This window comes from Glycine max, chromosome 9 (assembly GCF_000004515.6).
Source record: "Glycine max cultivar Williams 82 chromosome 9, Glycine_max_v4.0, whole genome shotgun sequence".
Lineage (NCBI taxonomy): Eukaryota > Viridiplantae > Streptophyta > Magnoliopsida > Fabales > Fabaceae > Glycine > Glycine max.
This window is the reverse complement of record NC_038245.2, coordinates 21,030,546-21,102,634: the sequence shown is the minus strand read 5'-3', so window position 1 is coordinate 21,102,634 and position 72,089 is coordinate 21,030,546. Positions and strand designations below refer to the sequence as shown.

At 36.9% G+C, this 72,089-nt stretch overlaps 2 protein-coding genes, 1 long non-coding RNA gene and 1 other non-coding gene across 4 annotated transcripts; 1 reads left to right on the top strand and 3 right to left on the bottom strand.

Annotated features, from left to right (window-relative positions):
• Positions 1–21,156: 21,156 nt before the first annotated feature.
• Positions 21,157–22,170, bottom strand: LOC100776645 (uncharacterized). Its single transcript, XR_415939.4, has 2 exons — positions 21,871–22,170; positions 21,157–21,666 (listed from the first exon to the last, which is right to left on the bottom strand). It is a non-coding gene; the product is annotated as an uncharacterized lncRNA (long non-coding RNA).
• Positions 22,171–28,788: 6,618 nt separating this feature from the next.
• Positions 28,789–30,146, bottom strand: LOC100790877 (uncharacterized). Its single transcript, XR_005886335.1, has 4 exons — positions 29,843–30,146; positions 29,650–29,751; positions 29,203–29,537; positions 28,789–28,918 (listed from the first exon to the last, which is right to left on the bottom strand). It is a non-coding gene; the product is annotated as an uncharacterized protein (transcript).
• An 867-nt stretch (positions 30,147–31,013) lies between these two features.
• LOC100790353 (probable L-type lectin-domain containing receptor kinase S.5) lies at positions 31,014–33,476 on the bottom strand. The gene has a single exon (XM_006587144.4). The coding sequence runs from the start codon at positions 33,273–33,275 to the stop codon at positions 31,260–31,262; it is 2,016 nt and encodes a 671-aa protein (XP_006587207.1). The 5' UTR covers positions 33,276–33,476; the 3' UTR covers positions 31,014–31,259.
• Positions 33,477–49,205: 15,729 nt separating this feature from the next.
• LOC102661347 (cytochrome P450 93A3-like) lies at positions 49,206–52,194 on the top strand. The gene is made up of 6 exons (XM_014761644.1): positions 49,206–49,283; positions 49,969–50,052; positions 50,470–50,529; positions 50,743–50,847; positions 51,685–51,900; positions 51,982–52,194. The coding sequence occupies exons 1-6, from the start codon at positions 49,206–49,208 to the stop codon at positions 52,192–52,194; spliced, it is 756 nt and encodes a 251-aa protein (XP_014617130.1).
• Positions 52,195–72,089: the final 19,895 nt, after the last annotated feature.

The window sequence follows — 72,089 nt, the reverse complement described above, 5'->3', positions numbered from 1 at the left end:
ACACATAGCTCATGGGACCAACACTGACAGATTTATAGGCAGTCAAGACATGAGAGAACATGGCAAGTTTTTAATCTGGTGTTCACCACAATCACACTTTTGGGATTGTAACATGACCCTAAACCTTCCAGGTGGTTTAGGTGTTTGAAGTGGGGCTTGGGTAATAAATGTGTGGTTGTGTCTATCGAATTTGTTAACAATGTGCTTATTTGATTCTTAGCTAACAACTATTCATTGCCTCGGAGACAACTTCATAATACTGCGAGCCAGAGTTGATCATTGCTTGGGTTTGTCGACCCTTTAGTAGCAAAGAGTTTTGTGGTCTTAATGTACATCTCCTCAACGAACGATGACACCAGCAAATGTCTTGTGCTTTTGAACATGGAATTGACCAACTCAAACAAATTTGTAGTCATATCTCCCCAATGTTTCTCATCATCATTGAAGCATTGTACCCAATATTTTTTGGGTAACTGATCAAGACATTCCACTGCACTTGTCTTCGCACGGGTATCCCCAAGATGTCGCCAGTGCATCTTCTCTGTGTATATTCAATCAATTTAATCCGTTATGAAATTTGTTTCAAAGTAAAGTTTAAGGATGAAATAAAATATTATAAATTCTTACCGGTCTGCATGAGTAGTTTCTTAAATGTTTCCAGTTTGAGTTACCGCGAAGGAAATTTTGTGCAATGTGGCGCAAGCAGAAGAAATGGGATGTTTACTGGACCCATAAGTTACTTGGGTTGTTGTAGGCAATCGGGGGTGCCTATTTGAAATGATAGAAATGTTACTTTGTAGAGTAGCATGCCTTCTCAAATTCTTTAGGAAAAACCCCTACACTGAAGTTGTCTCCTTTTCTACAATGATGTAGGCAATCAGGAAGATATGGTTAGCACTGTCTTGTGTAGCTATCAATAATGTGACAAAATACTTCCCGCACAACCATGTACCATCTACTTGTACTATGGGTTTGCAATATGCAAACCCATTAATGCATGGACCAAATGACCAAAACACTAGTTTAAGCATTTTTTTGCCAGGTACGATTTTTCCTTCCTCAAACACGGATTAGCGACCACAATCCCGGGGACACAAGATTGCAAAGCTTTGAAAATTTTTGACAGGTTGGCATATGATTCTTCCCAGTTTCGATGAATCATCTCCAACACTCTTTGCTTTGCTAACCATGTCATTTTGTGGGATGAAGTATAATTCATGAACGTTTTGATCTCTACAATCAACATTTTAATGGAGACTGTTGGGTTTGTTTTGACAATGGGTTGGATGATCTGTGCTATGCTATGACGTGTTTGTCAAGTTACTGATGATCTTGTCTGAGCATTGGCGCGATACAAGTGTGATAATCTCTGATATTCTTGATAATCCATTTCTTATGCCTCTTTGAATTGCATGCGCCTAAGCTCGATGTACAACCATTTTCATGTGATTTACACATGAAGCTTAGCCTTCTCTGGTTTGAATATATTATTTTTCAGTCAAAATGATTTCTAATGTTGTATTCTTTGACTGCTCGAATACATTGTTCTTTTTCATCGAAGACCATGCCAACCTCGAGTGCACTGGTTGGTGGTTGTACACAGTCTTGTTGCTAAACGAAATGGTACCGATCAATGTATTGTGGTAGGTGGTCAAGATTCAACTCCACTAGACACCTAGGTTGGTGATATTGCAACGGAGGTGACGTTGGTATGACAACACCCTCGTCATCGCTTTGGTCATTGTTGTGATGAAACAACTCTTGACTTCATGCTCACTAAAATCATCCATGTTTTCATTGTGAAATCGTATAATGGGATCTTTGTTAGTGATAAGATGTTCATTTCGGTTTGATGTTTGTGTTTGTGGTTGTTGTGATGAGGGTGACGTAAAATATTGTGATGGATGGTGGTTTTTTTGGTCAAAAGAGGTTTGTTGGACATCTTAAAAAGAATCATTTTGGAATAATAGTTGTGTGTATGAAGTATAAATGTCAAAGGCGTCTTGTGTTTCAAGGTTGTTGTATGAGGACACTGGATCATTGAGGTCAAGGTTGTTATACGATAATTGTTGTGGAGATGGTAGTTGTAGTTGTGGACATGATGGTTGTGGAGACGGTATTGTGGTTGTGGGGGTAGTGGTTGTAGTTGAGGAATAAGCTCAATGACAACATACAATTTGGTAGAATTCAATTCTAGATTTTGGACAATTGTGGGGGTAGTGGGTGCTTAGAATGCAGTGTAAAGAATGCGAAATAGACATAAATTATTTACATTTTACACCGTTCAACAAATGCACACACGAAGTTCCACAATTCCACAATTCTTTAAAATAGGCCTAACTCACAAAAAGTTCCCCAGTGGAGTCGCCAACTGTCGCAACATGCCCTTTTGCGGGCGAGCGAAGGCAAGGCTCACGGGTGTGCTTTCCAAAGGAGGAAAGATGCGCGGAGTCGCCACCAACGTTTATTTGGGAAAACGTCAGAAAAACCGAAGGAAACCGGTCAAAATGAAAATTCTAAGTTCGGGAGTTGTATTTACGTTTGAGGAAGGTATTAACACCTCTCACATTTGTCCCAAAGGACAACAACCTATTTTTTAGAATTGTGAAAATTGTGTTACCTTAACTTTATTTCTTTTTATTTTTTGAGGTCGACAAAAGCGGGGCTTTTGCTCCTACGTACCCTCCATCGGAGAGGAAATCAGACCTACGTAGTTCTTTCTTATGCGTGAATTAAATGATTCTTTTTTTACTTGAAAGGTGATCATTTTAAGGCGTTGGACCTTAAAAATGATCCATTTTACTTGGTAAGAAACTGAAATGATAAACTTTCAAAATCCTATTTTTTGTGGACGAGCTTGACTAGGCGAGTTGATTTTAGCCTTAGTTTCACTTTAGTTATTAGTCAATTCAATTAAGAATGAGAAATCCCAAAGAGAAAACGTCCGATTGATTTTTCGCTTTATTTTACTAAAAGGTATTTTTTTATTATTATATTATTATTTTACCTCTTTTTTGATTTCCAACGTGGTTACGGCACGACCGAACGGTCGGAATTCATTTTAACCGAAATTAACGGATGATACAATTCAAACGATCGGTGGAAATTTATTTTATTTTTAGATTAGGCGAGAAATGACTTAAATAAATGACTTAAGCACGTCAAAAGGGGGTATAAAAAGCGAATGAAAACGAGAATAAAAATACATGAAACAAAATGTGGACCACCAAGGGTACATAGAATGAATTGAAAAGCTCGGTTTGAGGTACTTACCCGTTGAAGACTGAAGAAAACGAAGAACGAACGATGAATCTTGAAGAACGGTCGAGAATCTTCGCGTAATTACTCACGGAAACGTTACGGAAGCGCCTCGGCTTGGATTTTCTTCACGGAAATAATTTTCCTCGGCAATTTCGAGAGAATGAGAAGTGCCAAGAAGGCTGAACCCTTTTCTTCTTCAATCCTCCCCCTATTTATAGCAAAATAGGGGAGGAGCTTGCCACCCAGCTCGCCCAGGCGAGCTCAGCTCGCCCAGGCGAGCAAGGCTGTTTCCTCCAGAAGCAACAGCCTTCTGGAGGAAGAATCTGGAAGGCCCAAGTGGGCCAGATTTCTATTTGTACCCCCCTTTTTACTAAATGCACCCCCTTCTACTTTTTTGGTAATTCTTTTTCCGTAACGTTACGAAACTTCACGAATTTCATAATGATACTTATTTTCCTTCCGCAAGGTTACGAATCCTTACGGATTATGTATTTACTCTTTTTTAGCTTTCGAAGAAGTTACGGAAACTCACGGATTGTGCAAAAACACCTCTTTTCGATTTCCGCCACATTACGGAATTTAACGGATCGCGTAAGCCTGCTTCCTTTTGATTTCTGACACGTCTCGGGACTTCACTTATTGTGCAACAAAGGACGCCAAGTAATCCCAAAGCGGCTAACCAAAGGTTGCATGTCATCAAGTAATAATCCCCAGACAAAATTAGGGTATGACAGTTGCCCCTCTTTACTTACCTTTTTATCGGGAGATAAAGAGGAAAAGCAAAGATAAGACACTGATTTCGTCTGTCTTGCCCTTTCCATGATTAGTCCATGATGACTCTTGTCTCTACTCCTTCTTTTTTTCTTTTTTGCACAACACAATACAAACAACAACAAATATAACAAATATAATATACATATACACATTTGGGAAAAAGAAACAATCGGGAACATAACAAAGATCACATTTCTAGTCAAGAGGTTCCGCCCTTGACGATGAAAAACTTTGGAGAATGGAGGATTGCACTCAGCAATCACTACACATGGCTCCAAACTCGTGGGTGGAGGACGCATGAACGAAAACGCAATTCATGGGGGTCCGAAAAAGGGTTGAGAATGGAGAATTGCACTAAGCAATCACTACGAATGGCTTCAAACTCGTGGGTGGAGGATCCATGAACGAAAACGCAATTCATGGGGCTCCAAAAAAAAGAACTGAGAATGGAGAATTGCACTAAGTAATCACTACGCACAGCTCCAAACTCGTGGGTGGAGGATGCATGAACGAAAACGCAATTCATGGGGGTCCGAAAAAGGGTTGAGAATGGAGAATTGCAATAAGCAATCACTACGCATGGCTCCAAACTCGTGGGTGGAGGATCCATGAACGAAAACGCAATTCATGGGGCTCCAAAAAAAAGGGCTGAGAGTGGAGAATTGCACTAAGCAATCACTACGCATGGCTCCAAACTCGTGGGTGGAGAACGCATGAACGAAAACGCAATTCATGGGGGTCCGAAAAAAGGGTTGAGAATGGAGAATTTGCACTAAGCAATCACTACGCATGGCCTCCAAACTTCGTGGGGTGGAGGATCCATGAACGAAAACGCAATTCATGGGGCTCCGAAAAAGGGTTGAGAATGGAGAATTGCACTAAGCAATCACTACGCATGGCTCCAAACTCGTGGGTGGAGGACGCATGAACGAAAACGCAATTCATGGGGCTCCGAAAAAAGATTGAGAATGGAGAATTGCACCAAGCAATCACTACGCATGGCTCCAAACTCGTGGGTGGAGTATCCATGAACGAAAACGCAATTCATGGGGCTCCAAAAAAAAGGACTGAGAATGGAGAATTGCACTAAGCAATCACTACGCATGGCTCCAAACTCGTGGGTGGAGGACGCATGAACGAAAACGCAATTCATGGGGGTCCGAAAAAGGGTTGAGAATGAAGAATTGCTCTAAGCAATCACTACGCATGGCTCCAAACTCGTGGGTGGAGGATCCATGAACGAAAACGCAATTCATGGGGCTCCAAAAAAAAAGGGCTGAGAATGGAGAATTGCACTAAGCAATCACTACGCATGGCTCCAAACTCGTGGGTGGAGGACGCATGAACGAAAACGCAATTCATGGGGGTCCGAAAAAGGGTTGAGAATGGAGAATTGCACTAAGCAATCACTACGCATGGCTCCAAACTCGTGGGTGGAGGACGCATGAACGAAAACGCAATTCATGGGGCTCCGAAAAAAGATTGAGAATGGAGAATTGCACTAAGCAATCACTACGCATGACTCCAAACTCGTGGGTGGAGGACGCATGAACGAAAACGCAATTCATGGGGCTCCGAAAAAAGATTGAGAATGGAGAATTGCACTAAGCAATCACTATGCATGGCTCCAAACTCGCGGGTGGAGGACACATGAACGAAAACGCAATTCATGGGGCTCCGAAAAAGGGTTGTTGGCAGGACCGAATGGTCCACCGGGTTTTTCCACCTAAAGGCAAACATGCTTTTTGCAAAGAAAAATAAATCATTCGTGAGAGCACCATATCTTAGAGAAACAATATACTTGTGCTAAGGGTAATCTTCCTTGTAACCGAGAATGAAGGGCAGGATGTCAACATTTAGCTTTTAAATGAACATGCAGGGGAAACATCGGGCTAAGCATAAAATAAATCACTCATAGTGTATAAAACTCACACAGGCAAGTGTTTTATCCTATTCCCAAACCATAACTGCACCATGACTCTATTTTGGACACGACTTCCTATCGAATCAAAGATCAAACGTACGATCACGGACCAATAGGATTTTCTCAAGGGTAGTGTTTTTTGGAGAGGAAGCTGGGTGTTTCGGTCTTTTCCTCTTTGTTCAGGTGGGGTGGGATATCGCCAGTCGACAACGACCTTGAATGGCAATCTGAAGGGAAGAGACACCAAAAATGGGTTTTCCTTTGCCGGCAATCACATACCTTGCTGAAAATTTATCTGGTCTGAAGATCTTCCGTTCTCTTTCTTTCATTGATCGAGAATTGCTTCTTTTCCCTTTTTACTTCTTTTCGATCTTTGATCGGGAATCCTTCCTTTTCTTTCTTTTGTTCTTTTCTTTATTTTCATTTTTTCTCTTTTTCTTTCTTTCCATTTCTTCCTTTTCTTTCTTTTCACTTCTCCTTCCCCATCCCTTTCTTTGGGAAATCGGGTTTTAGCATTCTATTTGCTCTCTCTTGAGGAGATTCCGTTGTCCTTTGCTTCGGGGGAAAGGATGAGGATTCCTTTTTTATAGGCCAAGGTTCAAAAAGGTCTAAGGTTGTGTCTCAATGGGGTCTTTTATCGTGGGAACCCCAATCTTGATATCTGGGGCAAAAAAAAGTTGGGTGTCAAGGTGTCGATTTCGGGCCGAACTTCCATATTATTCCATAAGGCACGCGTGACAATGATGATTTGAAAACAACGTGCAAAATTAGTCATGGCTACAGCCAGGTGAGCCCTCAAGCATCCCGTTTATGGCATTGTGATACTACGGTTGGGGATTTACAAAGACAGACCCAACGTTTCCAAGTTATGTTCTTTCATCAGTTCAATGAATTCATCCATCCTTATCTTGGTTCATTCCGGAAAATAAACTCTTAGCATCAGTTCCTTGTTTCCAGAAGATACGTTTGCTCTTTACGAATGATTTATACTTCTTAACTATAACATGTCGACCTTTGCGGTCTTTCTTTCTTTTTCCTTTTTGTTTTATTTTTATATATATTCACTAAAATTATACACCTGTGGTCCTTTATGAGGAAAACTTTTCTTTGTGCATCTACATTCTTATACATGACAAACTTTTTCTGTACACGCATTAGAACTCTTTCTCTTTACGTCATACGGTCTATATACAAACCCTATTTACATTCAAAGATTTTTCATTTTTCCCAACACACACTTATGGTTCATACAAAAGTTTCTTCATATACACTCGTTGTTCACACACACAAGAATTTCTCTACACGTATTTTTTTTATAAAAACCCTTCTATGCACATTTTCCTTTTTCTCTATATACGCAGACATTTTATTCACTACACTTCTCTTCTTTTTTTTTTCATGATTTTGGTTCATTTTATTTTTAGGACGACGTTCCTAAAATAAAAATTCCATGCGATTCCGGAATTTCTACAAACACTATTGACAACAACGAAACAAGTACTGACGTAACAACTCAAACGATATGTATGTACAAAACAAAAGTCAATCAAAACGAAACAAACGTTAGTCCCTCAGTTAAACAAAAGATAGCATACAAATGATAAATGATGGAACATACGAATTTAGGGATCCCACGGTCATGTGGCTCCGTATGCCACCAAACTCTTGGGTCATGGCAACAAAAGGTGGGGTGGTCGACAAAAGCAGGGCTTTTGCTCCTACGTAGTTCTTGCCAATTGTGAGACTAAAAATAGTCTCGGTGTTTTCTTCACCAAAATGCGAACATGCTTTAGTAAAGAGACAAAACTTCCAACTGATAAGAGCAACATATGCTTTTTGGATGAAAAACAATGTGTCTATCGGGGAAGGAGAGTATGCTGATGAAATTTTCTCATAACCGTAAATGAGATTTTGGATGTTAGCATTTCGTTTCTAAACGACCATTTAGAGGAAACACTGGGTTTAACAAATATAGAAGAAAATCACTCAAAGTGTATCAATCTCACACAGGTAAGTGTTTTATCCTAATTTCGAACCATAGATATGTCATGACTTGATTTTGTAAATCATTTCCTATCAAATCAAAGATTACATGCGTGATCATGGGTCAATAGGACTTATTTTGGGAATGGTTTTTAGGTGGGGAATTTGGCTTTGAGTGTTTTTGCCTTTTCCTTTTCTGTTTTTGTTTAGTGCGTGGCAAGAAAGTCGCTAGCGCACAGGATTTTGTTGGCAATCAAAGGGAGAGGACCACTTTAGGTCGTGATTTCCTTTTTCTTGGTTACTTGGTGACAATTCTGTATTGTTCAGATATTGTCTGGTCCAAAGACCTTTCTGCATATTTCTTTTTCTTTCGATCCTTGATCGAGAATTTTTCTTTCTTTTTTTGCTTTCTCCCACTCTTTTATTGGGAATTTTCTTTCTTTTTTTGTGTCTCCTCCCTTTCTTGGTTTGGGAATTCTCTCTTCTTTTTTTTTCTTTTTGTGTCTTCTCCCTTTCTTGGATTGAGAATTTTCCTTCTCTTTGTGTTTTCTTCCGAGGGCAAGGATTGACATTCTCACCCTGGGTCAAGGTTTATGATAAGTTGGGATTCTGGCTCAAGGCTTGTAGAACGGTTGGTCATGATATATGTCAGGGTTTGGCCAACGGTTTGGGGATTAAGGGGATGTCCCACATTATTCCCATGATACACATGCAACAATGATGATTAGGAAATTTTATGCAAAACTGGTCATGCATGCACCCATGTGGACACTCAAGGATCAAGTTTTTATGGCCATGTGACACTAGGGCTCAGGATTCATTTTCCCTACTTAAGTCAACCTAGTGTTTCCAAAATATGTTCTTCTATCAATTTGTGCATTCATCCGAGTCTATCTTGGGTGTTCGAAAAAATTTTCACGGCATTTACCCTTCAAATGTGTACACACATTTTTTTCAAAAAACTGGTTAAGATCAGTAAAATCTTTCAAAGAAAAGTTGGAAATTATCTCTTTTCACAAGCATGTTGTTTTTTAGCTAGACAACTTTTTATTATTATTTTTTTATTATTATTTTTATTTCTATTTTTTTTCTTCTTATTCTTTTCTTGCTCGCTCTCTCCTTTTTTCCATGAGGTATTTTGCTATCTAAACATACGTATATTTTTGTGAGGTATTTTGCTACATACATGCATGTCCAAGGTATCTTGCTACCTAAACATACATATATATGTTTTGTGAGATATTTTTGCTATATACATGCATATCCAAGGTATCTTGCTAACTAAACATACATATATATTTTGTGAGGTATGACTATCTTCTAAGCTTGTGCTTGTTTTATTCAAATACCTAGGATCATGAGCAACTAGGTGTGTCCTGCTATGACTTAAGAAACAAGGGTGATCAAATAACAAGCAGAGATTTAAAAGGTACTAGGTTGCCTCCTAGTAGCGCTTCTTTAAAGTCTTGAGCTGGACGCTTGATGGCTTGTCGGTCACGGACCTAGTACTTTCCTTACCTTTGACTTTGGACTTGGTCGCCTATTGGTCGGCCATGGGTCGTAAGCAACACTCTAACCTTTTTGTGGATGAGCTGAGGTGAACTCTAGAGGTGATGGCGGTGCGTCTGTTGCCCGCTGCCGGCCATCCCCAGGCTGCTGTGGTGTTTCACCCTGCGCCTGCCTGGAGACGCAGTACTTCTTGATGAAAGCTCGATTAGTAGGGGGCCTGATGCCCTTGCTGGAGGTGACAGGTACTCCGTAGAATTGACAGAGACCCGTAATTAGAGCTTGACAACTCCAAGACCCTGTTGGACTTCTTCGAGTCCACTGGGTGTCTTGCAGGCGCGATCCCTGCAAACAATAGATGAAATCAGAAATCAGTTGAGCAATGTGCATACTTACCTATGATGACGTGACCTTGCCGGGGGGAACGGGCACCCTGTAGGACTACAGAGGCCCGTAACCAGAGCTGGAAACCCCAGGGCCCTGTTGGACTTCTCCGGGTCCACTGGGTGTCTTTGTGGGCACGATCCCTGCAAACAATAGATGACATCAGAAATCAATTGAACCATGTGCATACTTACCTATGTCATGACGGCATAGACCAACCGATACATCTGCAGGGGGAGATTGACATTGTGGTCGCCGGGCAGAATGCTACTAAATAGCAACGTCATCCATATCCATGTAAAAGTGGTCATGTTGGTGCGCATGATCCACTCTCGTCTTTTTGCAGCGGCACGGGTGAAATCTTGCCCCGGTATGCATAGTAGATGCGTGATAGCCTCCCTTTCTGGATGTGCTCGCACAGTTGGTCGCCCTCTAATATCAGGGGATAGCCCAAGAACTGATAAAAGGAAACTACTGGCCCCTTAATCGGGAGCGCAAGTCTCGGTTAAGCATCTAAGGGCAAAGGACCTTATATTCTTCTAAGGTGTGGATATGGAGCACACTGAAAATGAGGACGCGTAGCCCTCTAACGGCGAGGGCATGCAGCCCTCTGCAGGCGAGGATGTGCAGTCCTCTGATGGCGAGGACATATGGTCCTCTAAAGGTGATAGGTACTAGTACCCAAGGGTCCAACTTTATAAGAAAACAAGAGATCGACCCATCGAGAGGGCCGGTCATCCAACAAGATTGGACACGAGATGTAGGAAATCTATGCAGTTAACATGATATTTAGGGATGCAGACGCATGCAACCTTTGTCGTGAGATTTGATAATGCTGACCTCATATGAAACAATGCAATGCAATGGAAAGTTGTACAATGTTCATGACATTCTTTCCCTATTTTGTGATTTTGATTTTGATTTAATTTTTTTTTGGAAAACACAGATTGACTGTCATTTTGAAAAAGGTGATAATTCATGCAACCTTATCCTATCTTTTGCAAATCTCTCCGGGAACTCCCTCAGAGTGTATATCCTGTTGATTCAGTCACTTAACCATTTTGGAGTGACGACAATGGAGCCATTTGACGTTTAATCAATCTAAAAATTCCAGGGCTTGTCTCCCTTTTTTTTGTTTAAAAACATCGACGGGTGAGAACTTTTGATCTGCCCCTATGTTCACTTGAAGCTCATGCACGATGCCCCTCATTGCCCCAGTGTAAGGCTTTGAGGTACCAATTGTTATCTTTCGTCATGACCTTGTAGCTGGGAACCTATTCGTTGAGAACTTCTAATCTGCCCCTAGGTTCGCTTGAGGTTTTTACATGGTGCCTTTCGTTGCCCTAGTGTAGGGCTTAGAGGTACCAATTGTTGTCTTGTTTTCACAACCTCGTAGTGAGGAAGAATGAAAGAAGCAGTTGATTCTTGCAAAAAGAATTTTCCAAGGACGAGAAATAGTTGAAGGATCTTTCAGTTGATGGATTAAGTCAAATGACTCCTATGTAGAAGCAAGATGTTTTGATGTCTTGATGATGCTAAAGGATCAAGTGCTTCTAAGTTTTACTCAAGACAAGAATCCAAGAAAATCAAGATATATGATCAAGTTGATCTCTAGAATCTTTAGGAAGAAGTTTCCAAATTGAAAATACAAAAGGTTTGACCAAAGAATTCTATCATTTCAAATTGAGATTTTCTCTATGGTAATCGATTACCGGCAGTTGAAAATGTTTATCACAGTCACTAGAAATTTGAATTCAAAATTTATAATGTGTAATTGATTACCAGAGGGGATTTTCAGAAAATAATTGCCAAGAGTCACACCTATTCAAATTTTTTATGAATGACCATCAAAGGTGACTTGGAAACACGAACTTAAAGGGAGTTTTCATTGCCCAAAAAGTTTTATCCTCTTAAAAGATTAAGAGTTTTTCTGAACTGAAATATTTTATCCTCTCAAAAAGATTCCTTGGTCAACCACTTGCATATTCAATAAAGAATTTTGATTGATCTTCATTGTACAATCCATCTCTTTTAAGAGAGACCTCTTCTTCTCTTCTTCTTATTTCTGAAAAGGGATTAAGAGACCGTGGGTCTCTTGTTGTAGGGGATTCTTGAACACAAGGGAAGGGTTGTCCTTGTGTGCATTGTTAATCCAAAAAGAGAGAGTGAAAGTTTAATTGGGGAATAGTCTTTGTATCTTAATTTAACCCTCATTTTTCTTAAGTTAACTGAGGCCATTTGTCCAACATCCTATTCTTGATAAAGACAAACTTTCTGGAATGATAAAATAAGGTCACATGGACGTTTGGAAAACACAGTCAATTAAATGCTTCTTTTTTTTCTTTTTGAACTTTTTTTTTATATTTTGAAACTTATTTGTTTTGAACTTTACTCGTTGTTTTACGGCACCCCCACCAACGTGCAAGACGAGTAATCTCTGATTGAACGGTCTTGGAAGTCCAAACTCAGGAGCACAGGTCGATTGAGCAAACAGACCAATGGCTTGCACCCACATTCCGGTGAAAGTTGAATAAGCAAAGATGCGTTTGTGAGAGGATGAGGGACAAAGATATCAACTTTATCCATTTTAACATTGTAACTGTGGTTTACAATAATGGTACAAACTTGAAAATCCTGATGAGTCATTTAGAGACATCTAACAACAACTTTCAAAATTGCCTCATGTGTGGCATCTCTTGTCAATGTCAGGATGTACACACGATTCTCCTCAAATTTCAGCCAGCATCAATTAGACCTTGCACATTACGCTTCAGAGCCCTACAATGCTCAATGGAAACCCCGAGGCTTCTCCATGACAAGCACACGTTGCATTCGAGTCGTATTCTTGGAGAAATGGAGGTTGATGAACCTTGGTTGGGGTTATGGCTACCATTGAATTATCAAGTAGATATGGGAGCAAGTCAGCATAGGACACTGGAATTGGGGTGAATTCTACAGGCTTTCTCGCTACAAAATTCATTTCTTGGTTGGTGTTTTTGGATTGTGCTAAAGGTGATGTTCGTCATTGGAAGTGCGGTAAACAGACTTTGTGGTTGTTTTAGGGATGGCCTTTGTGGATAACTGGGCGGTGGGTAAGGAGAAGGTTGGTTATTGGCTGAGTAATGACATTGTTGGGTTGGTGGGAAACTTGGCTGTATAGGAATGGCAGTCACAGCATGGGCTTCTCCCTCATTCTCACCCTCTTCATTTGCCCTAGTTTTTTTTGGCATTTATCAAAGCATGATGATCAGATTTGTCTCTTTTTAGACCCACTTTGATCCTTTCGTCGGTGAAGACCATATCATCAAAGCTTGAAGGTGTGTAGCCCACCATCTGGTAATGTGTCTACTATTATTGTCATCATTTTTTTTTTCGTCATTGAGTTGCCACTTGAGCTGCCAGGTCTCTCCACCTTTGGGCGTATTCTTTTGAAGGATTCGTGCCCCCTTTTTGCACATGTTTTGTAGTTGCATCCTATCCGGAACCATATCAAAATTGTACTGATACTGCCTAATGAAGGCAACCATTAGGTCCTTTCAAGAGTGGACTCGAGAAGGTTCCAGGTTAGTGTACCAGGTAACAGCTACCCCCAGTAAGACTTCCTTGGAAGGAATGTATCAGCAATTTCTCATCTTTTGCGTATGCCCCCGTCTTCTGACAATACATCTTTAGATGGTTCTCGGGGCAAGTAGTCCCCTTGTACTTGTCAAAGTCCAGCACCTGGAACTTGGGAGGGGTGATGATATTGGGTACTAGGAATAACTCTTCTAGGTTAGCAAAGGCATAATCTTCACCTCCTTCAATGGTCCTGAGCCTTTCATCTAGATGATCCAACTTTCCCATTTTTGCCATAGCATGAGGGTTTTTACTTGTTGTGGAATGCAAGAGGTGTAGCTGGGGGTGATACTGAGGGCCTTCCGAAGTGTTTTCAAGGGGTATACCAACAACTGCTTGCCCTTCAGTGGCATATCCGAGCCAAGGCTCGAAGTCGGCTAGATTGTGATGGGGAATTTCATATGTCTCCCCCACGGTTTAAGAGACATGTGCATGAACAGTTTGGGGTTGTCGGCTCTCAATGGGTATAGGAGTGGAGTTATTGACATCCTCATTGAGAGTGTACGCCATATTGGGTGGCGTATAGTTGAGAGGCAAGCCACATGGCGAGAAGGCGTGCTCGTTTTAAATTTGCACATCATGGGGGCCGCCCATACTTCCCAAGTCTTTGCCTACCATAGTTGAGGTTGGATGATTCATTTGGTTGAGGCCAGATTGGGGCATCAGATTCACCTTAGCAACAGTGCTGGTAGCGGCAACTGCAACTGCACTGGCTTCCATTATCTTCTTCATGATCATCATGGTCTCCATCATCATGGCCATTTGCCCTTTCATGGCCTCCATGTCGGCCTTCACCTTCTCTTGTACCTCCTCTACTTCACCCATTACTCTAGCTCTATCACAGGTTCGGTGAGGGCGCCGTAAAGCGCGTTCTTTTTCTTTTTTATAACAATGATTAAGTTCTTTTTTTTTTTCAAGGAAAGAATGCAATGAGCAACGCAACCAATGAACAACATGGATGTATGCGAATGATGCCTAGCTGAAGTATTGCGAATTTTTACACTGGATATGGGGTTAAATCAATTTAGATTTTCAACATGGTCCATGACATCTTCGTCAAGGTGAAACTGGAAGTAACAGGGACATCAGCAGCCCTAAATGTGTTTGGCCGTAGACGAAGCAACGATGTAACACGATCTTTTGCCCCAATTTTTTGCAAGATGGTTACTTCTATGCTTCAACTTGACTCGATGAACCTTTTCGTAAAAGCACGAGCTTGGTTCAACCCCATAACCAAGGGAATGACAATTTTGATCGCCAATACTTCAACAACATTTCATAGGGATGAAAGACTCGAGAATACGCATGCTATGCATGGAAAATGTAATTATGAGATTGAGATGCTCGAAGAGACATCCTTTCTTAATTAACCACGCATTAGGTACCATGCTCAATCATTTTGTTTTGTTGTTTATGTTTTTTTTTAAATTTTAGAAATGGGTTTATGATCTCAACATGGTTGGCTCATGGTACCTAACACATGCAACTAAGAATGCATCATGAATTTTCATGCTTCCCTTTTTTTTTTTTTTTTTGTAGAGGAAAATACAAGGATCATGTATGAGCAAACATGTAGAACAAAAAGTATGTTGAACGCATATGCATGATGATGCGATGACTCATGCAAAATGGGAATGTAATAACGGACAAATGCAGGAACGATATGTTCATTATGATGCTGAAGAGATGTTTATGCGGTGCATGATATGAATGCATTTACGGACACGAGAGCCCGGAAAATTATCTCTCCTTATTGCGTATTTGGGGGGCGCAGTGCCCCATGTGTGCAGTTAAGAAGACGATATGGATCTTCCGGCTTCCCATGACAAAAGACGAGACCCACATACAACGCATGTGTGACGGTATGATGCAGATGCACATGCATGAAACGAAAATAAAACAACACAAAGGGGTAATTCACACATACGAAACTGTAGAGATCCAACTTTAACGCTACGTTTTGGGCATGATGGCGCCTCAACGTAGTATTAAAAAGGTTACGTATTACTCTAAAGAAACCAAACATCACTAGCAAAACTATAAACTAGTGCTATTTACCAAAAAATGCATGAGAATGAATGGCACGGAGCGTGTTTGCTCTTTGCTCCTATTCGGGAACCTATAGGACAATATCTAGGGGTCTCTAATAACTACTCCCCAACAATTCATAACTCACACGGCTATTTTCTAGAGGTATCATCACTCAAGATAATAATATTGTGGCGGTATGGAATACCAGCGACAACACATTATAAAGAGAGAAAGCTCTAGACGAGGTTTCACTATTATCAAGCAAGTCGGATACCTAGCATGATGATAGATTCACCTCCACTCCTTAAATTCCCATGAACCCGGGTATAGGGCCCCTTTTTTACTCAAACCCGTGGGTGCTTAGAATGCAGTGTAAAGAATGCGAAATAGACAACAATTATTTACATTTTACACAGTTCAACAAATGCACACACGAAGTTCCACAATTCCACAATTCTTTAAAATAGGCCTAACTCACAAAAAGTTCCCCAGTTGAGTCGCCAACTGTCGCAACATGCCATTTTGCGGGCGAGCGAAGGCAAGACTCACGGGTGCGCTTTCCAAAGGAGGAAAGATGCGCGGAGTCGCCACCAACGTTTATTTGTGGAAAACGTCGGAAAAACCGAAGGAAACCGGTCAAAATGAAAATTCTAAGTTCGGGAGTTGTATTTACGTTTGAGGAAGGTATTAGCACCTCTCACGTTTGTCCCAAAGGACAACAACCTATTTTTTAGAATTGTGGAAATTGCGTTACCTTAACTTTATTTCTTTTTATTTTTTGAGGTCGACAAAAGCGGGGCTTTTGCTCCTACGTACCCTCCATCGGAGAGGAAATCAGACCTACGTAGTTCTTTCTTATGCGTGAATTAAATGATTCTTTTTTTACTTGAAAGGTGATCATTTTAAGGCGTTGGACCTTAAAAATGATCCATTTTACTTGGTAAGAAACTGAAATGATAAACTTTCAAAATCCTATTTTTTGTGGACGAGCTTGACTAAGCGAGTTGATTTTAGCCTTAGTTTCACTTTAGTTATTAGTCAATTCAATTAAGAATGAGAAATCCCAAAGAGAAAACGTCCGATTGATTTTTCGCTTTATTTTACTAAAAGGTATTTTTTTTATTATTATATTATTATTTTACCTCTTTTTTGATTTCCAACGTGGTTACGGCACGACCGAACGGTCGGAATTCATTTTAACCGAAATTAACGGATGATACAATTCAAACGATCGGTGGAAATTTATTTTATTTTTAGATTAGGCGAGAAATGACTTAAATAAATGACTTAAGCACGTCAAAAGGGGGTATAAAAAGCGAATGAAAACGAGAATAAAAATACATGAAACAAAATATGGACCACCAAGGGTACATAGAATGAATTGAAAAGCTCGGTTTGAGGTACTTACCCGTTGAAGACTGAAGAAAACGAAGAACGAACGATGAATCTTGAAGAACGGTCGAGAATCTTCGCGTAATTACTCACGGAAACGTTACGGAAGCGCCTCGGCTTGGATTTTCTTCACGGAAATAATTTTCCTCGGCAATTTCGAGAGAATGAGAAGTGCCAAGAAGGCTGAACCCTTTTCTTCTTCACTCCTCCCCGTATTTATAGCAAAATAGGGGAGGAGCTTGCCACCCAGCTCGCCCAGGCGAGCTCAGCTCGCCCAAGCAAGCAAGGTTGCTTCCTCCAGAAGCAACAGCCTTCTGGAGGAAGAATCTGGAAGGCCCAAGTGGACCAGATTGCTATTTGTACCCCCTTTTTACTAAATGCACCCCTTCTACTTTTTTGGTAATTCTTTTTCCGTAACGTTACGAAACTTCACGAATTTCGTAGCGATACTTATTTTCCTTCCGCAAGGTTACGAATCCTTACGGATTATGTATTTACTCTTTTTTAGCTTTCGAAGAAGTTACGGAAACTCACGGATTGCGCAAAAACACCTTTTTTCGATTTCCGCCACATTACGGAATTTCATGGATCGCGTAAGCCTGCTTCCTTTTGATTTCTGACACGTCTCGGGACTTCACTTATTGTGCAACAAAGGACGCCAAGTAATCCCAAAGCGGCTAACCAAATGTTGCATGTCATCAAGTAATAATCCCCGGACGAAATTAGGGTATGACATACCCACGTCTTTGAAAACACAATAGATGCTTTACCAACAAAATTGACATTGAATTGTTAACTCACAATTTAAATTCAAGTTTGAAAGTAATAATGAACGTCTGGTGCACCAGGTAACAGAGTAAAATCACAATCGAAATTCACAATACTATACACTATATTGATAAAAGCAAGATTACAATAGTGACATGTGTCAATAAACATCAATGAGACAAATATTCAAACAACTATGAATAACACCAAATTCAATCCCAATACTATGACATTCTTGGGAGAAACAAACACTCAGACCATTTTTAACTCGAGATTAGTATTCATTTTTCCAAATGGATCAATCATTTACAACCAAACTAGTGTTTATTTTCAGTGTCCTACTCCAATATCGATGCGAGTTCCTGACGAGTGTTCTTTTGAGACACTGAAGAGTAGAATTAACAACACCCTTCGACTAACCAATGACCAATTTATGGGTGAAATCTACTATTGACAACCATCCATAGATGCAGGTTAACAATTTTTTTTTTCATTCTCTGCAATTGAAAAATGATGATGATGTTTGCACAATGTTAATGTGTAATGAAAAATACTCATGTGTTGACCCTATAAAATTATTATGTACCATCAACAGAACATCCGATGGTGTGCTCAACCTACTTCGATCCACCATCACTCCTACTCATGATGCAATGTTGTATTACAACAACAAGCGAAAGATACCACGACAAGACAATTTTTTGGGTTACTTCTTCACTGGAACATACCCAATAAGATTTAAAATTCTTTTGGGATGTAACATCGAAAAACTCAAGGATGTCATCAAGCAAGTTGTACCTATAGAGGTTCCCCCTAATGGAATTCATGAATCACGATTGGTGTTATGCTTTTGGAATTCATGAATAATAGAGTTGAAAATCAATGAAGACGTGTTAAAGGTGTTAATAGAATCCAACTACTAGAAGCATTTTTGTCCAATAGAAATTTTAATTATATTTAACAAACTAATAATTCAACTGTTAGAAGAAGACATGTCCACTGCGTAACACCTTCCAAACTATGATTAGTTTTGTCATTTTCATGTTTGAATTGTTATTATTAGTATATTCCGTTATTTTCATTTTATTTTGTTTCAATTTCATTTTACTATTTTCAATTGTTATTGATAGTATTTTCCATTATTTGAGAGTTTTAATTTCTTTATAGAATATAACTAACATTTGATAATTATATATTCATTGTGTTCTTTATAAAGCATATTTAAGAAAAATCAAAAGTTCAAAAGTCTTGTATAAATTAATTATTATCAAACCAAAAATATTATCAATTTTTAAATATTAAATAATATAAGCAAAAAAATATATTTAATAAATCATTTTCTTAAAAAATATTTTTTTAAAAAAATTTAAAATTATTTTTTAAATAAAAAATATTTTTTTTATAAAATATAATATTCATAATATATAAAGTACAAAAGTCGGGTACTCAATTCTAAACTTCTTAACTTCCTTATATTATAATTTAAACTAATAAAATTAAAATTTTTAAAAGAAAAAATTAATTTTTTTTAAAAAACCCCTTGAGAAGTCAGGTTGCCAAATCCTGACTTCTCATTGTCCTAGCAAAGTGGCACAATTCAGGCATTAAAACAAAAAGAGGTGTATTTTGGGATTTAATAGGAGAGAAGGTGTGTACTTTGATAAAAAAAAGTCCGCGTCTAGCCGTTATGGGCCCAAGAAATTAGGCATAAACCCTTCACAGTGGGCACCTAGCCCATTTTGCATCTTGCTGGGATCAACACTAAGCAAAGATCCACCAGAGTCAAAGATGACTTAGATCCAGCCATATATGGTGTAACGACTTTATAAGGATCCACACCTCACCTGGATCAATAGTAAGGATGGACACAAAGCCCATAAATGTAATGATGCATGACAAATTATTAAGTCTTTCTCTTTATTAGCTGTTAAGATGAGAGTACTCGAGATGAGTTTTAAGAAGATAAGCCCTTATCCATGAAACATCTATCTTTCCTCAACCTTATTAAGATCTTTCACAATTTTTTTTAAAGCATGAGTATTTACACTGTAATTCCTTTAGAAAATTTAAAAGGAACTAACATGTTAGAAAAGACTCTGAAGGGCACCTAGACCTTGGCCAAATGGCTAGGCACTCACTTACAACTAAATACTTATTTTATAAATCATGATTAATCACTTGTACCTTTGAGTATTTATGCATATCTCTTGGTTTTCATGAACTATATGCAAGTTTGATTTGGGATTGTTATGCCTTATCTTTAAATTATTAACACTCATTCTTAGGGCATAGACTATAGTCAAATGTGGCTAAGAGAAATAAAGGTAAGTATATAATGGGTAGTTCTAATTTAGGCCATGTCACATAGTTGATGTTTTAAGAATGGCTAAACCTTGTGAATTTATAGAATATTTTACTAATACTAAGCCATGATTATGCAGTCAAACATTTAAACACCAGTCCTTCCAACCTAAAATGTGCAGGGTAAATATTTCTCCAGCCATAACATGAATACAAATGGATTGAAAACAACAAAAGGACCACTTTATGCAGAAAATTCTGCACCGTACCCACTGGGACAAGGTTGCCATTTTAATCACCAAAAACTCCATATAAGTTTAAAAATTATGGGACCACACGGACTAATTAGAGGACATCTGGAGTTATAGAATAGCAAAGGATCACTCCATAATTCACCCAAGAATTGCTTCCTCAAGACTGACCAAAACAGGTCAGTTTTACTTTCAAGTTAGAAAATATGCATAATTTTACTGTTTCAAGTTTATCACTTCTAGCTCATTTAAACTACCTATTTGGGCTTAAAAACAGAACAAAGGAATACCTATTTTACATAAATCTGAAGTCTCCCCCCATTGCTCAATAATCAAAGGTACACCTATTTTTGGTAGGTTAGACCATAGATACCTTACTTAAGCCAAAAGAGAACAAACACTGAAACTAGTCTGCATAACATGCCTTGCAACCTGTCTGGTGGAAATATACAGTAAATATTCTATATAAACTGAAAATTAAATTATGAGACCAGTGAGGCTGAGAATAGGACTTCCGGATCTAGAGTCTCTTAAATATCAAGTACTAACTCTTACAGACCTTTACGCACGAACTCCTGCAAGACAGCCTATCTGCCGTCAAAATTTGGCAGCAACTACTACATTGTAATTCTAAGTTTTCTTGAAGTTTTGACCATCCCACTCTTAACTTTTCTCAAACCCTTCGTGCTAAGCTTTTTAATCATTAGAATTAGTTTTTAGAAGATTTTACCTTTTTTGGTTCAAAACTCTCTAGTTAAATATAGGTCCACTCAGATTCTCACACATATATAATAACACTAATGTCTCTTTTATTCTCATTACTTATTGGTTAATAGGCTACCTTGTTGGTCTACTTAATCAGCCACTAAGCTGTCCTAAATTCTTCAACCAGCCATCTACACAAGTTTATCAAATCCATAACATTCAATCCTAACCATTAACTCCTTCGTGCTCCAAGAATCAATATGCAAAATCAGTTGCTTCATAAGATATTCTACAATAAGCACTTACACATACAATCATCCACTCATACACATGCTATCATCACAATTATCCATTTCTTGACTTTCCTGTGGCCTGTAGGTTAGATCTATTAGCCACCCTACCCTCAGACTCCAAAGCCATGTGAGGGCCATTCTTAAGTCCCCTTGGCATTTCCTAGCACATCACAACATCAATCAAACAATGTCACAATACCAAACAACTCAAATATCGAGTAACTTGCATTTTCCAATGCAATCATTTGGAGTCATAGGTTGTTGATAGCAAGATGCTCCAAACCAAAATTAAATGTCCACAGGAAGTGGACCATCTCACATACCCGCTTCCTTGTTTGATGTGGAGTCTACTTACTACTCTCTAGCGTTCATTCGAGCTCCTGCACACTTTGCCTTTTGAACTTGCGATTAACGTAACTTGCAGCACGAGTGTCCGTTCGACACGTATGACCCATAAAAAAGAAGCCTGTGACGAACACTACATAGTAATGTAGTTGCATGTGAGATTAGAGAAATGCAAACTAACATGACAAGCCATACAGAATTGGGGTTTAGAATGATAATTAGGAAAAGGGAGACATTTTGAAAGCCCGATCACACCACTGTGATCGATTGTGCGAAATGGAAAAGTGCACAGAGAAAATAAAGAGTAATTAAGAAGCCAACAGTGATTTGTGATTACCTCGTAGAATCGGGATCGAGGGCGTGCTAGGAGCTTTAATTAGACGAATTTTTTCACCAATCAGAATAACAAAATCCAACCCATGGCAGAAAAGGCTGAGAACCGTGAGATGCAAAGCAAGAAGATGAAGAATCAGCAGTGTGGTGCCTCTTGGATGCTTGAGCGTGGCTATGTCTTGCATGCAAGGAGGAGAATTTAGAAATTTTAGAGGAGGAAAAGGCTGTAGGGGGATTCCGTGAGGGGCTGCTGGAGGAAAACAATTAGGATTAGTTTGTGATTTAAATCACCATCTATAACTATAGGCATGATATGCATGCTTATTGAAACTCTTATAACAACATATGTCTTTAATAAAACTAAAATTATAATAAAGCACTTCATTAATGAATAGCTTAATTTTAATAAAACTCTACTTAATATACCCTATACCTTCATATCCAAATTTATAAAACAAGTTACTATAGAAACTAATATTTTAAATCAACATACTTTAATTCATAAAAGAGTTGCATCGAAACTAATAATTTAAAATATCATTTTATTATTGTAACAAAACATTTATAATATGAGTACACTAGCTAAAAACTCAATTGTTAGCTTGAGTAATTTATAAAAGATATAGATATGACTTACATTTTATATAGTAGATGTCATATTAGTTATTAGCATGTAACAATTATGATCTTAATCTAATAAGACATTAGTGTTATGGTTACTTAGCTTTAAAAACTTAATTTTAACCAATGTAAACTAATAAAGTATATTTTTTTCCTTCGGTTATGAGATTAACGCTATGCATTAAAATCTTAATTTAAAGAGGCATGAGCATATCAATAAAAATAGCTTTTGTAATATAGTACCTTGAAATTTAATTTTGATGTAAAATAATTATAATACTTTAAGAGGCTTTCTTGAAAATCCTTGAAAATATATACATAATTCTATTTATAGAAGTATTTAAAATATATAGATCCATTAACCTATTGAGGTTATATGGGTAAAGCTTCAGTAGTGAGCAAGTATATTTTCCTTAGCATGACTCAAGGTGCTTATAGTAGTTCACTTCCTAAGATTAAAAAATTCAGGATGTTACAATTATTATTATTATGTGTGATGGTGAAAATTAGAAAATAAGTTTTGAGGACTTACAAAAATTTAATAAATAACTTCTCACAATAATTATAAACCAATAAGATTCATGGATGTGAATTCTTTTTATTCAAACTATTAACTTCTTGTGTTTTGCATTGTGAAAAGTTAGTTTATTTATATTCCGTAACAATCCTAACAAAAACACAACTTCCTAAATGTGGTTTCCTATAACAAATCTGAAAACACATAACAATTATGCATTTTTATGATAAATAATGAAGATTTGCATGCAAAACATATAATTTTACGGAAGATGTTCAATTAAACCATGTTCAAAAATGACATTAGTAAAAAATTAAATAAAGAAAGAATTATCAAAAGAAGAATAAGTTATATATGAAAAGGAGAATGAGTTGTAGAAAGATGAACAATTTAAAGAAAAAGATACTTTTTCTTATCAACAGTAAAAGCAAGAGCCATTGAAAAAGGAGTCATAGGAAGTGAAGGAGTCATATATAGGCAAAGAAGATATCATAGAAAGTAGAATCAATTATGAAAACAATTGCATTAATACGAAGTTGGATAAGAACATATTTTTCTTCTCAGGGAATCTGTAGTCATTTCAACGTGCAACATGGTGATGTTACAAAGATGTTGTGTAAGTGTTTCTAATCAAATAAAATGGTTGTAGGACCTCTTATTTATAGATTTCCTATTTTAATGGTCTAATAATATGATTTTGAGACGTTTACAATGGTTCCTAACTTCTTATTTATGATTTTAACACTTGTCTTCATAATACTCAGTTTAATTGGTAACCACCAAAACCTATCTTTTGACAACTTTTTGATGATGCTTCTGAAGATATAACTGTCATAAACTAATTTTGAGCGCTTTCGTGAATTCGTTCCTCGAATATGCTATCTTTGAAAATGTACTTGGTCTTTAGATTGAAAAGATCTTCAAGGTCTTCTTAGTCTCGTCTAACACTTATCATGTGTTTGGATGGAGATATTTAACAAGTTAATTCATTTTTTTTATAGAATTTAAATTGCTTCATAGAAAAATATCTTGTTTAGATAGAATATTTGAAAAGAAATTTAAATTATGATATTTTTGCAAGATATTTTAAACAATTAAAATGTTAGAATTTCAAATTCTCTAAAAATCTGTGAAATTAGAATTTATTTTTCGTTGAAGCTCTCTCTCTCCACTCTGTCTCTCTCGATGTCGCTCTCTGGCTCAATGCTCGCAAGTTGCAATGATGGTTATGCTTTAGCAAGGCTCGCATTCTCTCTCGCGATCGCTTTTTCTCTCCCTCTCCCATGTGATCATTTTCTTGCCCTCTTTCTCTCCTGCAAGATCGCTTCTCTCTCTCCAATTCAGAGCTCTCTCTCTCTCTCTCTCTCTCTCTCTCTCTCTCTCTCACAGTGGTTTGTCCATGTATACTCTCTCATTTAGGTAATCAAGGTTTTTCTTCTTGATTTTGTTTGTTTGTGTTTCAATTCTATTGTTTGATTTCATTAAGTAATTTACATTTCATCTCTATTATATAGGGTTTTTTTGTTGTATTTTCATGAAACATTTGTTGGATTTGCATGTGTTTGTTTGATTTTATTGTTGATTATGAATGCAATCAGTATTTAGTTTGTAATATTCTCGTTTGCATGATTGTTTGGAACCATCCAGTGGTGAGTCTGATTGCTTATTTGTTATGTTTTTTGCTCTCACACTTTGTATCTGAACCAATCAATGGTGTAGAAAGCATTACGTTTTCACTTTATAGCATATATCAGATAGCTATTGAACACCTGTTTTGAAGAAAAAAACTTTTTTTTGCCTATTAATCATAGGGTTTGTAGGTTTCATTTTCTACTTTGTTTGATTTCATTGTCTTGCTACATGCAATTCATTCTTGTGTTTGAGACTGAGGTTGAAGGTGCATTTTAATGAAATTTTTGGGAACTGATTTCGTTGATTGATTGAGGTTACATGAACAATTTGTTGAAAATATATACAATAGAGATTGTGCAGCTTGGTGCCTACAATTGTGGAGAACAATTCAAGCAGCTTCATGAACTTTGAATCACATTTATTGGGTGTCTTTAACCCTTGTTGCTTTTTTTTTTTGTTTTGAGAAATGCATCAATGCACCAAGGCAACATTTAATCCTTCATTAAGCACCTAAACCAGCCAAATGATGATGTACGTGAAGTGTAGATTCTTCATGGTTATGCAGAATTCTTACAAGTTGCTCCATTAATAAGCCTATTGGAAGCCATCATTGATCAATTTAGGTGCTTTGGGCATATGTACGTATTGTTACTAACATGTTAGTTGATGCTTAGGGGTAGAGATAAATAGAACATAGTCATGCTAGAGATGACTCAAATGTTCTACTTTACAACATTTTTCTTTTTCTATTTAATTAGAAGTACTTAGAAATATCACCATAAAAATGTTTACCTTTTAACATTTTGTGAGTTAGGTATGTGAGATTTTGGAATTTTGGTTAGGCTAGAAATGGATCCAATTGAATCTCAAGGATGGATTTTTTTTTTGGGTGACTGATAAAAAAATATATAATTGAGTATAGTTACTTACACATGCACTTGTTAAAAGGCTTACAAGAAAATTTAATGATTGAATCACCATTGAGATATTGTGTTTTGGCTCTGTAGTTTATCCACTTTATTGATTTAGAGCTTGTTCAATCATACTCTATCTGAAAAAAGAATTTACCTTTTGATTTTGGAGTCATATGATTCATTATGTTGATCATATTAATAATAATACACCATTCACCTCTACATGGATTGAATCTCTTAGATACTAACCACTTTAGTTTCGTCCTAAGTTTTGTTTGTTTGGTATTCTTTGCCTCCTACTTTTGTTAGTTTGCACCATTTTTAGAAATATGTTTGTACAATCAGTTGCAAGTCTTCCTTAATCCCAATGATTTTTACTCTTAAGTGCAAAACAAATCATCCTTTATACATTTTCTATTACTACTTCTAGTTCTAGAGACTTTGGCATAAATTTGATCTCTCTTTTTATTTGAATAAAATCAGAATACATCTCTAATTCACTGGTTTAGTATTTTTATTTTTTATTCGTAAATTGATGAGTAATCCAAGTCTTCATTTGATCTTGTGCTGATATAAATATTTATTATACATAATATCGATCAATGCTTGTACTACTGCCCAAGACCATACATAGGATGAAGACCATCCAGTCCAATCTGAAATTTCCAGGCCAAAGATTATTCAGACCTACTCTGCATAAGTCAATGAGCCAATAGGAATAGAATGTGTTGCCCTCTCATCATTATCTAGGTTGTTTAGTTGTGGAGAGAATATGAGAGTTGTACAACTAATGACTTATGCTTTCAAAGTTTCAATTCATAGTTGTCCTTGTAAAAATATTGAATAGTTAGAAATTGTATGCTTTGCTAAAATTATAAGTTGTTATCTCACTTATTTGTATGCATTTCTTTTACTTATTTTTCATGATTTTATTTACTGAATTTATTTTCTCATGATTTGATTCGTATCATGAATATTTTATAAATTTATAAATGAAGGTTCTTATATGGTGGTGCTTGTAAATTCTTTATATTTGTATTTTTGAATTATTATTAAAGTTATTTTGAATTATGATATGTTTAAAAATTAGTTAATATTTATTTTCAATAAAGTTCAATATTGAAATTTTAATTTTTAAATAAATATTAAAAACAAAATTTTACATATAGAGGATATTGAATTACTCTATCCAAACAAGCAAATTGAAATACAAGAAATTTGAAATACTTAATTCAAAAAAATTATTTGTAAATTGAAGGGAATTCAATTACAAGTAATCCAAATGCTATTTTAATTTCCTTAAATTGTTAGAATTCTTCATCCAAACACTGGGTTAATCATTTCAAGCCAAACTTCAAAGTATTCTTGTTGGATAAATTTTTGAGGAGAATGGTTTTCGAACATTTTATTTTAAATGCTAGCTATATTGTTCTGGCCATTACCTCAGTGTGACTTTAAAATAAATCACACAAGTGTGTATTATATAGTCCAATCATGAAATGCCATTTGGATTATATAGCCACATCAACCAATCAAATTTTGTAATTCAAATCCGAAGTTTTATATTTTTATATTTTGGTTTTTAATTCAATATTTTATTAAAAGACTACTTTCACTACTAGAAAAATAGCATTTTACACCGGTGCAAAATGTCCTTCAAAGACGGTGGACGCGCGTCTTTGAAACTAATGCCGCTGTAGAGGGTGGATATTTCTACGACGGTCGTAAAAGGACCGTCTTAGAAACACATGATAAACAAAGTCATATGAACGACTTTGTTTATCACGTGTTCTACGACGGTCCTTCTATGACAGATGTAGTTTGTTACGTGTTCTACAACGACCCTTTTACGACCGATGTAGAAAGCTTTGTTAACTAAAAAAAGATATTGTCTCCTCCCAATGCCATCCATGGTATTGCCAAAGTACAATTCAAATCATGCAACCGAAAAAAGATGATGCACATAAACAAAGCCAATAAGAGGTCTGCAAAGAAAACTTCATTTTAGATGTTAGGAGATGGTGTCAAACTTAACTAACATATAGAAGATAGCTAAAAAACATAAAAAGGAACAACACAAAGAAGATAATTCACAAGAGCGATTGCTAATGATCTGAAATACTAGCAACCAAGTTAATCTCAAAGAAGATATTTCAGGAGAGCAATTTTGCAAGAAATTAAAACTTTAAAGTACATGGAATTGACAATACAAGTATAATCTTAAAGTTCGGCACAGAATGATGCAATGGTTCTGATGCTACCAACAACATCATTTGCCACTTGACTTGCCTCTTCATACTTTACCTACACAGCAGACAAAATATTCTCATGATGTCCATAATGCATAATTTCATTAATGGAATTGACAAAGTTGCAAGTAAAAATATTTAACATATTAGAAACATAAAAAATTCTATATTTAACAACTAGAAAAATTAATGATATTATAAAAAAAATAGAATTACCCATTCATCATTTGTTAATGTAGTATTTGATGGCAGAGTATCATTTAAATAGTAGCATGCTTTTTATTGGTAGAGAACATAGTATCATCCACTATATTAAGCTATATATATCTTTTTACTCTATCTTAGCAACCACATAAAGAATTAAACTAATTCTCAAAATACAAACTAATGTACCGTGTACGGAGGAGTATAAGAAGGTGTCCTTGTTGCAGTCTATTTATTTATTGAAAAAAAACTCACTTATTTTAGTAAATCCTTTTTCTTAAAATAATTAACTATATTTTGTTAATAATATAACTAACATAGATTGTCACTCTCAAAAAAATATATATCCTGTGCAAAGCTCAGGCTAAAATATTACTTTCAAAAGCAATTGAAACCTTTAATTAGATAGGGAAAAAAAGAAATTATATGTAATAAATCAAAGCAATCTAGAATTTAATGATTCCTATGAACGGATTTAAACACCATCTTTTGATTTTGATAACAATAGATAAAGTAAAAACAATATAGAATAGGGGGGAAAATGAATGGTCCAATCATGTATCAACTGCCAAGCAAAACCCATCTGAATCAATTTAAAAAATACATGCAGCCTTTAACTAACCGCAGGAAAAAAAAAAGTTTGCCAATTGCATGAAAGTAATATTTTAGCCTGAGCTTTGCAACCAGGACTAACATGCAACCAGGACAAGAAACATTCAACAGATTCTATCTTTCAACAGAATCTTAACAGGCCTTGCATGAAAGCTCATTTAAGATTAGAAAAATACCTAGTGTATGCTGAAATTATTTCATATTTTGTGAAACTATCCTCTTGAGAGCCAATCTCATGAAGATATAGACAATCTGGATTGCTGCAAGGCTGGTCATCAAGATCTATCCCCAATCAAGCTTTAACTAATGAAAGAACAAATTATAATTAATAAGGAATTAGTAAATTTCAAACCATGTTTCTGAGCCATGCATGACAATATTTAGTGGATCCAAAACAAGCCCTGCAAATGCATAAATTAAAACCTCAACCCTTTGCACAAATTAAAAAAAATCCAAAAATTACAATTGAATAAAACCAAGACACACATTGACATAACAATATAGTGAAACACACATTTCAGTTTCAGCATGTGCAACAAGGTCATTAACTAATAAGAACTACAATCAAATAAGAGAGAAAATTATACCTTGATCTTGGCCAACATTATCTTGAACCTATCAAAATCATTGAGGGATGCCCTTCTCTTTCTGACAATGAGTTTCCTGCCCCATGAACTCTTCTCTCACTTGGTCTTAACATCTGTTCATTAACAAGTAACATAAACAAATATTTTCAATTATAACCTAATGATAAAATTAACAATAACAATAATCGATAGAAAAGCAACGAAACAACATCCTCCATGGCTTTGACAAGATCTTTCTTCTTAGGGACCCTCTTAATGTCAATCTTAATGTCGGTTAGGGAAAGCCTTTTGAAATTGACTTGGGACCTCACCATATCAGGGGCATCGACAAGAGCCTAATATTATTAGGATTATCAACAAAGCAAGAACTAATTCTAAGAAAGCATGCAAATGGATGTGTGTAAATGTGAATAAAGGTAAGAACTTGGGTGGTGGTGGGGGAGTTACTCTGTTCTGGTCAATGACATCGACAATGACGACGAGCCTGCCATATTCCTTGTCGTAGTTGATTTGGGCAACCCTCCCGATCTCAACATACCTCTTGAAAGGCTGAACAAGAAACAGAGAAAACGCAGTTAAAATACGACAATATGAAAGAGAAGAAGTGGCGTAGAGTGAAAAAGAGAGGGAGAGGAATCACCATTTTGGTTGTAGATTGCAGAGAGGCAGACACAGTACATGCATCTAGGCGAAGCCACCTTCTCCGAGCTGGCGCACGATGCGGAAGCAGTTTTCGTTAATCCAAACATCACCTCCGCCATTCACGGAGTCATAAAGTGCGTTCAACCCAAACTCTGAGCTGACGCATGAGGGGTGGAGCATCTCGGAGGTGAGGTTGCGGCATAGGGCGCGCGACGTGGTGCCGTAGGGGGCGGATTGGTTGTTGTTGACGATTTTTCCGATTGTTGGTATAGATTTGAGGAGAATGGAGCGTAAATGATGGATTAGGGTGAGTGTTTTAGGGATTTTGAAATTATGAGTAGTGAAGGAGCGAAGTGTGCTGCCCAACAAGAGAGAGAAAGCGAAAAGGTTGCGCGCTGCCCAATGAAAGAATGAGAAAGTGTAAACGTTTAAAGACGGTGTTTTTACAAAATCGCCTTTGTATATAACTCAATTACTACAGTTTTTGAATAACCGCACTTAAACTCATAATATTAATGTGTTTAATTACAATACTGCCATTATCTTATTTTCAAAGACGTTTATGGCTGACCCTAGTTATTAGCGTGTCGTAATAAACCATTATTTTAGTAGTGTTTATCTCTAATTTTCCCAATTCAATCCCTAATTTCCTAACTCTATATGCTAGCCTTTGTGAGTCCCATGAGCGTTTGTTAGAAAGAAACCTTGAGTTAGGAAATTAGGGATTGAATAAGGAAGATTAAGGATAAAGTGGTCTTTTAATAGAACATTAAATTAAAAACCAAAATAAAAATAAAATAAAATTTGCTATAAGGTTGTGACTATATAATCCATGTGATGTTTCATTATTGAACTATACATAATACCTATTGTTGTAAATTATTTTAAAGTCTTTTTTGATACGTGAGAATCAAAGATAATATCAAAGAGATTTATAATAACTCACGCACATCATCAATCAATTGAGTTAGACTCCGTTAATCAAAGAAATTATATAAAGGAAATATAGAGCCCATGTGAAATGTGTAACTTAAAATATCAAATGTCCAAACCAAAGTATAATGAAATTCGAATAAAAGTAATTCTAATGTATATATTACGATAACATGATATTTTAATTTAAACAACCCATGCATCCCACTAGATTAAACATTACTTTTGAACGATTCAAGCAAATTTTCCATAATTAAAAAAAATTAAGATCATACATGCTAGAGGTCATTTATGCAGCAACAAGAACTGTACATGCAAAAGATTGAATGATACAAAATTTATACAACATATATATTATCACCTATGTACTCATTTACATAAAAAAAGATAAAATTAGAGAATGCAAGAACAATTCCAAATTAAATCACCAACTATAGCCTGGATATATATATTCCCAGCTTTGTTCAACACATTCAATTACATCATCTGCCAGTGAATTCAGTGAAGTGAGTGAGTGTACCCTGGATGAGGGAGTTATCTTCAGCTTCTTTGAATGATGGAGGCATAGCAGGCCACATGAAAACTGGTCTTTCCATAGGCACCTCAGGTGGGGGTGCTTCCCCATTCAGAACCTGAAGAACAGTTCTCATGGATGGCCTATGGTGTGGGTTTGGATGGCAACACGCCAAGCCAAGAACAAGAACACACTCCACTTCTTCCTCTTTAATCTCCTCCTTCTTCAGCCTTGCATCCACAGCACCAACTACTTTCTCCTTCCCATATAAGTCCCAAACCCAATACACAATGCTGTTTTTGTAGTCATCTTGTGCATACACACTCCCTGGCCTCCTTCCACACACAACCTCCAACACAAGAACCCCAAATGCATACACATCTGTCTCCACTGTTGCTCTTCCTGTGAGAAAGGTCTCTGGAGCCATGTACCCTGGTGTCCCTGCAATCTCCTTTGTAGAGTGGTGTGTTTCATTTCTCTGCTGAATGGTTCTTGCCAATCCAAAGTCTCCCAACTTGGCATTGTAGTCTGAGTCCAACATTATGTTGCTGGCCTTGATGTCTCTGTGAAGAACCCTCTTTTCACACCCATTGTGGAGATAGTCTAATGCTTGAGCCACACCATGAATCACACTGTGCCTTGTTTCCCAAGTCAGTGTTGAAGAACACCCCTCTTCAAGGGTGTTGTTACCAAAAATTTTGTCACCAAAGAGGTACTTGTCTAGGCTTCCTTTAGGCATGAACTCATACACAAGGAGAAGCTCTCTTTTCTCATAGCACCAACCCGTGAGTTTCACCAAATTCCTGTGGTGAAGGCTTCCAATTGTTGTCACTTCTGCCACAAATTCTTGCTTCCCTTGGCGTGAGTTCTTAGAGACTCTCTTCACAGCTACCTCTTTATTGTCCAATAGCCCCTTGTACACAGTTCCGAATCCACCTTCTCCAAGCTTGTTTTGAGGGCTGAATTCACCTGTTGCTTTTGTTATTTTCCTTAGCTCAAACTTCTTTGGAGCCATAGAGGAATATTGAATTTGGTCCTCTATCCTGGGATATGCATCTTCTGGCATTTCCATATGGCGCTTCCTTTGCCAATACAAGAAAAAGACCACCATTCCTCCTATGATGATGATAACAATCACTATCGGAACAGTGATATAAACCCACAAGAGGCTTTTATTATCATCATCAGCAATATCAACACCACTGAATTCCCATGATCTTACACAGTTCAGCTGCGTGTAGTTACTTGTTGAGGCTGAGAAACCAAGGTAAACCTCTTCTTGAAGATAGTTAGATAAATTAAGAGGTGGAGATACCAAAAGGGTCTCCATAGATTCTTCTGAAGCTCCATCCATGGCACCAAAAACTGATAATGTGTCATTGAAGTACTGAATGTGAATTTTGACATGTTCACCTGATGAAAGGTTGACCCGAGTGTTGATTAATGGAGCCTGTTTGATGGAATTGATGCTGTTTATGTTGATGCCAACATGGTTGTCAGGGCCATCTTGTGAGAAACTGTTTCTTGTGTCAAACTCCACTGCTAGAATCCCAGCTTGTGAAGTTCCATTGGAAGTAGCATTTACAATACCAAGCCATTCTCCTGAACTGTTTTCTGGGAGATTGGTATCTGAAGTTAAGATGAAGGCCAAGCCTTCTCCACCTGCAGGGGTAGTTTGGGGGTCGATGTTGAGCACAAAAGTGGTGTTGAAGGAAGCAGTTTGGTTCTTCTTCTGGCTCCAAAGTTTGTATGGCTTGTTGTAGAAAGCACGTCCAGAATAATTATGTATTGATTGTGCACGCGTATCTGGGGTCACTTGGATGGCTGATGAGAATATCTTTGAATTGTTGTTCAGCAATAAATGATCTTCATCCTTTCTTTCGAAGGTAGAGAAATTGAAAGATAAGCAGGTAACTTTGGTTAGGGATATTATAATGAAGATGATTGCTGCTAATTGATATTTGACTAACAAAGGGAGCTGCATATTTGTATTAGTGAAATCGCCTTGATTTGGAGGGTTTGTAATAATTTCGGACAAGCAGAAGGATCACCAACAGGGGATTAATTTCTGGCCAATTTTGAGTTATGAAATGTTTATCATACATAATTACTTGGTATTTATAAACCATAATTCAAGTTTTTATTTTTTAATTTTTTTTATGTAACTTATCTAAAATATCCTTGTCTTGTCTCTTTAGCTTATCTTTGTCGAGGAAACCTAGCCTCATGTGTCGTTGTTGAGGAATGAAGAAAAATCTCTATTTACCATTAAACTAATATTAGAACACTTATAAATCCAGCATACTAGATTTTTAAAACATCATCAGAGAATTTATTTATGAATTAAATATGAGCACATTGAAATTTAAAGGTAAAATTTAAGTTATGAGAAAAAGTATTATTAGGAAAGATAAAATCTTAGTCTATAATGATAAATAACAAAATCAGGAATGGACTAAAAATGATTTGAGTTTAGCTCGACTCAACTCGATAAAAAATGGTTTAGTTTAAAGTTTGATTGGAACTCGATATAAACTTTTATTTCCATCTCAAACTCAACTCGATTTAAACTTTTTTTTTTCAATATTTTTTTTACTAATAAAAAAAGAATATGTACAAAAGGAATAATAAGATATATTTCTAGCATTTCTCAAACATTGCTTTCATAATATATGCATTTAGGCAAACAGACTTAAACACTAACTAGATAAATGCTTAACATGCAAATATTTATGTAGAAGTTATTTTTATAATAAAAAATAGTCAAACTATATATTTTCATATAAGTTGTTTTCAAAACTATCTTTTGTTGAAGAGTTTATACACATAACATACACTATTTTCATAACTGCTCCTGATTAATTGTACAAGTGATTGTATGATAAAGATATTTTTAAATATTTCCTAATGCACCCTTAATGCATGTAAATAAAATGTTAGAGCTTGAATTGGAGCCCAAACATAGAATAGTTTTGATCTTTGACGACGACCTCTTTAGGAACGTACAAAGAAATTATCCTATTTCTTAATGTTTATTCAAAGCTATATAACGACATGTGATAGACATTCATGTACGGTTTTAACGACTTGTCTAAGTTCTGCTGATACCTCTTTAGGAAGAAAGAATTTATCCGATAGGACCCGTTCACAATTGAATCCAATTTTTTTCATAATTTTTATATATATCCGTAATAATGTGAAAAGAAAATCTAACTTCAAGAAATTGTTTAAAAATAGTAGTCACTTCTATTTTTCAATTGAATCCAATTTTTTTCATAATTTCGTTCACAATTGAATCCAATTTTTTTCATAATTTTTTTCATAGTAGTTTTGATTTTTTTGACCTTTTGCCTTAGGATTAGTCACTTCTATTTTTCAACGGAAGCAAGGAATATAACGGTTTAATTATTTATTTAATTTTTATAATTTTTAAATTTATTATTTTTAATTTTTATAATTAATAAGTGGATATTTTAGTTCCTAAAAGTTTAAATTTTAATTTTCACAAGATTTTTGTTAAAATTGTTTAACTAATAAAATTTTAAAAAAATTAACGACAAAAATCTTTTAAGAATTAAAACCTACACTTTCGGAACTAAAAGAAATACTTATTAAATTTTAAAAATTAAAAAATTTACATATTAATTATAGACTAAAAAATAAATTTAAAAAATAGAAGTAATAAATGAGTAATTAAACTTTTCATATTTGTTAATATTTATTCAAAGCTGACAATGACATTCATGTCCGGTTTTAATGACATTTCTAAGTTCTGCTAGTAATCCCTTGCTGTCATAGTTCCGAGTCAAAATCGATCTGTGCCACCGAAACTACCTAGAGTTTGTCCTCGCGAAGATATTTGACTGTGATAGCCTGGTAGGATCGACTAGTTAAGGATTAAATTACAAAATAATGATTAATTGACACAAATGATAATAATGTATGTTTTTCAGGTGATTTAGAATTTGAATTTTAATATTAAATATGAAATAAATTATATTAAAAAAACATTTTTATTATATGTACTTATAATTTTGATAAAAATTTGTTAATTTTTTAACCGTCAATATTTTATATTAATGTTAAGATCAGAAAAAAAACACAAAATGATGACTTTATTATTGGTTTTGCTTTAACTTGACGGATCCTTATATATAATAATAATAATAATAATAATAATAATAATAATAATAATAATAATAATAATAATAATAATAATAATAATAATAATAATAATAATAATAATAATAATAATAATAATAATAATAATAATAATAATAATAATAATAATAATAATAATATTTTATATTAATGTTATGATCAGAAAAAAAACACATGATGATGACTTTATTATTGGTTTTGCTTTAACTTGACGGATCCTTATATATAATAATAATAATAATAATAATAATAATAATAATAATAATTAATTATTATTATTATTATTATTATTATTATTATTATTATTATTATTATTATGATTATTATTATTATGATTATTATGATTATTATTATTATTATTATTATTATTATTATTATTATTATTATTATTATTATTATTATTATTATTATTATTATTATTATTATTATTATTATAGTATTCCATGAACAAGTTGCGCTGCCCTGCTCTTCCTTCTCTACGCAAAAATCACCTGGGAAGTTTCTTTGTTGCTGCTTCTGCAATTTGTTATTGGACCTTCAACTCTTTACACGATTTTCGTATTATTTTCTGTGGATTGGAATATTGGAATACTTCTCTTGTTGGAATTAAATATTTGTTACAATTTCATTCATGAATATTTGTCACAAATAAAAATAAAAATGATAAAAAATTGAAAAAAAAAGGAATATGTATTGCTTGAAAAGGAACAATCTCTAATGATAATAAGTGATATAAGATTAAATAAATATGGGTTATTATAGGATTATACATTATTTAAATTCAGTGATTTTGTTTGACCTACCTATTCAGGTAGACTCCAAGGTAGACATCATGTTTTGAACTCTGTATTCAACTCTTCATATAACTTTCCGAATCAAATTGTGATTGCCCAGATCTCTGAATGGACTGTGGCTCGAGGAATCCATACACATCGGAATTCCCCGCTCGCATACTTGTCTTAGTCAGATGCCTGTTGTTGTTAAGACAAAACTAATTATGTATGAATTTAAAACAATAACTTAGGTAATTAACAATAATATAAATTGACTTACAGAATCCACAACTGTATAATAGATATGCTGAGACATTGACCAGCGTGTGCAATTTCAGAGAAATCTTCGTGCTTGATGTACAACAGGAAGTCTTGATTAAACACCCCGAACACAGTAACATCCCACATAACCTGGAGAGGCTTCAAGAAAAGCTATGTGATGATCAATGTCATCAGATATAGGGGATCATCGACCTTATGATTCGGCCTATCTGGAGGTTTTGCTAGAGACACAGCTGCCTGTTTATCGAACATAGTTAATTAACATAATTTAATTACAGGGAAGAATTCAATTGAAAAAAAAGCATATAATGAGAGTAAAATACTTGGTCTGATACATGCTTCACGAGATGTGTCGGCCAAGCAAGGAAAGTGTTAAGTGTCTGCCCCACTGAAATAACCTTGTCAGTGGGTACAGGAACGGGAGCCTCTGCATCTTTAACCTCCTCAACACCTACCTTGACTTGGCCATGCAATAAAAGGATGTTGTGAACCGTTGTGGATCCCTCATAAACTCTTCCTAGGACAATCAGGCGAGAAGGATTGTCTTCGATGTACAACCCGCATTTGTTTGAGTCACCTGTCTCTGGATCGATCGGTGAAGGATCAACACAACTCTCCTTTGTGCTGACACGAGTAGCTGAGGGACCAACCTCAGGCTTCGGAGGCAGTGCAAGTCCCTGTGATTGGATCTGTGATTACAACTGGGACTACATCTGGCTGAAGGATAACATAAGCTGTCGAGTCACTTTTTCTATGATCGACTCCTCCAGCTAGTCCCTGATTTGTTGAGTCAGCTTCTTGAGTTCTTCGGGAGGCATGGAGGAGGAACTGCAGGAGTTTCATGGAGCGGATCCGAAGTATTGCTTGATGGTGACATCAGATCCAGCAGCACACACACGACCAGGGTGTTCTGGTCGCCCAATGGCAGCAGTCAGGAGATCCGGACGTCCATGGGGGACAAACAAACCCTGTGACGCCTGCTCCTCCAAAGAATCCTATACAGAACATATATATTTGTCCAAGGCATTCACAGAATAAACAAAGATAATTATAATTCTTAATTGAAAATGACTTACAATCTTCTTAGCGATTTCCTTTACTATCTCAGACGTCATCTGCCCAGTTTTCTCGGTGCGGGCCATCTTCCACTTCACGTGTCGTCTGATGGGAGATAGAGGGTCAATGACGCCTTCAGTGCTTCCAGACTGAGCAGCTTCCTCCAGTCTTTTCTTTGTCTTCTCAGCCATGAGCTTCTGTTCTAAATAGTCATAACCCCCATGAGACAACACGTGGGGGGCGGTGTTTTGCTTCTGGATGGCCTGTGCCTTTTTCCGCACATCCTGCAAAAATCGAACATTAATGAAAATCATTACTACAATGAATTATAAGAAGTGAATTTTTGGTGGAAAACAATAAAAATGACAAAGAACATACCTCCCACGAGGGGTCTCTGCGGGTTTGACAAAACTGAGCCCATTTCTCCTTGCTAATGCCGTATTTTTCACAGATAGTGTCCTCCACACCATCCTTGTCGGCTGCAAGTGCCTATTTCCTCGTCAAATCAGATTTAAACTGCCTTCACCGCTCCCCGACAGTCTAAAGAACTTTCTTCTTTGTCCTACTGTCAGAAGCTTCAGGGATTTCAAATTTCGCCTGACAAACAATAAATTAGGGCAAATTGTTAGTAAATTATAAATTTTGGCTAATAAAGAAAATCAAAGAAGAAAACTAAAATACCTAAATATCCTCCCATATCAAATCCTTCTGAGCAGCAGAGACTTCCTTCCAGGTCTTATATGTCACATTGACCTTATCACGAGCGACAATCCCCAAATATGTTCTTAATTTCTTCTTGTAGGGACTGTCGGCCTTGCCGGTCGCAGGATCAACGTGGACCACTGGTCTCTCTGCCTCAGGTGGTCTAGTGGCCAAGGATTGTAGTTGTGTGGCTTTGCGTGTCTGGTTCAAGGTAGACAGAGACACTGATGGTACTGCATGAGGAGGAGGAGAAGGAGGAGGAGGCAGAGGAGTCGAGGTAGGTGGAGTAGCCATGGTCCTGTAAAGAGAAAAACTTGAGTTAGTTAATATTATCAAAAAATTGAATCAGTTATGTAAATCAATTTACCGAAATCAAATACATAATTAGAAAATTACATTAGACGACGTTAATTAATTCTCCTTCACCATGATCATTACGATTAGCATGAACGTCGTCAGCTTCTTATTCTCTGACGACGTTAGGAGTCATTTGTGTGGACAAAGGACTAACATAAGTGTCCATGTATGAATCATCATCTTCTACATTAACACCAATTGTTTTCCCCTGTAGAATCACACACCACCTTTCATCACAAGGGTCTTGCACATAAAATACCTGTTTAGCTTGTTCTGCCATGATGAAAGGGTCATTGTGGTAAGCTATTTTCTTTAGGTCTACCAACGTAAATCCTACATCATCGGTCCGCACACATAGTTAAGCTCCCAAATTTCATCAATGAACCCAAAGTAAGGGATGGAAGCTACACAGGGATTGTCATCATGCACACTTGCAAAGTGTTGAGATTCAGCCTTTAGGGTGACCCCGCTATTTTTCATTGTACTTTTTTCGTCTTGTGCTTTTCTGTAAAGGAATACTTGTTTATGTCGTATCCTTGCCAAGTTATAACATTTCTTTTAGGCCCATCTGCTAGCTTTCTTAATGTTTCTGAAGCATTTTCATTAGCAAAGATTGTATCTTTAAACCAATCAGAGAAAGTCTTGTTATGCTTTTTCAAGACCCAGTTCTTTGACATTTTTGGATTATTTTGTTTGACTAAAGCTTCATGCTGAAGTATGTATGGCAAAACTTCATGACTGTTGTTTAACACATACAAGTGAGCTTGTAACAAATCTTCTACACTTGGAGTGATAACATGCAGTCCTCTTGAACCCTTACCGCTCACTCTGTCGTCATGGCGAGACTCAGGAAGGCCAACAAGTTTAGCCTTTTCAATGTACTCTGAACAAAATTCCATGGCTTCTTCTGCAATGTACCTTTCAACAATAGATGCTTCCGAACGATGTAGATTCTTGGTATACCCTTTTAAGATCTTCATGTATCGCTCAACTGGGTACATCCACCGCAAATAAATAGGACCACAACATTTGATTTCTTTGACCAGATGATCAATTAAGTGAATCATGATGTCAAAGAAAGCAGGAGGAAAATACATCTCTAACTGGCACAATATAATTGCGGCTTCATTTTCCAGGACATCAAACTTGACAGGATCAAGGACTTTGCTCTACATATGGCATTGAAGAAAAAGCACAGGCGAGTTATGGCTAACCTGAATTTGTTAGACAAAATGTCTCGTATGGCCACGACTAACAATTGTTGCATCAACATGTGACAATCGTGAGACTTTAACCCTACCAGCTTAAGCTCCTTCAACTGCACAAGGCTCTTAATATTTGAAGAGTATCCTTGTGGGACTTTGACCCGCCGCAGACACTGACAAAGTATGACAAGCTGGAGGCAAGTATATTTTTTTGCCATCAGACCTTGGATGCAACTGCGATCGTATACCCATGGCAGCTAGATCTTGAGGGGTATTCAGACCATCTTTTGTCTTTCCTTGAATGTTAAGGAGTGTTTCAATGACACTGTCACATACATTTTTCTCCACATGCATAACATCAATACAATGTCTAACATCTAGATCAGACCAGTACGAAAGATCAAAGAAAATGGACCTCTTCTTCCATATGGAAGTCTTACTTTTATCCTTTTTTTTTGTCTTTCCAAATACAGTATTCAGGTGTTGAACTTGCTGGAAGACCTGCTCACCAGTCAATGGTATCGACGCAGTTTCGTGCTCTTGACTTCCATTAAGTTCTTTTTTCAATCGCCTGTAAGGGTGATGAGGTTTTAGAAAACGCCGATGCCTAGTATAGACTATTTTTCTACCATGTTTCAGTTGTATGTAGCTTGTGTCTTCTTCACAGATGGGGCATGCATGATGACCCTTAACACTGTAACCGCTCAGATTGCCATATGCTGGAAAGTCATTAATGGTACAAAAAAGCATTGCACACATTTGAAAAGTCTCCTTGCAAAACCCATCAAACACTAAAACCCCCTCGTCCCACAACTTTGTTAAGTCTTCAATCAACAAACTTAGATAAACATCAATGTCATTTCCTGGTTTTCTTGGGCCCGATATCATCATAGAAAACATCATGTATTTTCGCTTCATGCACAACCATGGAGGCAAATTGTAAATTACTAGTAGAACTGGCCATCAATTATGTTGAGTGCTTAAATTTCCATATGGATTCATTCCATCACTGGCTAGTCCAAGCCTAAGATTTCTTGCCTCTTTTCCAAAATCCGGATACAAACCATCAATCTTCTTCCACTGGGAGCAATCAGCCGGATGATGGACCATTCCGTCAGAGTTTCTCCCATTTGCATGCCAGGTAAGGTCTTTTGCGTCGTCTCCATTAGCAAAAAGACGCTTAAACCTTGGAATGATGGGAAGATACCACAACACCTTCGCTGGAGGGCCCTTCTTAGACTTTTCATCAAAACTGCAGTCCTCATCATCCTTCACTTTGTACCGTGATGCCTCACACCTAGGGAATTTGGTGATGCAATCCTACCCCGCAAGGGCATTGGGTAGAAGACTCCAAGTAGATTGGGCTAGAGATCCAAGGGAAGGCCCTAGGATTCTCATGAGCCTTAGGGTAGATTTCGAGCCCATGGGCTAAGTATGAGCCCGCTTATCTTTGTAAATATTAGAATAGGTTTTTCCTTCATCTGGGCATTGTATTTTGGCCATTCTAGTAGTATAGGGTTTTAGCCTTCTCAAAGATCCAGCCTCCATAGAAGCCCCACAAGCAAGCTTCTATCAAGTGGTAATCAGAGCACAAGAGCTTCAAGTAGGTGCTCCTTGAACCTCCATTAATTTTTTGCTTTACCTTCTCTTCCATTGTTGTTTCTTCATTTTTTTCTCCATGTATCTCCTCACATTTCTTGTTCTAAATGTTTTTAACATGATTCTTTAGAGTTTCCACCAATTAAACTTGCTATAGAAGCTAGATTTGATTTTCTATGGTTCAAATTTCTTGTTCTTGTTCTTGAACCATGAATTGTGTTGAGTTTAGGTTCCTTTGAGTTTTGTCTTGTTATTTTTTGTGGCTGAAACCCAAACCATAAAATTCTTACAAAAATATCAAAGTAGAAGAAAACCTCAAAAATCTAGAGTGACTTGTTCACCTATTGTAGTTTTGTCATAGAAGTCATGTCTAGTCATGAAACTTGTCACATAAGATTTCTTATGTTGTGCTGAATTTTATTTTCTTGTTTCTGTGTCTAACTCATTTGTTCATGAGTGTATGAAATTATTTTAGCCTATTATTTTATTTGAGTCAAATCTTTCATGTTAATTAGTCCTTAACATGTTCATGCAAAATTCTTAGAGAGTCTTTGATTGTGAACCTTTTCTTGAACTTTTAGGTTTCCTTATGATTGTGTCTATTGTGAATTTGAGTTTTGGTGATTGAATTGCTGGCTGAAATGTTGATCCTAAGTGAATATTGAACTCCTAAAACTGTGGCAAAAAATCCTAGTGAGTTCAACATACATAAGAGGGTTGAAAGTAAGCCCAAGGCAATCAATATACCATGCTTAAAAAAAATCGCTAGTGCTGGCAGCTTGGACATACAAACTTGTAAAAATTACTGAGAATTGGTTACTTCGAATTTTGAGCTGAAATTTTTACTGAATTTTCTAGACATATGGAAAAAAGTTATAAAGAAAGAAACAATTGATTTTGATAAAAGGAAAAAATACAAAAAATCACACAAGTTGGAAGAAAAAAAAAGTATCCAGAAAAAAAAAAGGTGAAAGGGAAGTATGCTTGTTGTTTTGGCTCAAAATTTATTCTATAATTGGTGCCTATTTTATGCCAATCTTAGTTCCTAAATTTCAATTGAAAATTAGTGTGAAAACAAGTGCCAAAGCTAGAGGTTTGTTGAGTCTTTTTTTTCAGTTTTTTTTACTCTACTCTAGAACCATTCTAAGTTTCTCTTTGAGTCCTAGCTTGCTTCTATGTCCTTTTTTCATTGCTTTAATTGTTGAGTAATCCTTGAAAAATTGTCTTGTTAAAACTCCATTGGTTTAGCTTTCATTTCATTTTTTTTTTGTCTTTGGTTATTGCTTGTCTCTTTGTTTCCTTGTTTGTGAGTTGCCATATAGGAAATTGGAAAGGAGGATTGGTGCCATCCCTTAAAGAATTTGAGTCAAGAAGCAAGGGGCCAACCTCCTTAAGAGCTATTTGACTAAGAAGCACTTCAAATTGAGTGAATCACCAAAGAGATAACAACCACCAAAATTGAGGACGTTTTGTAATTTTTTAATTTGCAATTTACTTACCTTTATTGCTTTCAAGTTTTGTAACAAAAAGGCCTTTCATTGGAAGTGTGTTGGGAGCCTCCAATAGGTTACCAAACTTCCATTTGTGTGTAATAATTTATGGCAATATTTCCTTAGGATAGTGAGTGTTTTGTTGGGAACCTTGATGTGGTCATCCAAACACTCTTAGGATTCACTTAGTTTACTTTTCTTGCTTACTTTCATAGCTTATTTCCTTTACCTTCCATTGTCAAACCGCCTAGATAGCTTTCCTTTTACCAATTAGTTGTTTACCTTATCTTTCACACCTCTTTAAGTGTTTATTTTGGCTAGCTTCAACCATAGTTTCTTTTACCTTTTGTTTTCAAACCTCCAACAAGAAAGAACCACAACTTAGGAACCAACATGAGTCATCATTCATCTAGTGTTAATGGCGAGGGTACTAGTCATAAAGACCCTCTATCTAGAATCTTAGATGAGTTGAGTTCCCTCAAGTTATGGAAAGAAAAACAAGAGAGAAAAGAAAAAGGGAAAAAAAGAGTGGAAGAAATAAGTCAAGATGAAAGAAAGAAAATAAGAGAGGAAGAAAGAAGAAAAATAATGAAAGAATTGAAAAGAGAAAAACATGCCTCCTATAGTAGTCATAACTCTTGCAAGAGCTTAAGTGAAGAACTTTGTGACTATTACGAAGGAAGAAATAGGTCACATCTTAGACCTCACTCCTATAGAAGAGAAAAGGAAAGAAAGCCTCAAGAGGATAACATTAACCTCTGATACTTCCATGGGAAGGATAATGTAGAGGCTAACTTAGATTGGGAAATAAGGGTAGAGCAACAACTTAAAAAAAAGTCTACTTCAAAATCTTTTGGCTCTCACTCTTATCTAAAGAAAGACCATGGTCAAGGCATCTTAGGGGTGACTTCTTCTAAGCCCAAAGATGATAAGGGGAAGGCAATAGAAAAGCAAGCCCATAAGGCTAGTATGCAAGAGAAAACTAGCTCTATAAAGTGCTTTAAATGTCTTGGAAGAGGACACTTTACTTCTCAATGCCCCACCACAAAAACCATGATTATGAGGGGCCAAGACATTTATAGTAGCCAAGATGAGGATACTACTTCACCTTCCTCTAGTGAAAGTGAAGAAGCAAAAGGGGAAGAATTTAGTGAAGAAATCTACCCCAAGAAGATGGACAACCATTAGTGGTTAAAGAGAAGTGTAAGGAGGTAAGTGTCTCCTCCAAGAGGTTAGCTAAGAAGGAAACTCATTTTACAATAAAGACAAACATTAAAGAAACTTTCCCTCTTAGACAACCTCCACATTTTCTCTTTTGTAAAAAGGCACTTGCTAGCATTGCCACACCTCTTGGGCTTGAGTTTATTCCTCAAGTAAAGAAGTTGTTGGATGAGGGTTTGGTTCGCAAGAGCTTAAATCCTTGTGCTTTGTTGGTGCCCAAAATAGGTATTATTAGGCACCAAGTCCCTAAAATAGGTGGTATGATGAATGTTTTGAGTGGTGCAACCCTCTTTTGTAAAATCACTCGTACACCTAACATCTTCATGGTGTGTGTACATAGGGACCCATTAAGTAGGTTTGTTCTTATTTTTAGTTTCAATACAAACTTAGGTACTCATATGGGACACCTTAGGTTCGTCATACTTTTTGGTAGGAATAATCAATATGAAAATACAGAAAAGGTATGTTTTATTGCGTTACTTTTCTTAATTTTTCAAATAGTGATCAAGGGGTTCCCATGAACCCTAAGAGAATAAAGGTCATTCCTGAGTGGCCTACTCCACCAAGTATAAGAAAAATTTGGGGCTTCCATGACTTAACAAACTTTTACAAAAGGTTTGTCCCATATTTTTCTATACTTGTAGCGCCACTCATTGAGTTGGTGAGAAACCATGTTCCTTCATGGGAAGATGCCCAGGAAATGGGTTTTCAGACCTTACCTTACTTCAACATACCAAACACCACTAATACATATGTTTTTGTTCTTTTTACAGGTGTTGAGGGAAGGAGCCCAAGGCATGAAGAACCTCGGGATTTGAGGTCAAATCCTTTCCAAGGTGGAGGGAATGTTGCAATCCTACCCCGCAAGGGCATTGGGTAGAAGACTCCAAGTAGATTGGGCTAGAGATCCAAGGGAAGGCCCTAGGGTTCTCATGAGCCTTAGGGTTGATTTCGAGCCCATGGGCTATGTTTGAGCCCGCTTATCTTTGTAAATATTAGAATAGGTTTTTCCTTCGTCTAGGCCTTGTATTTTGGCCATTCTAGTAGTATAGGGTTTTAGCCTTGTATTTCGGGGAATTTTGAGTAGTCTTTGTAGTAAGGACTTTTTTTTTGTATTTTCATGTTTTTTGTCATGGGGGTGAGCTTAGCTATTATAGGGGGTGTGTAGCTAAGCTCTAGCTTCTCATCTCAAGGAGGTGAGCTTAACTATTAGAGAGGTATGTGTAGTTAAGCTCTAGCTTCTTTAGGAATCTTCTTAAGGAAGCTTCTCAAGGAGGTGAGCTTAGTTATGAGAGGGGTGTGTGTAGCCATGCTCTAGCTTCTCAAGGAAGTTTTCTCAAAGAAGCTTCTCAAGGAAGTTTTCTCAAGAAAGCTTCTCAAGGAAGCTACCTAGTCTATAAATAGAAGCATGTGTAACACTTGTTGTAACTTTGATGAATGAGAGTCTTGTGAGACATACTTCAAAGTTCCACTTCTCTTCCTCTTTTATTCCTTCAATTTCGTGCTCCCCCCTCTCTCTTTCTCTCCCTCTTTCTTTTCCTCCATTGAAGCATCCTTCCAAGCTTCTTATCCAAGGCTCATCTTGGTGGTGAGGCTTCTTCTTCCATGGCTTATTCCCTAGTGGATGGCGCCTCCTCTCACCTCTTCTCCTTTGTCTTCCGCTGCATCTCCATGGTGGAAAATCACCATTAAAGGACCTCATTGAAGCTCAAAGATCCAGCCTCCATAGAAGCCCCACAAGCAAGCTTCTATCATTTGGACATTTCTTCGAATTCATGCTTGTAAAATATGCAATCATTGGGGCAAGCATGAATCTTTTGATACTCCATACCCATCAGACACAGTATCTTCTTGGCCTGATAGTAACTTTTAGGCAACGTGTTTTCCTCTGGAAGCAGATCGTGCACTACTTGAAGCAGTGAACTAAAGCTTTTGTCTCTCCACCCATATTTGGCCTTCACATTAACCAGACTGAACACCGCTGACAATAGCGTCAAGGAATTCTTACACCCCGTATACAAAGGCTTCTTTGAATCACTTTGCAATCCTTCATACATAGGGGCAAGTGCTTGCTAAAAAGACTTTTGTCCATGGTCACTAATCATATCCTCCATGCGATCTCCCATTTCTTCATCAAACGGTTCAGATTGGGACCCACTCTACATGTCTATCAATTCACTATGCCATATCCATGTCGTGTAATTCTTCTTAATCCCATCACACAATAGATGCTCCCGTATGTCGTCCAGTATTTGTCGTCTTCCGTTTAAACAATTGATACAAGGACAATAATATTTTCCATCTTCATCCGGTCGATTTCTTTCTTCAGCAAATTGCAAGAACTGCTCGACGCCTTCCTCATATTCTGGGTTGATGCGACTTCCATTCATCCATCTTTGATCCATCTAAGTAATAACTCTGTGATATTCACAAAGTTATTCAATGCATGAAAATTTCACTTTTTTGTTATCGGTGTGGCCCTATCCCATTCAGGAAGATCATCTTTTATGGTAGATTCATACGTCAAGGTTAATTCTATTTTGTTAAATTTGACAAAATTTCGGCAGCATTTCACATTGGTCTCCAAGTACATGACATGAAATCAGTGAAATTAATTTCCCGATAATCAAGTATGCACTCAGAGAACAACTAGAAATGCATTGTACTGTAATTTCATCAAATTAAACAAAATAATGTTAACCTTAACGCATGAATCTACCATAAAAATATCAGTCTCCCCAAACTGTCCAAACGGACAATTCAAGATTGAATACAATGATTAATGCAAACTGTTCGCAAGAATCATTGCATCCAGTCTCAAATGAGAATCTAAGGCTCACTCATCATGAACAACAATTGTATGTAAAGCAAAGTACATTTATGACATACAACAACATACAAAAACTATCATAACAAAGTTTAGCATCAAAATTGATTGCAAACATTTGTACCTGTGATGATGAGCAGTACAGTGTCGAAGAACAAATGTCGTGATCACGATGCAAAGAATAAGACAAATAGTGCCTAAAATTTAAATATTTCATCCGTAAGTAGCTATATCATGAACTAACACCAATGGACTTGGAAGAGCTACTCAAAGTTAACCTTTAATTTTCTGAGAAACTTGCTTAAGGTAGTGTATTTCTGATGAATAAGGACTATCTTACAGGTAGCAACTACTGAATGTTGTGATTGCAGAGGTTTAATATCACATCCTTCCTTTATCTAATTCTTGTTTAAAGTGACTTACAATTTTGTTGTTTGATTTACATGGAACGATGTTGAGTATTGGGGTGTAGGGTCTGGTCCTATATTCACTTAATCAATGATTGCTTCGTAGTATTTCATTGTGTTAGAAATATAGGGTTGTGGACCAGAACTAGTTTTCAATGTGCAAAATAAGTTCTGGTTATTCATATCAACATCTTTGTGCATGTTGGATATGCTATGCAGAATAGGTTCTCTATACATGATTGATGCTGCCAAGGAAAACCCTCAATTAGCCCAGAAGCTTCATCATGTTTTAGTTAAAAGTGGTGTGGTTACTCCTCGAAATCTATTTTCTGAAATTTATGATGAGGAATTAGGTTCCTCAACTAAGACCGACTAATTGTTGTTGCATCTTCTATGGTAGTATGAACTGGATTAGCTTCCTCACACTTAGTTTTTTGTTTAACAATTGGTGCCAGGGACAACATTACATTGGCAATCTTGTTTGGGAATCTATGCTAAGAGTAGCACCAATCATGAGGATTATTCATCTCACTGAAATGAAATGATAATTAGTAAAGGCTTTCCTCTACCCTCTCTATTATGATAACCACCATGTTAGTTAGAATATGTACTCTGTTTAGTATGTGTGTTGTGGTGTTTAAACTTAGCTGCAGCCATGTTAGTTGGTAATCTATCAGTGTGATAGCTATGTTGAGTCAATAAGGTAGTTATAACAGCGAGACATAGCAGTGAGACTAACACTACCTGATGTAAAAAATTTACATGGAAACAATTTCTAACAAAATTGTATGCCATGTTTCTTATTTCGTATTGTGGTTGATACTGATTTTTTCTTTCAACATAGCAGTGAGACTAGCACTACTTAATGTAAAAAATGTATTTTCCATTTGTTTATGATACTATATGTCAATCATTGAGTCTTAATTTTAGGAGATTCATTTAGAGTTTCAGACCTTAATTTTAGGAGATTTATTCAGATTTACAGCACTAAAAAGAATAGTCTATATGATTCTAATTTGTACAGCCAGGGGAATATTTGTTTTCGTTATTTTAGGGTAAAGCTATTGGTCTAGATGATATCCCTTTTGAAGTTTGGAAGTGGCATGGGTATTCTGGCATGCACAATACCATTTGCCATAGTACAGAGAAAGAAAAAAGCTCATGAGCTTGGTAATAATTTTTAGTTTTGCATGTTGAATTAAAAATCTTTTATCTTCACACATATAATCTTGTTATGGAGTTTAGGTCAGGCAAACGCTTGGATTCAGGAGAGCTTATATGAAAGTGAAAGACATGTGTGTGTGTGTGTGTGTGTGTGTGTGTGTGTGTGTGTGTGTGTGTGTGTGTGTGTGTGTGTGTGTGTGTTAGAAATATATAAAGACTATTATTTAGCCTTCACCTTACAACATAAGCTTTTAGGGAAGTCGGTCTTAGATGTTACAATTTTTTATATCTTAAAAGATTTACAAGAGTTATATATAGTTCTTCAATCTGTGGTAGTCATGTTGATATCAGTCACAAATAAACATATGTTAATGCTTTGAAAACTCAGTCCCGCTATCCATACTTTTCATAAAGCCAAACTGAGGTGGCTTTGGACTATGTAATTCACTTTGGATTCATCCTAAGATAAAAGTCATTCTTATAAGAATGCCAAATTTTGCCATAGTTCCTTTTCTCATGTATGAAATCTTATGTTCAATAATTCTTAGCAAGACAATTTTTTTACATATGTCCTAACAGCAATATCATGCAACTTTATATCAGGGAACTTCTTAGTATAATAGTATTGCCTAATTAGGTTCCTCATGGAATTTAGGTGCACAAAGTTGTCATGAAGGATGACATGCAAGTTGCAATGAAAATTCAGTACCCTGGTGTGGCAGATAGCATCAATAGTGACATTGAGAATGTGAAGCTTCTTTTAAACTACACAAATTTAATTCCTAAATGACTTTATCTCGACAGAGCTATAAAGGTTCATATTTATTAATATAATTCAAACATTTCATGCATGCTTTCAGTTGTGTGTTTAGATCAATGTTCTCATATAATAGTCTTTAAACCTACAAATTTTGTATCTTGTCTGTAGGGGTTTGGATCCCTTAGCCCCTCTCTTCTTTTCACTGAGTGATATGCCTTCAAATTTATCAGTGAGATCCTAAATCATATTCAATCTGTAATAGTTTAATGTGTGTATATATGTGTGCAACTCTTTTATTACTACCTCTTTGTTTTTGCCTCTTCACCTTTCAACCCATCCATTTAATGTTGCATGTACTCTGCCTTAAATTGGATTATGCAATATGATATTTATCTATGGTGGATATTGATATGGAGTCTCTTACCTACCATATAGAAAACAAATGTCTCCATAATTTGACGAAAATGACATTGAAGGCATTGAAGTACCCTGTTATACCTTTGCAAGCATTGTAGTAGCTATAAATAATTTTTCAAATTCTAACAAACTTGGAAGAGGAGGAGGTTATGTGCCTGTGTGTAAGGTGATTGGTTTAGTTCATTTAACTTTATTACCCACCTAACAATGAGTCCATGTAAGAATTTCTCATGACATATGGAAATTTTTTATGCAGGGAACGTTACTTGGAGGTCAAGATGTAGCAGTAAAAAGGCTTTTAGGTGTTTCCACTCAAGGCTTACATGAATTCAAGAATGAGGTTATTTTGATAGAAAAAATTCAACATCTGAACCTTGTTAGACTCAGGGGCTATTGCATAAAAGGAAATGAAGATATTAGACTTTGACCATGTAGAGTATACAACAATCCAGGTGAAGATTTCTTAGATTTGAATACTTTTAAAAATGGTGTCATTACTCATAAGTAAAGGAAAAATTGACAAACCATTCGTAGGTAAACTGAAGCACTATATATTGATAATGCCCGAGCCTCGGGCATAACCTAATGAATTACAAAAAATTGTACACGAAAAAAAAGAAGAAATACAAACCTAATGTATTATGTTGCTTTCTAAAATATACTCTAAAATTCATTAAATTCTGACTCATTGTTTATCTCTTGCAAGTAGTAGCCTGATTATGGTTTACTCACAACATATATTGTAATCTTGATACAGTATCTGAAGGAGTTAGATGAACTTAGAACTCAACTTGTAGCAACCAGAGCAACTGCTGATGTAAGTGTTGTATCAGTTCAATCAACGCAACTCCAATGTTTACGACTTGTAAAAGAATTAGATGACTAAAATGGTTCACTAAGAGAGCATGAAGATTGTGTCCTAAGGCTAAGGGAGCAACTAGACAGTTTGTAGAAGGATCTTCAGGCAATGGAATCTTCACAAAAGCAATTGAAAGATGAAGTTTTGAGAATTGAGCATGATATTATGCAGCTCAAGACCAAGGAATTAGCTCAAGAATGGTTGCATGCGGAAGAATGGTTGCAACTCAAGCTCAAGACCAAGGAATTTAAAGCAAAGTATAAATATGAAGCAACAGTATTCTATCTGCTCTTTCATATCTTCGTTGTATGCTGACTAAATCTTGGTATATTTAAAATTTTCAGGTGATATTTGATGTTATATTTCTATAATTTATAACTACTTAATCTTTTCAATCAGTGCTATCAATATCAAGGGGTTCTTAAGCCAACAACTTGTTTTTCGACCCTAACATTTTCAACTTGTTTTTCTTACCTTAAGGACTATGTATGAGGGTGAGATGGGAAATTCAGCTACAATTCCTTCTTCATCCTCCTTGCTTGTGACTGTTTGAGTTGAGAGTGAGACAGAGACAGTGGTTTCCAGATGACTTTTTACTTGTACAATTCTAGATACATATGACTACATTGGGAGACACCAACAAAGCAACACTGCTCAATATTAGACTTAAAATCAAAAGATGAGTTTGTACTTATACAGTTTCTACCACAAGAACATAGATATTAAGATCATATCAAACCATAACAGCAATGTTATTGTTCTGGCAATATAAGGAAACATTAGTTAAACAAATCTAAAAATGAGAAACATGACAACAAATCACTTCACAACATTAAACATACTATCCAAATTAGTTCATCTCATATAAAGTTGAACCTAATAACAACTGTTACATATAAGAGTAAAAAAAATTCAGAAAAACTAATAATAGAAAGATAGGATAGATGAAGTTATGTTGTAAAAATAACTCCATCTACATCAATTCAGCAAGTACACTTACCAATATCTTTGCATCTTAATTAGTCAGAGTTGTGAAAATTGAGTTCTCTTGTCATTCCACCTTTTTTTTAACACAATGACTCTTGGTAATAATTTATTTTTATTATTTCTCAGGATATGTTCATAGGAGGGATAGACACAACTACAGTTACTCTACAATGCTCACTGGCAGAACTAATTAACCATCCGACTGTCATGGAGAAAGCAAGGAAGGAGATTGACTCTATCATTGGCAAAGAAAAAATGGTAATGGAAACAAATATAGATAATCTTCCTTATCTCCAAGCCATAGTGAAGGAGACACTAAGGCTTCACCCTCCATCTCCATTTGTATTGAGAGAGTCAACTGGGAATTGCACCATTGCTGGATATGACATTCCAGCAAAGGCTCAGGTTTTCACTAATGTGTAGGCTATTGGTAGGGATCCAAAGTACTGGGATGGCCCTCTTGAGTTTAGGCCTGAAAGGTTTCTTAGCAATGATAATGAGAGTGGAAAAATGGGTCAAGTTGGAGTCAGGGGACAGCATTATCAACGTTTGCCTTTTGGGAGTGGAAGAAAAGGGTGTCCTAGAGCTTCACTAGCACTAAAGGTTGCTCACACCACCCTTGCTGTTATGATTTAATGCTTTGAATTGAAGGCTGAAGAAAAAGGAGGGTATTGTGGTTCTATTGACATGGAAGAGGGACCTTCATTTATTCTTTCAAGATTTGAACCCCTGATTTGTGTCCTAAAATCAAGACTCATGCCATTCCCTTTGTATCTTGCTAAATACTAGTTCTCAGTGTCACTCAAATTAAGACCAAGTATGAAACCTAGAAGCATTGGATTTTCAATTATCATCTATCAATTAAGAGTGTTGCTTCTTTCTTATTTTTTCTTTTTCTTTCATTGCTTGGTTGTTCTTCTGAAGTATAAATGAGTTGACTATCCATGAATTATTCAAATCCATTTGTTAAAATTTTAACCAAATTCGTCGGTTTAATTAAAAAAAAAGTTTAAATAAGTTTCTAATCCCTCAAATTTAAGTCATTTTTGTTTTTTGTCCTCCAAATAAAAAATTACTAACAAAGTTAGACTCCTTGTTGATGTAGTAAACAAAGTTAGACTCTTTTGGTCCCTTAGATTGAAAAGTAATTTTTTTAGTCCCTTGAATTTAAGTGATTTTTTAGTCCTCTAATTTGGAAATAATTAATTATGGTCCACAAAATTGATGTTAAGAAAATCTACTGATGTAGCTGATAGTGTGTTCTCTTATAGTTTAAACTCCCAAATTTAAGATGACAAGTAATGCTTTAATGTAAATTATGAAACAATTTTAAACCCCCAAAATCAGGAAAGCCAAATCAAACATCGTGTTTGCACATTTTAGCTACAAGTCATCATGCCTTAGTCTCAAAATAAAACTGAAAAAACCTAACTGTAAAATGAGATGTGGAGAGAGAAAAAGAACATGAGTGGGCAAGAGAGATGTGGAGGGAGAGAAAAAGAAAATGAGTAAGAGAGATGTAGAGAGAGAGTGGGCAAGAGAAAAAAGGAAGCTAGCAGAGAGATGGTAACAAGATGAGATGAGACCTTGTCATCATGGTTGTCGTAGTAGCCACCTAACTGCAAAGTGAGAAGGGGAGACTAAGAAAGATAAGGGCAAATTCTTAAAATTATAAGCCTACATTGAGTTCTTCAAACCATCGATCTTAAAGACCCAACATACCTAACCTAGGTTAGTTCTAAAAACTATTTTGAGTTGAACTAAACCGATAACTAAATTCAACAAGGCAAACACAAAGGCACAAAAATAGGCGGACAACGGTAGCATATGAATTACTAAATGTTGGGTTCAACCATTTTTCTATCATGGAAGGAAAAAAATGTTTCACGGACAGTGGTACTTACCTTTGATGGAAACTTCACTGATCAACTTCTCCGGCGTTGCTTCACAGAGATTGAAGACACAAAGGCATAGTGCAAGTGAGCTCGAGGGTCACTGTAAACACAAAGGCACAATAAGCATTCAATCTCCATGAGGGTGAAATAATCAAACTCGAAGACAAACAATTAAGATGCTCTTTTAGCTAAAACTTCAGCATTAATATACTCAATCTCAGTACATTAATGTACAGAAAAAAACATGGAAATAGTCCAAAAATATTCTGATTTCATGAAAGGAAATAGACAAGGACATGATAGAATGATAGAGGGCCTTCGTCATATACGAAACCAAACTCGTAAACCTTGACATAACATCCAAGAGAGAAAAAGGGATAGCCATTGGAATTGGAATGTCCTATAGTATTATTAGTATATGTAACACATAAGCTGGAAGAATCAAGAAATTGCTACATTAAACATATGGGTACAACCAAATCAATTGCTATGTTGCCAAGCTTTAGCTTACTAGTTCCTGTTAGTTGGTCAATGCGACTAACTTTTGTGTAAAAAAACTATTGTAAATTGTATATGACTCCTCCCATTTATGGTTCTTTTTGTAATATTGTAATTACTTCTTGATAATTTAGGTAATAGGTACCTTGTATCCCAGTTTTGTGTATTAAATAATTATTCCACTTTAATTTTAGGTAAAATAGGCAGGATTAGTGAAGTGTAGATTTCATGAACTCGCTAAGCCACTTATCTTCGGGCTAAGCGCATCATTCGCTAAGCGCCCAATCTGGTGGCTAAGCGCATGGACAATTCTGGAAGGAGGTTGAGTTGTATAGAGGCGCTGAGTGAAGGCCAACTCGCTAAGCGCACCATCTTCACCTTCAGGTTGAGCGAGTGTGACTAGCGCTAAGCTAGAAGTCACTTACGTGCACTAAGCGAGCTCATCTTCCGCTAAGCGCATGTCCACCAACAGGAGTGCCTATTTAAGCTGAAATCACGATTTCTGAAGGGGAGTTGAGTTTTTTGGAGTTTTTGGTTGTGGAGCAACTGAGAGAGAACTGAGCTTGAAGAGGAAGCCGTCTTGTGGAACTTTGGATGAGATTTTGAGAGATTGTGAGGTTTCTAGAGGTGGAGGAGACATCCCCACTACTTGTATTTCTTCTATCTTTCATCTTCTCTTCTCATTGTTGTAAAGGAAGCTTCCTTGCTATGGAGAGCTAAATCCTCAGTTGGTTCTTCCTATGGGGTACTTGATGTAAATACTTTCATATCTATCTAATGATGTTTTATGAGTTCACTGTGCTATCAGTACTTAATTCTAGTATGCCTTTGCCTTGATCACACACTTGCATGCTTAGTTAGGGTCACTCAACATTGGGAAATGGTTTGATCCTTAGAACTTGATAGGACGGGGCTAGCTTATCGTATTTTCACGAGACATCGGGGTACGATAGCTTAGTTTTTGTTATGTTATATCTTAATACGGTTCTGGTTAAGTTTAGTCTAATAAGAGGGATTTGAGGACGATGCTTGATTAGGATTATGCTAAACATGCACCAGACATCGGGGTTTAGTAGTCCAGGAGACAACATAGAACACATGAACATTGTTAGATAGAGAACATACTTAATAACATCAGTCATCCAGTAGGAAGACCAACACGTTCTTTATCTGTCTTCACACACCACTACTCACATGATTTACTTTTGAATTGTTTAGTTGCATACTTGTCCATACCATGCACCAAACTTTCATCCAAAGGCACTTATTTACTGAACCACAACTTTACCAAGTAAAACAAGTTCCCTGAGAGTTCAATACTTGGTATTCTCTTACCGTTTTATACTACTTGCACGATTCAGTGCACTTGGCGGCCGTTGAACAAGTTTATGGCACCATTGTCGAGGAAATTCTTTCTATTTGGGAAGTTTAGTTTAGTTCTCTAAGTGTCTATTTGTTATTCGTTTATTACTTGTGAATACGTGTTTTGTTTATAGTTGTTTTCTTTTTGAATTGGATAACCGTTGTTCCTATCAGTGTTTTATATGCATAGATCTCCTACAGGTAATTTAGTTCCTCTGGACTTGGAAATTGAAGCCACGTTAAGAAGGAACAAAGCCGAAAGGAGAAGGAAATTGTTGCAAGATAGGACAGTAGCTTCCATTTTAGACAAAGAAGTTCAATCTTCTGATTCCGCATTATGGAGATTATTATTTTTGTTTCACAGATAAATTGTGATTTTTGTCGAAGAGAGCATTAGAAGGACAATTGTTATTTCTATTCCACGAATAATTCTGGGTGGAGACAGGAGTTTAATCCTTATAATCATTATGAAGAAGAAAGAGCTCCTGATCTTGAAAGTTTGTTTGAAGAATTTATGGCATATCATGCTAGTTATAAAGCTTATCAAAATTCAATGAAATAACATGAGATTCATTTTGGCAAGAGCTATTCTTTAGAAGATTATAAAAGGGAACTAGAGTTACAAACCTACTATCAAAATGAGGCAGAAAGAGGTTTCCATCTGGACAATTTGTTGATGCAATTCAAGGATACAATTGAATACATTCAATGAGCATTTAAAAGTACAGAAATTCAAGTTGGTAAGCTTGTGGAAGAAGTGACTCAAGCTGTGGGTAGAAAAGAAGAAGATGAGGAGAAAGTATAACAATAGGAGCAATGCTCACAAGTACACACTTAACAAGAAAATAATCTACAAGTTAAGACATCTCCTCATCAACTGATTGTCAAAGAAGAAAGGCACGAAGACCATGAGGTTCCAATCATTCTAGGACAACCCTGTCTGTCAACTGCTAGTTGTGTATTAGACATGGGTAAAGGTAAATTGGAACTAAGTGTAGAGGATCAGAAGATCTCCTTTAACTTATTTGAAGCAATGGAACACCCAGATAATAGTGAAGCTTGTTTTGAAGAAGAAATGCTGGAACAGGAGATAGAATTAACAGCCTCAGCCATGGTATTGCAGTCTCCTTTGGAGGAAGGATTCGACAATGTGACAAAATTCCTAGTCAGTGAAAATAAAGGATAAGAGCTAGCTTGTATTGAAGAGCTGGATGGTCCAGAAGATAAGTCTGCTGGTCATGTGATGTTTAAAGCATTAGAAAACAGTACACCAATGGAAAAGCCCAAAGTAGAATTGAAGACCCTTCCAGCACATTTGAAGTACGTATTTTTGGAGGACAATGAGGCTAAACCTATAATAATTAGCAGCTCCTTGCAGAAGAAAGAAGAGGATCAACTGGTTCAGATTCTGAAAAGTTGCAAAGCCGCTATTGGTTGACACATCTCTGATTTAAAAGGGATCAGTCCATTATATTGTATGCACAAAATTAATATGAAAGCTGATTCCAAGCCCGTGAGACAACCTCAAAGAAGGCTGAATCCAATAATGAAAGAAGAAGTAAGGAAGGAAGTGCTCAAGTTGTTGGAAGCAGGACTTATCTACCCAATCTTAGACAGTTCATGGGTTAGTCCTGTTCAAGTTGTTCCGAAAAAGGGAAGTATGACAGTGATAAAGAATGACAAAGATGAGCTAATTCCTACAAGAACAGTCACTGGGTGGAGGATGTGTATTGATTACAGAAAGCTGAATGAAGCCACCAGGAAAGACCATTACTCACTTCCTTTCATGGGCCAAATGCTTGAGAGACTTGCAGGGCAATCTTTCTATTGTTTCTTAGATGGATATTTGGGCTACAATCAAATTGCAGTGGATCCCCAGGACTAAGAAAAGACAACTTTTACATGTCCCTTTGGTATATTTGCTTATCGTCGCATGCTTTTCGGTTTATGTAATGCCCCAGCTACTTTCCAGAGATGCATGATGGCAATTTTTGCTGACATGGTAGAGAAATGTATTGAAGTCTTTATGGATGATTTCTCTATTTTCGATGCATCTTTTGAAAATTGCCTAGCAAATCTAGAGAAAGTGTTACAACGGTGTAAGGAGTCTAATTTGGTGCTCAACTGGGAGAAATGCCACTTCATGGTTCAAGAAGGCATTGTGCTGGGACACAAGATTTCTAGAAGAGGAATTGAGGTGGATAAAGAAAAGATTGATGTTATTGATAAACTTCCCCCTCTAGTTAATGTTAAAGGCATATGGAGTTTTTTGGGTCATGCTGGATTCTATCGGCGATTTATCATGGATTTTTCCAAAATCGCCAAACCACTGAGTAATCTGCTAAACAATGATGATGTGTTCGTGTTTAATGATGAATGTTTAGAAGCCTTTAATACCCTCAAAGCTAAGTTAGTCTCTGCTCCTATAATTACAGCACTAGACTGGGGGCAAGAGTTTGAATTAATGTGTGATGCAAGTGATTATGCAGTAGGTGCTGTGCTGAGACAGCGAAAGGGCAGAATTTTTCATACCATTTATTATGCTAGTTAAGTGTTGAATGATGCTCAAATCAATTATGCCACAACTGAGAAAGAATTGCTGGCAATCGTTTACGCACTTGAGAAATTCTGATCTTACTTGGTGGGGTCAAAGATAGTAATTTACACTGATCATGCATCAATTAAATATTTGTTGCGCAAAGCAGATTCCAAACCATGGCTGATCAGATGGATATTGTTACTCCAAGAATTTGATTTAGTCATCAGGGACAAGAAAGGATCTGAAAATGTGGTAGCAGACCACCTATCCAGACTAGTCAATGAAGAGGTCACTTTAATGGAAGCTGAAATAAAAGATAAATTTCCCGATGAATCTTTGTTTTTAATTGCAGAGAGACCCTGGTTTGCTGACATGGCCAATTCCAAGGCAGCTGGTATCATCCCTAAAGACCTCACTTGGCAGCAGCGGAAGAAATTTTTCCATGATGTTCGATTTTATATATGGGATGATTCACACTTGTTCAAGGTAGGTGTAGATAATCTCCTTAGAAGATGTGTGACAAGTGAGGAAGCCAAGGGTATATTGTGACACTGTCATAATTCACCATGTGGAGGGCATTATGGTGGAGACAAAAAAATGGCTAAGATCTTACAGTTAGGATTTTTCTGGCCAACACTCTTCAAAGATGCCCATCACCATGTCTTGAAGTGTGATCAATGCCAAAGAATGGGGGGAGTTTCCTGAAGGAATGAGATGCCTCTTCAAAACATTATGGAAGTTGAAGTTTTTGATTGCTGGGGTATTGATTTCATGGGTCATTTCCCTTCATCTGCAAGTAATGAGTACATTTTGGTGGCTGTTGATTACGTGTCTAAATGGGTGGAAGCTGTGGCCACTCCAAGAAATGATGCTAAGGCTGTGGTAAAGTTTATAAAGAAAAATATTTTTGCTCGATTTAGGGTGCCTCGGATTTTGATTATGATGGTGGTTCGCATTTTTGTAATGCTCAGCTTCAAAAGATGTCGAATCAATATCATGTGAATCATAAGGTAGCATCACCATATCACCTTCAAACTAATGACCAAGTTGAAGTATCCAACAGAGAATTAAAGAAGATATTAGAGAAAATAGTGGCGTCAACCAAAAAGGATTGGTCAATCAAATTGGAAGATGCACTATGGGCTTATAGAACTGCATACAATACCCCAATTGGCTTATCTCCTTTTCAACTGGTGTATGGAAAATCATGTCATTTACCAGTTGAAATGGGACACAAAGCATATTGGGCTCTGAAATTCCTAAATTTTGATGTAAAGGCATCCATGGAGCAAAGGAAGATTCAACTTTTGGTATTAGAAGAGATGTGTCAGATAGCTTATGAATCTTCCAAACTCTACAAAGGAAGAGTCAAAGCCTATCACGATAAAAAGCTGTTGAAGAGAGATTTTAAACCAGGACAATAGGTACTACTTTTTAATTCAAGATTGAAATTATTTCCTAGTAAACTGAAGTCCAAATGGTCTGGACCTTTTGTCATTCAGAAAGTTCAGCCTTACGGTGCAGTATGATCCACAATCTCAGGACCCTGATAGAACATGGGTGGTGAATGGTCAAAGATTGAAACTGTACCATGGTGGAGAGTTTGAAAAGGCAAACACCATCTTGCATTTGATATCACCTATTGAGGTATATGCGTCAAGCTAATGACATTAAAAGAGCTTTTCCTAGGAGGCAACTCAGTTCTGATTCCTTTCATTTTGTTTTTCATGCATTGCATAAGTTGGAATTTGCTTTATAATCATCGGAGAAGGGGGATATCAGCTTATAATGAGTCATAGATATTGGGGGGTTGTTCTACATGTTTTGAGAAAGTGAACTGAAAATAACTTAAAAACATTTTCATGAAAATAGTCCACTCGCTAAGCGCATATCATGCACTGAGAGAATCTTCTTCTTTCGCTAAGCGAAGCTAGCCTGCGCTAAGCGCTCAAACCCTTGCATCTCAAGGTGATTGGCTCGCTAAGCTGGCCATGGGCGAGCTTAGCCCAATTCAGTCTAAGTGAGAGTACATTCGCTAAGCGCATTATGTTTGTTGGCTAAGCGCGATGTACCCACGCTAAGCATTATTCCTTGCGGTCAAATTACTAGTTCAATTGAGCTAAGCGTGATGTACCCGCGCTAAGCTCAATTCCTTGTGGCCTAAATAGTGCTAAGCTAGAAACCACTCGCTAAGCGCATGCCCCCCTGTATATAGGATGCATTATATTCGCTAAGCCAGCATTGAGTCAGGCTTAGCGAGAGTTGCAGGTTTCCTTATCTACACAATTCGCTTAGCGTGCTGCTTTGCGCTAAGTGCAGTTAAAAAAAGATTGAATTTTAAATGGGCCCGTGTCGGCCCGCCAAGAGAGGAGGTGGAAAGCCAAACGCCTTTCTCGCTTAGCGGATTGACTCGCTAAGCAAGTTGCTCGAAAAATGGATAAGTGTAACAACAATTACACTTACACTTACCCCATTTTTTTTCAAAAGCTTTCCTGCAACCTCTCTATCGTCTAAAATTCACACATTGCATCTTCGAGTTCATCTTGCATTGTGCATTCTATCTTCACAAAGCATCTTCAATCCAAGTAAGTTCCCAACTTCATTTATGCTTTTTCTTTTGTTAATACCTTAGGATAGAAGACATTAGGTTAGAAATTTGATTTTTAGGATTAGATTGTATGTAGAATAAATAAAAATTAGGACTTTGTTAGGAGTTCAATGTGTAGATAATGTAGACAATGTTGCATGTCTGATAGGGGCCTATTAGAGGCCTAAAAGAGGAAGTCGAAAGACTTCTTTATTTGTGTTTTTCTGGAAAACGCGACAAACTCGCTAAGCACAACTGATACGCTAAGCGAGTTCATCAATTACGCCTCGAATGTATACATTTCTAGACGAACTCGCTTAGCCAGCATGCATGCGCTAAGCGAGTTCAACCAGGTTGTTGAATGTTCATCTTCATTATGAACATCACGGCTAAGCGACATCTGTGTTCACTAAGCCATTGTACACATCATTAATGACTAACTTGTGGCTAAGCAAGTGCTGTCTCGCTAAGCCCAAGTACCTTAGACAAATTTTTAGTTGACTGCCTCGCGCTAAGCCGCGCCTGTCCCGGCTAAGCGCTATTTGTTGTGGCAGTGATTGGGCTAAGCGAGCCTAGTCGCTAAACCCACTTAACTTAGTCAAATTTTTGAAGTGTTGCTTGGGCTAAGCGTCGCCCTTGTGGGCTAAGCGCTATTCGTTGCAACATGCATAAGGCTAAGCTGGCGCTACTCGCTAAGCCATTGTGTGAAATAAAACTGCTCTGCGCTAAGCGAGTGCCTATCTCGCTAAGCCAATTATGCAGAGAAAAATTTTATGTCATACCTGGCTAAGTGCAACTCTGTTGTGCTAAGCCAGTGTGTTGTTTTTCCTAAGGCGTGCTACGCTAGCAGTGTCTCGCTAAGTGCACGTTGCCAATTTCAGTTTTTATTTTCTGTTTCAATTTCGATAACTTCTGGTCTAATAAACTGATGGGTTCTTTTTATTGTAGATGGCATCCAGGAAGAGGAAGAGCACTGCTTCCAAACCTCAAGCTTAGTATGATACCAGGAGATTACATTCTTTGGACGCTTGGAATAGATACATCGATAACATTCTCGATCGAAATATCCTTCTAGAGAGAAATGTGCAAATTTATCATACTGAGTTTGACGAGTTTAAAGCGGAATTGGAAAGGCAGAATTTACACAAATGCCTCGCCAATCTTCAAGATGGAAGCATAGATGTAGCTGTGGTGAAGGAGTTTTATGCTAATTTATACACCATAGAGGAACAATCCCCAAAGCAAGCCAGAGTACGAGGACACCTGATCAAAATAGATGCAGACAACCTGAATCAATTCCTTCATACTCCAGTGGTATTAGAGAAGGGGGAATCTTTACCCACCTACTCTAGATTTTGCAGGTTGAGGACTAATCCTCAGAAGATTAAAGCCAAGCCATGTATTCCCTACAAGGGGTTTGTTTTGAATGCTGAGGGCAACCCATGGAAGCTTCTAAAAAAAGATCTGATGACACTAGCCCAGACATGGAGTGTCTTCTCTTACTCCAACTTAGCTACCACACCTCAAATTTGAATATGGGCAGAGCTAGGTTGGTCTATGGCTTGGTAACCAACATGGACACGAACATTGGAGCCCTTATCTCAGATCAGATTTCTTCTATTGCTCAGAGTAACTCCTCTAGGCTTGGATTTCTAGCCTTAATCACTGCCATATGTAGAGCTAGAGGAGTTACCTCTAATAGTCTGATCTATGAGAGCTTGAGCTCGACCATTAATTTGGCCTACATTAAGAAAAATTGTTGGAATGTGGATGATCTAATAGTTAACTTTAGAGGGGCAAGGAAGGCAAGGGTTCGACCAACTGATGTTCCTTCTTCTTTTACTTTACCAACTCCTTCCACTTCTACTACGCCTACACCAGCCCCTCCAGGCTCATCTACTTAGGACTCTTAGTGCTTAGAGTCCATGCTTCAGAGTCCTCATAAAGGACAAATTTTGTTAATGTAGAGCTTGCAGGTTGTAGCTCCTCCAGGATCCATTCTAACAGTGGAGCAGTTTTTAGAGAAGGTATCTTGGCCAGGAACCCTGCCTTCTCTTGAGAGAGAAGGTGGGGGTCCCAGTGCTCAGGTACCTCAGCAGGTACAGGATGCATCATCCAAGACCACCATCCCTGAGCCATTCATTTTTGAAGTTGGTGAGACACAGGTAAGGCAGGAAGCTGCTACTCCAGAGAGATCAACACATATTTCACCAGATCCACCTTCTCCAGTGGTGGATCAATCTTCTCTTTAGCAGCCAGCAGACCCTCCTACTCTAGTGCATGAGATTCCAGCAGACCCGCCTACACCATTACTTGATCTTCCAGAGGACCCTTCTACACTAGTCTTGGGATTGACTACCGCTCCTTCGGCCACTCATGTGCTACATCTTACAGATGAGGAGGGCACTCAGGATGAGGACACTCAGTCACAGGACCTATCATAGGAATTTTAAATTCCTGCTTTTGTTTTGATGACAATTATAATTATTATACTTATGTCTTTAGTACACTTTTCTTTTTTGTGGTGATATTGGGTTACTTTTGATTGTGAATAGTAGTATGCATGTCTTGAAGCATACTAAGCAGTTTGACTTGATTATCTGAGTATGCAGTGCAAACATAATTATTTTTTTGTGAAATTGGTGTTGTGAATTGATTGCATGAAAGGGTGAAGCATGTGTTGAAGTCATGAGCTTTGAATGAGCATGTATGTAGATGAGAAAGAACAAGAAAGTAGGATCACGATTAGAAATGTTAGTCAGTGGACAGATTGATTGAGAAAGCAAAGCTTGAACCATAACCCGGTGAGAGTATGAACTTAATTGTTATGAGAATGACTAGCATAGAGCTATGATTTTTGTATCAATCTCTAAATTTTAGAATGAAATGCATAAATGTGGATTTGATGAAGGCCATTATTGTTGTATATACAAGCCTCTTGACCAAAAGCTTACCTGTTTATCAATGATGATATCATTTGCACCCATCTTTGAGCTGAATTGTAATTTTCAAATTGAACCCTAAGCTTTGAAATTATTATCTTCATTTACCTTGCTTAGGTTTTAGGAGAGCACATTGGTTTAAGGCAATTTTGCCCCAAATTTGGGGGAGTTTGTTGGATGGATAAATTTAAAGGTAAGAAACTACAACACACATAGCAAATTAATAAAATTGTATGTGTTTAAAAAAAAAAAGAAGAAAAAGAGAAATTCAAATGAGTGTGTGTTGTTAAAACAAAGTCAAGTGAAAGGCTAGTGAATGGGCTAAGCGGATTGAAAAGACAAACTGGGTTAGTCTAGGATTTGTGCTCTCTTAGAACTCAAGCTTTTGCATCCTAGAAAAACCAATATTTTTGTAGCCCAGCCTCATTACAAGCCAATTAAAGTACTTCTGATTCAATTTATGTATTTCTAACTTTATGGCATGAGGTGAAGTACAAAGATTGGACCTCTTGTTAGTTGTTATTGCTAAATAGCTTAAACACTTGTGTGTGAGTCATATAGTGGCCGTGAGAATTTGGTTAACTATCTTTCCATGAAATTTGTCTCCTGCCTAGCTTCATTTAGTTGTGTTCCTAACTAACATGTTCTTTTCTCTGTAAAACTGCATGTCTTGTGAAAAGCAATTGATAAAGGCATTTTTGTTTCATTTGTTATCATGCAACTAATATTTTGGGAATTACACACCTTTGTACATAATCACTGCATGTTTTGTCACTTGGGGACCAGTGAGCTATTCTTTATTTGCTTGAGGACAAACAAAGTTGTAAATTTGGGGGAGTTTGTTAGTCGGTCAATACAACTAACTTTTGTGTAAAAAAACTGTTGTAAATTGTATATGACTCCTCCCATTTATGGTTCTTTTTTGTAATATTGTAATTACTTTTTGATAATTTAGGTAATAGGTACCTTGTATCCCAATTTTGTGTATTTAATGATCATTCCACTTCAATTTCAGGTAAAACAGACAAGATTGGTGAAGTGCAGATTTCATGAACTCGCTAAGCCACTTATCTTCTGGCTAAGCGCATCATTCGCTAAGCACCCAATCTGATGGCTAAGCGCATGGACAATTCTAGAAGGAGGTTGGGTTGTATAGAGGCGCTGAGCAAAGGCCAACTCGCTAAGCACACCGTCTTCACCTTCAGGCTGAGCGAGTGTGACTGGCGCTAAGCCAGAAGTCACTTACATGTGCTAAGCGAGCTCATCTTCCACTAAGTGCACGTCCACTGACAGGAGTGCCTATTTAAGCTGAAATCACAATTTCTGAAGGGGAGTTGAGTTTTTTGGAGTTTTAGGTTGTGGAGCAACTGAGAGAGAACTGAGCTTGAAGAGGAAGCCATCTTGTGGAACTTTGGATGAGATTTTGAGAGATTGTGAGGTTTCTAGAGGTGGAGGAGACATCCCCATTACTTGTATTTCTTCTATCTTTCATCTTCTCTTCTCATTGTTGTAAAGGAAGCTTCCCTGGTATGGAGAGCTAAATCCTCAGTTGGTTCTTCCTACGGGGTACTTGATGTAAATACTTTCATATCTATCTAATGATGTTTTATGTGTTCACTGTGCTATCAGTACTTAATTCTAGTATGCCTTTGCCTTGATCATGCACTTGCATGCTTAGTTAGGGCCACTCAACATTGGGAAATGGTTTGATCCTTAGAACTTGATAGGACGGGGCTAGCTTATCGTATTTTCACAAGACATCGTGGTACGATAGCTTAGTTTTTGTTATGTTATGTCTTAATGCGGTTCTGGTTAAGTTTAGTCTAACAAGAGGGATCTGAGGACGATGCTTGATTAGGATTATGCTAAACATGCACCAGACATCGGGGTTTAGTAGTCCAGGAGACAACATAGAACACATGAACATTGTTAGATAGAGAACATCCTTAATAACATCAGTCATCCAGTAAGACGACCAACACGTTCTTTATCTGTCTTCACACACCACTAGTCACGTGATTTACTTTTGAATAGTTTAGATGCATACTTGTCCACACCACGCACCAAAATTTCATCCAAAGACACTTATTTGTTGAACCACAGCTTTACCAAGTAAAACAAGTTCCCTGAGAGTTTGATACTTGGTATTCGCTTACCATTTTATACTACTTGTGCGATCCGGTGCACTTGCCGGCCGTCGAACAGTTCCCCGGTCATATGAACTATTTTCTATACATAAATGCCTCTTCCCCACTCCACCAGACCCTCACTCCACTCTCCCTCCATCCATAACAAATTTAATTCAATGCATATCTCAGATTAGGAAAAATATGCAATCCTTAGAGTCAACCCTATTCATTTATCTATGCGCATTGCTTAAAATTTGTAGCAACAATCAGAAAGGCAGCTTGCAATGAAAACCATTCAAACAAAGAAAGAAGCAGACGCCACTCGAAGCAAGGTGCTCACTCACACTCTAGAATGGGGGAAATCTCAACACGATTTATGACCAGAGAGTAGAGAAAAAGAAAGTTTGCCCACATACCTAAATCGCGACACTCATGAACACGAACTCGAATGGGAACTGGTGCAAACTCGAACTCCAACTCGAACATGAACTCGAACTCCAACGGGAACTGGTGTGAACTCCAACTCGAACTCCAACTCCAACTCCAACACGAACTCCAACTCAAACGGGAATTGTAACACCCTGATATATATATATATATATATATATATATATATATATATATATATATATATATATATATATATATATATATATATATATATATCTATATATTATTAGTAATTATGTTTGATGTTTGATTATTTGTTGCGTTATTTTCATCCGTAATTATTTTTAAGGAAATTAATTTAGTTAATAGAGGGGTGTGGATAGATAAGGATCTAGCTTCTCAAAGAAGCTTGTTGAGAAAGCTTCTCAAAGAAGCCACGAGGAAGCTTCTGGAGGAAGCCTCTTAATGAAGCTTCTAGAGAAAGCTACATGGAGCTGTCTCGGTAAAAACGATGCCCAGCGTTTGTTAACCGTTGGATCTTCTCAAAATTTGGTCTACAACTCCACAAGACACTTTTCCATTATCTGACCGTTGGGATCTTTTAGAAGATGTCTGTAGTGTGCTCGAAGCCTCTTAATGAAGCTTCTGGAGGAAGCCTCTTAATGAAGCTTCTAGAGAAAAGTACATGAAGCTGCCTCGGTAGAAACGCTGCCCAGCCTTCTTTAACCGTTGGATCTTATAGAAATTTGGTTTTCAACTTCACAAGACACTTTACCATGATTTAATCGTTGGGATCTTTGAGAAAATATCTGGAGTATGCTAGAAGCTTCCGTTCCCGAGAGCATCTCTTATTTAAGCATTTCAGCCTTTGCTTTCTTGTAGCTTAGGAAAAATGCCATTTCTTCTTCTTTCTTTCTTCCAAATCCATTTCTAAAGTTCCAAGTACTTTCTCCATCACCCACATCCACCATTAGCCACCACAAACCATCATTGTTCTCCATTGAAAACCCACACCGAGAGGAACCCTTCAACCGAAACAGAATTTCCAACTTGGCTTGCGGTTTCGGTAGAGAACGAAAACCCTAATCTGATCTTTCGTTTTCTTTCGAGGTAACCATGGTTCTATGCTTGTTTCTTGTTAGTTTCATCTTGTCTTTGCATCTTTTCTGACTTTGGAACCGCCATTGCATGTCTTATGCTTCCTTTGGAAAACCTTAGAGAAAGAGACTTTGTAAACGTTATCCTTTCATGAAATGCATGTTATTTTCGTAATCTACACTGAACCCCGGTCACATTGGCGTGGTCGGAATTTCCAAATTACATTCCTTTGTAAAACCCGAAATACTCTCAGCTCTTTCATGTAGTGATGTGGGTGTTTGACCCAGAGCACGGTTACTAGCTTTGTTTTTTGAAATCCATACTAAGTCTCCTTCGTTTTGGCACGGTAGAGGCTTGTGTGGAATTGACGAGCAAGGACAAAAAGGAATCTTCAAGTGATGTGACGAGGAATCCGTGGGGTAGCACACGATAGGTAAGGGGAGTTTATTATAAAATTTACCGTTTTAACACCATAGTTAGGGTCAGGGAACCTAGCTATGAGGATATTTGCCTGTCCCTGTTGCATACTGATTTTTCTTCAAAGAAAATTACGTTTTAACTAATGGGATGCAATATATATATATATATATATATATATATATATATATATATATATATATGTATGTATGTATTGTGATGAATGATATTGTTTTGGTTGTTTGAAATATGTTGTTTGAAGACCGTGCGTGTGGAAATGATATTGTTGTGTTTGTTTGAATTGTTGTTGATGTTGCTATTGAGGATTTTAATTGATATGTGATGATAATGATAATTATGATGATATTGATTTGAGATGATGTTGTTAATAAAGACCATGTCAACATGAATTTTTATTATTGATGAATATGTGAATATGAAATGAGGTTGTTGTTGTTGTTGATAATGTCATTGAGATGAGATGATATTTATGTTGTGAATGACATGGAAATACGATTTTTTGATTGATGTTGGAAATGCATTGGCATGTGCATGTTGTGTATGTTCGTGGGGGGCACTGTGCACTGACCTTTCAGGGTCTTTGGCACTAGCTTTTGGCCACGTTCATACGTTGGATGTTGTGTATGATCGTGGGGGGCACTTTGCACTGACCTTCCAGGGTCTTTGGCACTAGCTTTTGGCCACGATCATACGTCGTATGAAGTGTATGTCATGGGGGGGTAGAGTGCGCTGACCTTGTCGGATGGCCCAGACGTGGGTAACTAGCGTGGTTAGAGAATCTAAGCATTTATGAGGGGATGCTTAGGTGCTTTAATTGGTCCATGGTCTTTGGCACTTACTTTTAGCCGTGATCATAGCTCATACGACACAGGAAATAGAGTAACTGTGGCCAAGTGTACTTTGTACTAGGGGGCTGTCACCTGGTAGGGAACACCTTTGGGCTCCCAGGCTGATCACCTATGGGAGGGGGGCTGTTACGTGCACAACCGGGTGGTCTCGACAAACTCAGCACAGTTCCCTAAGTGAGAGTGTCATGTGGACACGCTTAGGCTATTTCCTAAGGTTTGGTTGTTGTTGGTACGTACCACATTGCATCTGAGTGTTGAGTTAGGTGCATGTATCATTCTGTGCAGTCTTGATTGGGTCCATGGATGAATGATGAGTAATTGTTGGATGTGAATGATGAATATTTGTTGGATATGAGTGTTGAATAATGATTGTTGTGTATGCTTATCATGTTTGCCCATGTTCCTTGCTAATTGTGGTTATTTGGAATTGGTATTGGTTCTTTTATAATAAACTCACCCTTGCAATTTTGTATCGTGTGGTTGATACCTGTGATGATCACGAACCTTGTTCGTGGGAGCAGAATGACAGTGGCAGGGTGTAGGGAGTAAGATTCTGGTGAGGAGCCGTCCAGCCGACGTGATGACGTTGGCGTTATTTTGGGAGAGAGTTGTGTTTTATAATCAACTCCTTCGTAGTTGGTTTTTAAGTTTTATTTTGTTGAGTTAAAGATGTAAAACTGGAATTTTAATTATATATATATGAACATATTTAATTTTCGTTATGTGTATGACATATACCGAATTATTGTTTCTATGTAATTATGCATATTCACTTAAGTAATGGCGTGTTGTTGGACGAATTTATGTTGTGACAAAATCACTTCTATTTTCATAATCAAAAAATTAAGGGAGCTCTTTTTATAAAAATTGAAATTATCGAATATGAGAGTGTGGATACCGTAGCGACGAGGCGGGTCGTTACAGGAATGGCAGCTTGAGTGAGGGGGACAAATAGCCTGAGCGATGAGGAAGAAAGGGAGAAAGGGTTTTGGTAACTGATCGTATGGGGGGGGAGGGAAATGGATTTTCGGGGTTTTAACTTATGAATGAGACAACATCGATTTTTTAAACATAACCGATGTTAACTAGTTGATGTCAACATCGGTGTTTTAAAAAATCAATGTTAACTTTCTAAAGTTAACATCGGTTTTTCAAAACCGATGTTAACTAGTTGATGCTAACATCGGTTTTTAAAAAAGTTGATATTAAGTTTACGATGTTAAATCAATAAATTGTAGTAGTGAGAATTTGGTCCCCAAGAACCGTCTTAGTTTATTAGTAATGGCAATTTTGTAAATATATAATTTTTCAACAAAGACGGTTGGGCAAAAAACGTCTTAGAAGGTTATCCTTTTAGACGTTCTTGGACGGGTTTTAAAAAACCGTCTTAGAAATAAGTGTCCTTTTGTCTCCCATTTTATTATATGTTTGTGACACTCTCGCTCATTCAATTTTGAAACCCTAAGCAGTTTTCTCTCCTTTGATTCCCACCGTTTCATCTCCCATGGTAGCATCTCCTCCATCTAAAGCTGCAACTCCAGCTCCGATGGCTACACCTCCAATAACCACTCCTCCTGCGGCTACACCACCGAAAGGTCATGGAGTTCCTCCTCCGCAGTTCTGTCCTCGATTCTGTCATCAAGAAAACCCTAACCGCCCTCCCTCTCTCCCCCGTCGAACCCCGCCTCAAGAAAACCACCCTCCTCCTCCGCACCCTTCAAACCCTCATCCATACAACCACAGTATCGGCAAGAAGCGTGGGATCTCTGGTTTCTGAAATTCCTATGCTGTGAGCGTTTGAGAGATTTGTTTTTTTTTTTGTCTGTTTCTCTTTGTTCTGGATGAGGAGCATGCTGAATTTTGTGGAGGAGAAGTTTTTGTGCTAGCGAGGGTGTGTTGAAATTCAGAAGGTGCGAATTTTTTTGGCTATCTTGAGAGAAAAAAAATGTATTCATTATGGTTTGTTTTTATGTGTCTGCTTTTCTTTCTTTCTTTCTTTTTGCTAGTTAAATGATTTTTTCTCTTTGGTGGCAGTGGTTTTTATGAGTTTATGGTGAGATGAGAATCTCTCCGGTGTTCATGTTTTTGATCTACTGGTGTTTTCAGATTATGGCCTCTCTGAAATTTTAGTTTTTTTTCTCTCTTGATTTGTTAATGTTTGAGGCTTTCCATGTGAAATTCCCTCTCCATCTATGTAATTTTGTGATTGAACCAAGGTGGAGTGTTATAAATTTAAGCTAAATGTTTTTTTTTTGTTCTGAAAAAAAAAGGAGAGCTAGTGTAATGGGATTTTTTTTTTAATTTCCATGAACGGTTTGGTTTTTAATGGTGTGAATTGCCATGTTCATTGTAATCATTCCTTTCCCTTGTCGAGCGAATGACCTTGAATTTCCCGCAGATGTAACGGGATAGAGCCTGACGAAAACTAGCAAGGAGGGAGGTTTTTGGTATTTTCTGGACAAGCTGCAGGATGCCTTCTGAAATCATGGAGAAGAGGGGTGATTCTGCCTCATCTCGCGTGTATCCATATTTATGTTTTTGGGAGCAAGATTGACACCAATGCTGCCTCACGTGACTGTTTTATTATTACTGCCATATGTTTTGCTTGTTTAATTGCTTGCATGCCTGTTTTTATGCTTTGCTTATAGATCTATTGGGCGTGTAGACAAAAAGGATTTATTGCAATTTTTGGAAAGCTTAAGGGCCTCACTTGTATCTAAAGTTTAAGGTGACTTCTTCACAAGGAGGTAAAGTTCAGGCAGTGTCTATTTATTCCCCCCTTGAAATTATACTCCTCAAAAAATATATTATTCTCATGTTTATTGTATAGGTTTTCCTCTTTAAATTTCTTTTTTCAAGGATTTTTATTTTATTTTTAAAATAATTTTTACATATAGTATTTTAGTGTTATCATTTTACAAATTTTATGTTGATGTCATATTTTGAAAATGATGCTGTGTGAGTGTGTGTTCATGGTTCAAGTATTCAAGTACTTGATTTCTTACGAGCTAAAGGAGCTTAACATATTAAGGCCAACGGCTAATTTTTAAGTATCAGAATTTTGATTTTCCCATTTATGTTACACCTAAGCAACAAATTATGGCAACAAATTATTTAGGAGAAAATTATGGCAACAAATTATTTAAATAAATACATATGATCTGTATGTCTATCAAATTGATATAATGTATCAAATTTTAAAATTCAAATTAAAATTGAGATTCAATAAATTTAAAGAATAGGGAGGAATGAAAAACTTAAAAATAAATTAGTGTGACATACTTAATATATAATAATTTATTTATTTTAATAATATAATATTTATTACATTTAGTTCTGCTCTTTACATTTTTAGTTGATATATTTGATGAGAGATGACTTGAAAAAAAAGATAAAGGACTCAACTCTTAATTACTTAAACAATTAATTTAAGAGTATTTAATTTAAGTAAGTATATTTTATTTATTAATTAATATCTTAACCAATATTCTAATCATAACTACTGGTACTAATTAAAATAAAAAAGAGAATTTTTTAACTATCTTTATTTTATTTTTGAATTCCTTAATCATGATTTTGAAAAATACTAAGAGTTATAAATTTTTGTTGTGTATCTGTTGGTCTCCGTGGAATGCTTTAAATAGGAGTTTTAGCATTCCCGTGACAGCAATAAAAGTTGCAGGAACACATAAGCCAATAGAGGAGAAATACAGGAAGCGAGAGAGACTTTACATTATTACCTATGTTATACCTTCATTAGAAAATCCAGCTGATACGAATTCTTTGTCTAAGCAATGTACGTAGT

Bases quoted from the DNA above. Each gene is read 5' to 3' on its own strand.
- LOC100790353 (XM_006587144.4), bottom strand. From the start codon at position 33,275: ATGCAGCTCCCTTTGTTAGTCAAATATCAATTAGCAGCAATCATCTTC.
- LOC102661347 (XM_014761644.1), top strand. From the start codon at position 49,206: ATGAAGGATGACATGCAAGTTGCAATGAAAATTCAGTACCCTGGTGTG. The intron at 49,284-49,968 runs GTGAAGCTTCTT...TTTTTTATGCAG, and splicing joins TCAATAGTGACATTGAGAAT to GGAACGTTACTTGGAGGTCA. The intron at 50,053-50,469 runs GTTATTTTGATA...ATCTTGATACAG, and splicing joins TACATGAATTCAAGAATGAG to TATCTGAAGGAGTTAGATGA.